This window comes from Eurosta solidaginis, chromosome X (genome assembly GCF_040869045.1).
Source record: "Eurosta solidaginis isolate ZX-2024a chromosome X, ASM4086904v1, whole genome shotgun sequence".
Lineage (NCBI taxonomy): Eukaryota > Metazoa > Arthropoda > Insecta > Diptera > Tephritidae > Eurosta > Eurosta solidaginis.
This window is the reverse complement of record NC_090324.1, coordinates 123,633,267-123,705,355: the sequence shown is the minus strand read 5'-3', so window position 1 is coordinate 123,705,355 and position 72,089 is coordinate 123,633,267. Positions and strand designations below refer to the sequence as shown.

Genomic DNA, 72,089 nt, shown 5'->3' with positions numbered 1-72,089 from the left:
TAAATACATATCGTACAAAATAATAAATAAAAACAAAAATAAAAATTCAAGTTTAGCGTAGTAGTAGATATAGGAAAAAAATGAAATGTATGATTGAACAAACTTTAATTAAAATTTAAGGATTTGTGAAAGAAAATAATGTAGGTTTAACTTCTATTGGATATTTGTGGTAGGGGCAATGGTGAGTATGTGTGGGCTAAGAGAACAACTCTTACCATTCTTTTAGCAGGTTGGGTGGGTGTAGACGGAAGGGCAACGACAGCTTAGCCTTCCACATCTGCCGGAAGAACCCCAAGCGATGCAACGCATGGCAGGTAGTTTTGTATTAGTTAACGCTTTACTTCTTTATTTCCGTAGTAAATTTGATACGTTCTTGTGGTTATTTTTTGATTTGGATGAGCCTAACCCTTCGACGGCCTTAAAATTAAATATTTTTTTGTAAAACTCTGTTTGATTTTTTTTATGAGAAACCGAGATAAAAGTCAGTGTAGGAGTTTGGTAGTTTATTAAACTTTTTTTATCACTTAAAAGATTTTGCATTGGATTGTCATTATCTGAATTATTTCGGATGTGAACCGGTAAACTTTATAAGACTTTTTTTAATTTGAGAATGTTTTGCAGCTCATAAAATTTTTTATAGTTTGCTATAACACAGTTTAACCTTTCGTTTGTTTTCCTTAAGATTTTGCCTTGGATTGTCACATCTGGATTATTTCGGATGTGAACCGGTAAAACTCTAGATCTGTGTAAGTTTTTGGCATTCTTTGCTCGGCGAAGTAGATGACGTTGGCTAATGTCGAAGTCATACCCGATCAAAGCTTTGATAAAACCTTATATTTGTTTCCGTAAATTTATATCGGATATCGTTAGAGATTTTTTCCACTGGGTTATCTTGGTAGATTACTCACGAATTGTACCGCTTGATAATTTTTTTTGGACTAAGTGGAAAGAGGTTGCTTTAGTTGATGACTAGACTCTCGTCACTTTTCCGAACTTGAAAACGCATCCATTAAATAATTAAATTTTTGCACTGTCGTTTTGTTGCAAGGTTGGGTTCAACCAGTAGTAAGTACATACATGTACTGAAGTCCATATAAGACTCCGATGCCACAAATATGTTATGACGATAATAAATTTTGTTTGCAAAAGGAAAAGAAAAATACTTAGTATAAAAAGAACTAAATCAAAATAAGTATACGTATAATAAATCTAAGATACGTAAACCTAGAACGATCAACACTAAACAATTAAATCCACGTTTGCCAATAATAATAAACGGTGTGCATATCGACCATTTTGCTCAAGGTTTCAAATAACTAAATCGACGCGTTTTTAAGCAAGTTGATAAATGGATTGAATTTTTTTGAGAATTAACATATTTCAACCAAAATTTCGTAGTGCACGGATTTATCTAGAAAACAAAATAACTACAAATACGAATAACTAAAAACATATATAAATATAAACACAAACAAATACAAATACTAGAAAAATTTTTTTTTTCATAATGGCGGTGAGACATAGCAATGAGGAATTGAATTTGACTAACGCAGCCGAAGGAATGATCTGCACCATTTGTAGCGAAGGTTTGACGCAGGATCGTGTTGAGACTCCTTGCAAGCATATATTTCACAGATCATGTTTAGGTAGTGGATAGATATGAATGCCTCATGTCCTTCTTGCAGGGAACCAGTCACCATGTCCGATCCACAAAGCCCTACTGGCGTAGCGGGGGTGACAGCCTCACAGCAACTACTTCATTCCGAGCCAGAGGAGGAGCTATATCCGGAAATAGAGTAGCGACTCGATCAATAACACAGGTACTTTGAACCACTGGCACTGATTTAAATAGACCGAACGCATATCGTTCACCTAGACACGACCACAGATTGACTGCTACTGCTCCTATGTCATCCAGTAATGTAGATTATTCTAGAGTTCGAAACATGATTCAGGAATCTTTGACTGGCTTTTGCGAGCAAATAACCGCCCAAATCGGTAGTGATTTGAGCACCCTCTTGGGACAATTAAATGTAGGAGAGAATCGATATCGCCAATCCACTCAAGAAAACCCAAGGCGGCCACAGGAGATGCCCTTTAATCACGAGGAGCAGCCCAACCAACGGTACGGTGATAGTGAACATCTGCCCCTGAGGAGCAATTTTCAGGCCATTTGACCAATTTCTAGACGAGTTGCTAAACATGAATGATAGGCTTCCAATTCCCATGACAGATCGGGAGCTTATAGAAACAATGATTAGGAATTTAAAACCCGACTTTAGATATGAGCTTTTGCATTTGGACATAACCGACTTATCAATGCTTCGAAGAGAATGTCACAGGCATGAGCACTTCATGGCTAGTTTATTAATAGTGCTCCTATCCGAAACTTCCCCAATAGAAGAAACATATCTAAAATTGCTGAGGAAATTCAGGAGCGCGTTGATCCGAATGCAACCGACTCATCGGATGTTGCCGAAATATCAGTGGAAAATTTGAAGTGTTAGAATTGCGAAGTGTTAGGCCATAGGTATCAAGATTGCACCAACCCAGTGTTATGGTTTTGGGAAACCGGACACGTACAAACCTACATGCCCAAAATGTAATCGGTGTATATTGGAACGATTTTCCGTCATCCCTTGTCAAATTTGGTTTTGAGACAAACCGGTTTCGGCGTTGTGCCATCGTCAGTGTCGATTTTCGTTCTCCAATCGTTCCAATATACATCATTTATCCACCCTGTCGGAAAATCAACGAAACAAGATAAGTCGATCTTTGACTGGCTTTCGCGAGCAAATATTCGCCCAAATCGGTAGTGATTTGAGCACCCTCTTGGTACAATTAAATGTAGGAGAGAATCGCTATCGCCAATCCACTCAACAAACCCCAAGGCGGCCACAGGGGATGCCCCTTAATCATTAGGAGCAGCCCAACCGACCGTACCGTGATAGTGAACCTCTGCCCCTGAGGAGCAATTTTCAGGCTAATAAGATCTCTAGAATGATTTCCAATTGGCGAATACGTTTCACTGGTAAGCCAAATGATATATCGGTGGAGGATTTTATATATCGAGTTAATGCATTAACACGTCAATCCTTGAACGGAGATTTCAATGTATTGTGTCGATATGTCCCCATACTTTTTGCAGATAATGCGAAAGCTTGGTTTTGGAGGCATCACCGGCAAACAGATCGACTAGATTGGGAGGAAATTTGTGAAAGATTAAGACAAAACTATAAGGACCAGTTGAGCGACTACGACCGGGAAGAAAATATAAGTAGACGAAAACAGAGAACCAACGAACCATTTGACCTATTTCTCGACGAGTTGCTAATCATGAATGATAGGCTTCCAATTCCCATGACAGATCGGGAGCTTATAGAAACAATAATTAGGAATTTAAAACCGGACAAACGTACATGCCCAAAATGTAATCGGGGTGCGGAAAACGCGAATCACGATGTCCGCTGATAGGCATTTTCAAATTTTATATATGGATCTGATAGGACCATTTCCGCGTTCTAAAAAGGGTAACATTGGCTTGCTAATTGTACTCGATCATCTCACGAAGTTCGTATTTTTGAAACCAGTAAAGAAATTTACATCGAATTTAATAATAGAATATTTGAAAGAGAATATTTTTGATTGTTTTGGTATTCCCGAAAGTGTCGTAACCGACAATGGTAGCCAGCTTAAAAGTAAACAGTTTGAGCATTTTTTGCAAAAATATTGTGTTTCCCACATCACAACAGCTGTTTATTCCCCTCAATTTAATGCCTCTGAGCGAGTTAACAGATCCATCATCGAAGCCCTAAGAAGCTATATACGAAAAGATCAGCGAGATTCAGTTAATAAGGGAAGTAATAAAGAAAAATCTGGAGAAAGCTAATCTCCGAAACGCCAACTCGAATAATCTACGCAGTCGGGTTAGGAGTTTTCAAGTGGGTCAAATATTAACGCGTCGAAACTTTGCACAGAGCAATATAATCAAAAACTTTAATGCTAAGCTAGCACCTACTGGAGTAAAAGCGAGGGTTAAGGCCGTGAAGGGAAATTGCTATTACCATTTAGAAGACCTAGATGGCAAAGTCGCAGTTATAAAATCATATTTGAACTCTCCCTGGTATGGTAATTTTATACTCAAAGATTATGAATCTAGTGCCTTCAGACCGTTTTCTTCCTGTGTATTCAAATCAGCAGGAACAAACGATCTGTGTTGTGAGGTTCGGCTGATATCCGCCAGTCATAAGCATTCTATTTCCGGTAGCCATAGGAAATGCTCGTTTATTATAGCATTTTCAGGTCAAATGAAACTTTTTTCAAGTCAAATGAAACTTTTTTCATTTTCATTTTAAATGAAACTTTTTTCATTTCAAATGAAACCATACTACTAAGGTAATTGTCAATATATTTATATCGTACTTTATAACGCTAAGTATTTATCAAATTTTTCTTTAAGACAACTATTTCTAATTAGCCATATTGAAGGCAAAATTTTTGCTTAAATTTTCTTTGTGAATTTAAACTGCATTTAAGGTCGGCTTAGTTTAGCCTTGCCTTTTGATCGTTTAAATTTTTAATAGATAAAATAGCAGGGTTATACGCTAGGCAACTTATATACTACAGTTTAACCACCCACTTAAAATAAGCACCTATATTTTTTACTTGTAGTATGGTTTCATTTGAAATGAAAAAAGTTTCAAATGAAACCATACTACTAAGGTAATTGTCAATATATTTATATCGTACTTTATAACGCTAAGTATTTATCAAATTTTTCTTTAAGACAACTATTTCTAATTAGCCATATTGAAGGCAAAATTTTTGCTTAAATTTTCTTTGTGAATTTAAACTGCATTTAAGATCGGCTTAGATTAGCCTTGCCTTTTGATCGTTTAGATTTTAAATAGATAAAATAGCAGGGTTATACGCTAGGCAACTTATATACTACAGTTTAACCACCCACTTAAAATAAGCACCTATATTTTTTACTTGTATTTACTCCTCTTATATATAAAGCACATTCTTCTTCTACATATACTTCGTTAATAACGTAGGAATAAAGCAACGTAGAGAACAAATAGAAGGAATCAAAAAGCATATGTGAGCGAATTTCCTATTCACTGTCTGACACCAACTAAAACATCGGTTGAATCCTCTTTATTATGCTTTTCTCTTTGACCAACGTCTTACCAAACAACATGGAACGATAGCAAGGTATTGAGAGAAACATTAATTTTACCAACTATATAGTAGAGCATGTGGACTGTGGAGAGATCTTTTTTAACTATGCTGAAAAACATAACGGTAAAATGTGATCTTTTCTACTCTATTGCGTAGTTACATTGCACTTCACTCGTTTGAGCCTTTGAAAACATATATATTTGTTTTTATTCCATTATTTTTCATTGTATATTGTATTTAAATGTAATACTTAGAAGATATTGTAACGAATTTGCTTGCAAATCCTCTTATTTGCCTTTTTGCTAAGTTCGTATCACTAAACTGTTGAATAAATAACTCCAATATTGAATAATGGAAAAATGGCCTTTATTAAAGCACTTCACAATAACACTTATACTTTGCAATTAGCTGGATTAATAACCAAACTGATAGCTGACTTTCAAAATAATACTGCTATTGCTCGCTAGATATCATCTTAATCGAAACTGCTTGACAACTCAAATCAAACTGAATTCCAGCGCCTCTAAATCTGTCGCCTTTTATACTCTTTGACTTTAACTTTCGCATCTTCTAGGCGCTTCCAGAATCTACTAGTCCATTAGCTCTCAAACATCTCAGCTGTAACTACAATTGCACAATTTTATAGTTTTTCTCATTGCATACTTATAGGAGTATCTCAGATATATGCATGTGTTTGTGCATTGACTCTCCGCTGCTCGTATACATACAAGGTACATATGTGTAGACGCAATTATTTATTCGTTTATATTTTTATATAGATACATACTGATTGAATTATTGATGTGAATGTTTGTAGTTTACAGTCTCTCGCGCACACATAGGCGTATAAGTAAATGCATCTGTGTGTGACATCTCTCGGCTGCCTTATATATGTGTATACATGATTCGATTATTGACGTTAATATCGCTTAGCATGGCCTTAGCATCGCCTTAGTGATGGTATAGCTTAGTGATGCTAATATCCGTGACACTGCCCTCCACCTAAGTCTGATCGTCCCGATCAGACAAATCTCTCGATCTAAACGCTGCTAATCTCTCCAAATGAACCACTTTCATTTTGGTTCGTGGTTTGGTAGTGGTTTGTATGCGGTACACTACATCGTTGATCCGTTTTACAACTTTGTATGGGCCTTTCCAATTACACTGCAATTTCGGGGACAAACCTTTTTTACGTTATGGGTTGTATAACAGCACCAAATCTCCTTCCTGAAAAACTTCCGAATTAATTGCTGTATCGTTTCTGGCTTTCATCTTGTCACTCATAATCTTTGCTCGTTGCCTTACCAGATCGTGTATCCCTCTCAGCTCTTCTTCCAAGACACCAGTGGATTTCTTTACAATCCTCTCCGCATCGGCATCTATTCCATACTTCAAGTCAGCTGGCAGTCGAAGGTCATTGCCAAAAATTACCTTTGCGGGAGTTTGGCCCGTTGTATCATGTACTGCCGATCGGTAGGCCATCAAGAATAATGATATGTGTGTATCCCAGTCCTTATGGTACTTGTCTACTACTTTCCTTAAATGCTCCTCCAATGTTCTATTGAAACGTTCCACCATACTATCGGACTGAGGATTCAATGAAGTTGTCCGTGTTTTTCGAAAGCCCAACTTCTTGCACATTTCTTGGAACACAGCTGATTCAAAATTCCTGCCTTGGTCAGAATGTAACTCCATTGGTACACCATACCTTGCAACCCATTCGTTTTTAACCACTTCTGCTACTGTTTCTGCTTCTTGGTTTGGGATTGGGTATACCTCTGGCCATTTACTGAAATAATCCATAACCACCAATACGTATTTGTTTCCGCGGTTGCTAGTAGGAAATGGACCTGCGATATCCATGGCGATCCTTTCAAATGGTGAACCTGAAATATACTGCTTCATCTGACCGTGACTTCGGGTTTTGGGCCCTTTCGCTCTGTTGCATACCTCGCAATTGGCAATCCACTCGGTGACCGACTGACGGTAACCAACCCAATAGAATCTCTGCTTAATTTTCTCGAGTGTCTTCGTGATTCCAAGATGACCTCCACTTGGACCATTGTGCAGCTCGCTGAGCACGTCAGGAATCCTCTTTCTGGGAACAACTATCAGTTTCTTCTTACATTGATCATCCTCACTCTCCCATACTCGATGCAAGCAACCGGATATCAATTCTAAACTGTTCCACTGTGCCCAATATGACTTCGCAATGGGACTCTCCGCTGACATCTCCTTTCTGCTCGGTCTTTCGTTTCGTTCGAGCCCTTGCATAACATGTGACAGATCTGTATCTTCTAGCTGACACTTTCTTAGTTGTTCCTTTTCCCATTCATCCCTACACGTTATATTTATTAGCCGGACATCTATAATGTCTTCTTTAGCCTCGGCCTTTGAACAGTGCTTGCATTCCAAACTACATGGCCTTCGTGACATTGCATCGGCATTTCCATGGGTACTACCTTTTCGATGCTCAATGGAAAAGTCATAGCTTTGTAGTCGCTCGATCCACCGTGCCAATTGTTCTTCCGGATTACGGAACTGCAGGAGCCATTTCAACGCTACGTGATCTGTCCTGACACGGAATCGCTGGCCGTAGAAGTATTTGTGAAAATGTTTAATGCACTCTACCAATGCCAACAGCTCTCTCCGCGTAACACAGTAGTTCCTCTCTGGTTTTCCAATCGAACGGCTGTAATATGCTACTACCTTCTCCTGTCCATCGACCAGTTGTGATAAAACGCCTCCTATAGCATATCCACTCGCATCTGTATCTAGAATAAATGTTGCTCCTGGAATCGGATATGCTAACATTTGGGCAGTGCACAAACGCTCCTTCAATGTTTAGAAAGCCACTTCTTGCTCCTTCTTCCATTCAAAAGATTTGTTTTTTCTTGTAAGATCATGGAGGCTATGGGCTACGCTGGAAAAATTTGGTACAAATCGGCGGTAATATGTGCACAGCCCAAGAAAAATTCTCAATTCATGTAGGTTCTGTGGTCTTGGCCAATCCTTTACAGCCTCTATTTTTTCGTCCGCAGTGCAGATGCCCTCTGTCGTTACCTTGTAACCCAAATAATTAACTTCCTTTTTAAATAGCGCACACTTTTTGGGACTTAACTTCAGACCAGCGCCAGCTATTCTCTGGAAAACTTCCTCCAAGTTCCTAAGATGTTCATTAAAATCCTTGCCCAATACGATGATGTCGTCCAGGTACCCCAAGCATGTTTTCCAATGTAGTCCTTTCAGTACCTGGTCCATGAGTCTCTCAAAAGCAGCTGGTGCATTACAAAGTCCAAAGGGCATTACTGTAAATTGCCAAAGACCATCTCCGACGCTGAAGGCTGTTTTCTCTTTGTCTTCCCCCTTCACCTCCACTTGCCAGTAGCCGCTTTTCAAGTCCAGTGTAGAAAACCATTTCGTACCAGAGAGCGAGTCCAGAGTGTCGTCGATTCTTGGCAATGGGTAGCTATCCTTTTTCGTAACGTCATTCAACTTCCGGTAGTCCACGCAAAACCTCATTTTTCCATCCTTCTTCTTTACAAGTACTACCGGTGAGCTCCAGGGACTAGCTGATGGTTCGATGACGCCGCTGTCGCTCATTTCTTGTATAATTTGACTCACCACTTCCCGCTTCGCCAGTGGAACACTACGTGGAGCTTGAGGTATCGGCCTCGCGTCTCCAGTGTCAATTTGATGTTTCACAACATTGATGCGGCCTGGTTTGGAACCATCCTGGTCAAATATGTTTGCGTACTTTAGGAGCAGTTGCTTTGCCTTACTCTGATAATCTTCCTCTAGCCCTTCCGGCCATTCCGTGATGTCATTTGAAAGATCAATGTTACTAGATGAAACGTGTTCCTGGAGCTGTTCACAGTTAATAATTACTTCAGCCTCTTGGCATCTTCCCAAAATAGCTCCTTTGGTCAGTTTGAGTGGTGACTTGAACTCATTGAGTACTCTTACCGGAATACGTCCATCTTGTTTTGTCATAGCCAGGGTTTTTTCTACAAGTATGTTCGGTGCTGATTTGTTTGCTGCTTCGACAACCCACAATTTGTTTGTCCCACAATCTCCATCAACCTTTGCCCAGATAACTGCTTCGGATTTTGGTGGTATTTGCTGACTCTCTTCCACCAGTACTCTTTTACTGCTGTAGCCTCTCTCGTAGCCGAAATTAAGTGGAACATCCATGTTCTTATATCGCATTGTCTTGCTTTGCATGTCGATCTTGATGCCCTGGTTGATTAAGAAGTCCACTCCAATTAGGATTTCATCAACAATATCTGCCACTATAAAATTGTGTAGTACCGTGACGTTCCCAATTGCTACTTCACATTCTACTTCTCCAATTACCTGGGTGTCCTCTCCCGTGGCTGTACGTAATCTTGCTCCAAGGTCTTATCTTTTTGTTGACTAAATCCGCTCGAATGATGATATGAGATGCACCCGTATCTACAGTCAGTAAACGTTCCTTTCCGTCCACATGTCCTCCAACAGTAAGATTGCTCGATCTTCTTCCAATCTGCGAGATAGAGATTATGGGGCATTCAATTGCGGGAGCCAGCTGTCGCCCCTTGCGGCTGACTCGATTTAGTTTAACGATTGAGTGGTCTTGGATATTTGCTCAACACCTTCTGCTCTACGTTTACGACCACCCACATTTTTGGAAATGTTAGGGTTGGTGTTGCAATAACGCGCAATATGCCCTGGCTTCCCACACTTAAAGCATTTGACTGCATCATTATTCTTCTGCTGCGTACCCTTCAATGCTTCCAAAATTGCGTCTACCCAGTCTGGCCTTTCCACATCCACGCGATGAGATTTGTACGCTGGCTTACTCAAAAGTGAGGCTGTTTCCTGAGTCAGTGCATGCGATACCGTTTCAGCAAATGTTAGTTTTGGATTCGCATATGTAGCCCGCTTCGTTTCCACATCTCGTATGCCATTTATGAAACTCTGGATTTTTACCCTTTCAGTGTATTCCACGGGTGCGTCCGCATTTGCAAGATGAGCCAATCTTTCAATATCTGAAGCAAAATCCTGCAATGTCTCATTTGCTTTTTGGTAGCGGTTTTGCAACTCTATTTAGAATATCTCTTTTCTATGCTCACTTCTATAACGTCGTTCTACAGCAGCCATCAATGCTTCATAATTGTTCCGCTCTCCTTCGGGAATCGTCTGTAGGATTTCCGCTGCTGGCCCCTTCAATGCCACGAACAGTGCAGCAACTTTATCTTCCGCATTCCAGTTGTTCACTGCTGCGGTCTTCTCAAACTGTAGCTTGAAGACCTGGAAAGGAACAGAATCGTCAAAAGATGGAGTTTTTACCTTCGTATTACTCGCTGAAGCAGCCGGCCGATTAAGTTGCAATTCCTGTATACGACCTCTCAACGCATCCACCTCTGCCTCGAATTTTTCTTCAAACTGCGTTATTTTCTAGTCCATACGCGCTTTGAGCTTCGATGATATACGCGCCTCTTGCTCTTTCAGTTGTGTTTCCATCTTTGATGTAATCTGTGTCGACATTTCTGAAATACGTGTCTCATGTGATTTCAGCTGGGATGCCACATATGCCTTCTGCTCTTCCAGTTGAGTTTCCATCTTGGATGTTATGCGTATCTCTTGCGATTCCAGTTGGGATGCCATATTTGTGGATATTTGTGATGACATTTCTGTTATACGTGCCTCTTGCGCTTCCATCTTGGATGTTACTGTCGATGTTTGAGCAGTTATTGCAGCCGATATCATGTTCAAGTCTGTGCTGGTAATTGTCTGCGATGTTTCGTTTTTCTCTTCAATTTTTGTTGTCTCCTCGCCATCAAGATGAAAGACGTACTCTTCCACATCAATTCTTTCTAATTCCATTGCCTCTCGTAGTCGTGCCTGAAGTTCGAGTTAAATGCCGGTTGTATTCAATCCACGGTTCTCCAACTCCTTCTTCAGTGAAATTTTTTTCAAGTCAAATGAAATTTTTTTTCATTTCAAATGAAACTTTTTTCATTTTAAATGAAACTTTTTTCAAGTCAAATGAAACCATACTACTAAGGTAATTGTCAATATATTTATAGCGCTGTTTATCAAATTTTTCTTTAAGACGACAACTATTTCTAATTAACCACATTCAAGGCAAAATTTTTGTCCAAATTTTCTTTGTGAATTTAAGCTGCAGTTAAGATCAGCTTAGTTCAACCTTGACTTTTGATCGTTTCAATTTTTTAATAGATAAAGTAGCAAGGTTAAACGCTAGGCAACTTATATACTACAGTTTAACCACCCACTGAAAATAAGCGCCTATATTTTGTACTTGCATCTTCTCCTCTTATATATAAAGCACATTCTTCTTCTACATATACTTCGTTAATAACGTAGGAATAAAGCAACATAGGCTATAGTAGGTGGTAGAGCATTTTCAGGTGAAATGAAACTTTTTTCAAGTCAAATGAAATTTTTTTTCATTTCAAATTAAACTTTTTTCATTTTAAATGAAACTTTTTTCAAGTCAAATGAAACCATACTACTAAGGTAATTGTCAATATATTTATATCCTACTTTATAGCGCTGTTTATCAAATTTTTCTTTAAGACGACAACTATTTCTAATTAACCACATTCAAGGCAAAATTTTTGCCCAAATTTTCTTTGTGAATTTAAGCTGCAGTTAAGATCAGCTTAGTTCAACCTTGCCTTTTGATCGTTTCAATTTTTTTACAGATAAAGTAGCAAGGTTAAACGCTAGGCAACTTACATACTACAGTTTAACCACCCACTGAAAATAAGCGCCTATATTTTTTACTTTCATCTTCTCCTCTTATATATAAAGCACATTGTTCTTCTACATATACTTCGTTAATAACGTAGGAATAAAGCAACATAGAGAACAAAGAGAATAAACCAAAGAGCATGGTGTGAGCGTATTTCCTATTCACTGACACCAACTAACACATCGGTTGAATCCTCTGTATTATGCTTTGCTCTTTGGCCAACGAATTACCAAACAACATAGAAGGATAGCAAGGTATTGAGAGAAACATTCACCCATATCGCGAGTTTTATTTTCATCCGAAAATATTCACAGTTTTTGTTCACCCTATCGCAGAGGGTGGCGAAACAAATTTTCAGGTTCGAAAAAGATTTCACCTTATCAATTGTTTTTGTTTTTATCGGCCTATTGATAAATGATTCAAGGTTCGATTCGAGCTCAAGGCCAGAACAATAATTTTTTTCTAATGATAATTATTGTTAATTTTTCTAAATTTGAAAAATTGTATTTTGTTTTTTTGGAATAATAAGTAGACAATTTTTCAGACAACCTGCCATAGCTGCGCAGATAGATCCATTTCGAAGGGTGCTAAGCCTTCATCAGCAGTACGCTTTAGGCATGCTGCGCTAACCATTTAGCTATACAGCGGTGGTTTGTTTGACTGGCAAATTTGCTACTTCTATTCCTTTTTATAGCATTTTCAGGTCAAATGAAACTTTTTCATTTTAAATGAAACTTTTTTCAAGTCAAATGAAACTTTTTTCATTTCAAATGAGACTTTATTCATTTCAAATGAACCTTTTTTCATTTTAAATGAAACTTTTTTCATTTTAAATGAAACTTTTTTCATTTCAAATGAAACTTTTTTCAAGTCAAATGAAACCATACTACTAAGGTAATTGTCAAGATATATTTATATCGTACTTTATAAAGCGGGAGTCATTGGTGCCTGCTGTCGTATTGCTGTAGTCGTATCCCTAAGGTAATCAGTTGTTTATCGTTACGACGGTAAACCAAAAACCAATTGGTTGGCTACGATACGGTTACGACCTCAGCGGCACCAATAATCGATTGCATTGATTCCCATAAGGTTGGACCAATGAGCTATTGTAAGGTTACCAATACCGTTACCGATAAAGCACCTATGTCTGCAGCTTAACGCTATTTATCAAATTTTACTTTAAGACAACTATTTCTAATTAGCCACATTGAAGGCAAAATTTTTGCTTAAATTTTCTTTTTGAATTTAAGCTGCAGTTAAGGTCGGCTTAGTTTAAACTTGCCTTTTGATCGTTTCAATTTTTAATAGATAAAGTAGCAGGGTTATACGCTAGGTAAAATATATATACTACAGTTTAACCACCCACTGAAAATGAGCACCTATATCTACTCTTATATGTATACCCTGTCCGACCCAAAAACGTCCGCTAAAAACGTTGGTATACATGAAAATTGTACAATCAAATGAAAATTTTATAGTGTTCATAGTGTTTAATGTGACAAAGTGTACCACAAATCGATGGTACCGATTTTCTATGTAATTAATGGTGTAATTTTTGTAAATTTTATCTATGTTTCATTTGTAATTTTTTGAACCGCCACATCTAAAAATATTACGCCCCTGATGATGGCAAGGAAATTTGGCGAAACCTTGGGCCATAAAGTGGAATACACTTTGTTTTATTCGCACTACAACGAAATAGATCAGAATAGTTTAAAGGAAACTTAATCTCCGAAAATTTTTATAGTAAGTCATGAAAAAACCCTTAAAAATCAAAGTCAAAAAAGTAAAAAAAAAAATGAAATTTCGCAGGCTCGAAAATTATTTTTTTGGGTATGCGTAGTGAAACTTTTTTTCCTGACCCCAAATCCTATCGAAAAATCGATGGCGCGATATCGGTTAATAAATGGACCCATTCTAATATATATATTCTACGTATTACATTTAAATACAATATACAATGAAAAATAATGGAATAAAAACAAATATATATGTTTTCAAAGGCCAAAACGAGAGAAGTGCAATGTAACTACGCCATAGAGTAGAAAAGATCACTTTTTACGGTTATGTTTTTCAGCATAGTTAAAAAAGATCTCTCCACAGTCCACATGCTCTACTATATACTTGGTAAAAGTAATGTTTCTCTCAATACCTTGCTATCGGTTTATGTTGTTTGGTAAGACGTTGGTCAAAGAGAAAAGCATAATACACAGGATTCAACGGATGTGTTAGTTGGTGTCAGACAGTGAATAGGAAATACGCTCACAACATGCTCTTTGGTTCCTTCTTTTGTTCTCTACGTTGCTTTATTCCTACGTTATTAACGAAGTATATGTAGAAGAAGATAGTGCTTTATATATAAGAGGAGTATATACTAGAAGTTTACGCCGATAACTATATCGGCGGCGGCGGCGTAGGCACTATTATATACCGGCGGCGGCGGCGTGGACGATGCACCGGCTTACGCCGGTGTTCTTACTTTATAAAGCTTGATTTTTCTACTTATAAAATAATATTTAGGAAAAGTTTTGTTTGTATGTATTTAAAGAAATCAAAGTTTTGGCCATTTCGGAAAGGTCCCGGGGTTTGCCTCAAAGTCTCGCGGATCATTCAGCTCCTTGCGGAGGGACAGTCCTGCCTTCACTTACATCAGGGAGGCTTCGAACCTAATCTGATCTAAGGGACTGGTACTGCTGCGTAGGTCGAAAAATTTTGAGTACTTAAAATGATCACACTTTTGTCTGTATGTATGGAGATGTTCTGGTCTAACTCCTAATACTCGATGTAGACACGGTTTCTTTAAATTATTTGTGGCCTCTTGCTGGTCACGCACAAAGGTGGCTTACGGTTGCTAATAACGGCCTTTTAATACTCATGGCTCTCGTGGCACAGTTTTAACGATTAACAGCAACGCTGGCATATTGTTGATCGCGGCAAAGTGCGCCTCTAGTTTTTTCGGCTGTTTTGAGAGCTATAACTCCCGATGTGCGAACAGTAGTAATCCTGCCTACCACCAGTCACTACCGCGCCTTCTGGCCCTCAAACCACATGCCAGCACAGAAGTTATAGGACTACGACTTCGAACACATACCTTCGTCGACGTCACTTTCCTAGAAGCCCTAGGTGTAACACCGAATACTTTCTAACTGATTTTTTTGTCCCGCTATACTGCCGAGGTGGTCTGATGGTAGCGTGCTCCTCCCACCACACCGAAGATCGTGGGTTCACGAGCCGGGGAAATCAGATGCCATTCGGAGTCGGCATAAAACAATTTGTAAGAAAAATTAAAAGGAGCACGACGCAAATTGGCCTAAAATCTCTCGGAGGTTATCGCGCCTGACATTTATTTATTTATGCTGCCGAGCACTACCAGAGAAACACCTTAAAGCATTCGGCCAAGGATGCCGCCCTCGAAATCATAAGCAGTCCAAGTGGATATTATTGCGAAACTTATAGGTGAAAATAATATAATCCTACATAATAAATTTTACAAAGACCCTGGATAATTTTTTTTAAATGTGGACCAAAATTTGTTAAATCAAAACGATATTTAAGAATGAAAGTCGACCGATTTTAAGTTGAAAGATATTAATATTAGCCTCAGCCCAAACTGTTGTTTTCGTGCCTTTTTGTACAAGAATTCATTGTAAATAACCAAGTAGCTTCAGTTTTCAGCCTAGTTCAACTGTCCACTACGTTAGGATAGTAGAACTCCCGGTCATTTGTTCGACTGTCTTGGGAAAGCTTTTGCTTCACCATATTGAGTGTTCCTGAGAAGGACAAAGCCTCACCTGGTTAATATGTATATGTGCAAAGTGATTTTTCAAACCCTTCTCATACGTGCATATATCATCAACTTGAGTCTGGGCTGAGAATCATTTCAAAGGAGTATTTAAACCCCTGGAACCATCCAAAAGATTTTGCATCTTTTATTTCGCTTATTCTTTCATCCAATCAGGGTATAGCTTTTTTTTGAAATCTGCACCTTTTTCGGCCAACTTGTTTTTTTTAAAAACTTGAGGACAATTTGAAAACATGTTCGACTTGGGACATTTTATTTGAGCTCGTTGTTCTTTACTAATTTTTTGAAAAATTTATGCAAAGTGAGCATTTAAATTTTTTATATAACGTTTCTTTTAGTGCTATGTTTTAATAACTTGGTGAATTTGGTGATGCAAAGTCCGTGTTAAGCTGACATAGAAAACGACTGTTTTTTAAATAACTTTTGAATGAGTGGAAAGAGTTAAATTTCGCAATTGGATTCTTATAACTACCAGTGATGCGCATCCGTTGATACCGCTTTCGACCATATCGGACCAATTTTCGACACGCACAATAAATGGTGACAGTCTTAAGCGAGTATAAAACATAGTAACGCGCCGAACCCCGCCGCCGCGACGATATTTTCGACAATCGGCGGGAGCGGCGGCGTTATCGGCGGCGTATATATCTAGTAGATACAAGTAAAAAATATAGGTGTTTACTTTCAGTGGGTGGTTAAACTGTAGTATATAACTTATATTTCTAATTAGCCACATTGAAGACAAAATTTTTGCTTAAATTTTCTTTGTGAATTTAAGCTGCAGTTAAGGTCGGCTTAGTTTAACATTGCAATGTTAAACTAAGCCGACCTTAACTGCAGCTTAAATTCACAAAGAAAATTTGAGCAAAAATTTTGCCTTCAATATGGCTAATTAGAAATAGCTGTCTTAAAGAAAAATTTGATAAATAGCGTTATAAAGTACAATATAAATATATATACGTTGCCTAGCGTATAACCCTGCTACTTTATCTATTAAAAAATTTAAACGATCCAAAGGCAATGTTAAACTAAGCCGACCTTAACTGCAGCTTAAATTCACAAAGAAAATTTAAGCAAAAATTTTGCCTTCAATGTGGCTAATTAGAAATGGTTTTCTTAAAGAAAAATTTGATAAATAGCGTTATAAAGTGCAATATAAATATATATTGACAATTACCTTAGTAGTATGGTTTCATTTGAATTGAAAAAAGTTTCATTTGAAATGAAAAAAGTTTCATTTAAAATGAAAAAAGTTTCATTTAAAATGAAAAAAGTGTCTGTAATTGATATTAGAGAAAAATTGTAAGTTTACAAACGGCGATGGTTACTAGGACATGTTTCTGAATTTCACTTCTTCATCAGCTAGCTTTTCGGGAGCTGAGTGTTGAACTCGAATCTCCAACATTCATATCAGTGGAAGCCTTTTTAGCTTTAGAGTAAAGCTCGCTAATTAAATGCATATGATCATATTGATATAATAGTAACAGCGGAAGTATTAAAAACACGTATTGTAAAAATCCGAACAAATGTTACTAAGCTTTCAAAATCGTGCCTAAAAATCATATCCACACCATTAGGAATAAACTACATACAGAGTGTATGTGCCTACATGGTGATCAAAAGGAATATATACAAAAAGGCAACCCTTAGAGACCAATTGTAAAGCGAACAACGGGACATTCATATGGCTTAGCAGCTAAAAAGACTTGCACTGATATGAATGTTGGAGATTCGATTTCAACGCTCAGCTCCCGAAAACTTAGCTGATGAAGAAGTGAAATTCAGAAACATGTCCTAGTAACCATCGCCGTTTGTAAACTTACAATTTTTCTCTAATATCAATTACAAAAACCATTGTATAAAGCAATATGAGTAAAGCTCGCTAATTAAATACATATGATCATATTGATATAATAGTAACAACGGAAGTATTAAAAACACATACTGTAAAAATCCGAACAAATGTTACTAAGCTTTCAAAAGCGCGCCTAAAAATCATATCCACACCATTAGGAATAAACTACATACAGAGTGTATGTGCCTACATGGTGATCAAAAGGAATATAAACAAAAAGGCAACCCTTAGAGACCAATTGTAAAGCGAACAACGGGACATTCATATGGCTTAGCAGCTAAAAAGGCTTGCACTGATATGAATGTTGGAGATACGAGTTCAACGCTCAGCTCCCGAAAACCTAGCTGATGAAGAAGTGAAATTCAGAAACATGTCCTAGTAACCATCGCCGTTTGTAAACTTACAATTTTTCTCTAATATCAATTACAAAAACCATTGTATAAAGCAATATGAGTAAAGCTCGCTAATTAAATACATATGATCATATTGATATAATAGTAACAACGGAAGTATTAAAAACACATACTGTAAAAATCCGAACAAATGTTACTAAGCTTTCAAAAGCGCGCCTAAAAATCATATCCACACCATTAGGAATAAACTACATACAGAGTGTATGTGCCTACATGGTGATCAAAAGGAATATAAACAAGAAGGCAACTCTTAGAGACCAATTGTACAGCGAACAACGGGACATTCATATGGCTTAGCAGCTAAAAAGGCTTGCACTGATATGAATGTTGGAGATTCGAGTTCAACGCTCAGCTCCCGAAAAGCTAGCTGATGAAGAAGTGAAATTCAGAAACATGTCCTAGTAACCATCGCCGTTTGTAAACTTACAATTTTTCTCTAATATCAATTACAAAAACCATTGTATAAAGCAATATGAGTAAAGCTCGCTAATTAAATACATATGATCATATTGATATAATAGTAACAGCGGAAGTATTAAAAACACATACTGTAAAAATCCGAAGAAATGTTACTAAGCTTTCAAAAGCGCGCCTAAAAATCATATCCACACCATTAGGAATAAACTACATACAGAGTGTATGTGTCTACATGGTGATCAAACGGAATATAAACAAAAAGGCAACTCTTAGAGACCAATTGTACAGCGAACAACGGGACATTCATATGGCTTAGCAGCTAAAAAGGCTTGCACTGATATGAATGTTGGAGATTCGAGTTCAACGCTCAGCTCTCGAAAAGCTAGCTGATGAAGAAATGAAATTCAGAAACATGTCCTAGTAACCATCGCCGTTTATAAACTTACAATTTTTCTCTAATATCAATTACAAAAACCGTTGTATAAAGCAATATGAGTAAAGCTCGCTAATTAAATACATATGATCATATTGATATAATAGTAACAGCGGAAGTATTAAAAACACATACTGTAAAAATTCGAACAATTGTTACTAAGCTTTCAAAGGCGCGCCTAAAAATCATATCCACACCATTGGGAATAAACTACATACAGAGTGTATGTGCCTACATGGTGCTCAAAAGGAATATAAACAAAAAGGCAACTCTTAGAGACCAATTGTACAGCGAACAACGGGACATTCATATGGCTTAGCAGCTAAAAATGCTTGCACTGATATGAATGTTGGAGATTCGAGTTCAACGCTCAGCTCCCGAAAAGCTAGCTGATGAAGAAGTGAAATTCAGAAACTGTCCTAGTAACCATCGCCGTTTGTAAACTTACAATTTTTCTCTAATATCAATTACAAAAACCATTGTATAAAGCAATATGAGTAAAGCTCGCTAAAAAAGTTTCATTTAAAATGAAAAAAGGTTTATTTGAAATGAAAAAAGTTTCATTTGACTTGAAAAATGTTTCATTTGAAATGAAAAAAGTTTCATTTAAAATGAAAAAAGTTTCATTTGACCTGAAAATGCTATACCAACTATATTTATTCAGTGTTGCGCCATCTGGTGCAAATCACTGATAATGCTGGATTTTTGTTTATTGTCAATTACTGTGTTTGACATTCCCAAGTGCTCATGGTTTATTAACAATTCCTGATGATGACTTCAGACTGAAGTCGAAATATCGACAAATTAAATAATATAATTTTACATTAAAAATTCACATATTTTTTATTAAGAATAGAGAAATATTTGGCCTAGAGCTCGTTTATATTTAAAAAGTTATAATCCAGAGGCCGTAAACAATAAAAATAATTTTTCAAATTTAGAAAAATTAAAAGATAACAATAATTATCATTAGAAAAAAATTATTGTTCTGGCGTTGAGCTCGAATCGAACCTTAAATCATTTATCAATAGGCCGATAAAAACAAAAACAATTGTTAATAAACCATGAGTACTTGGGAATGTCAAACAAAGTAATTGACAATAAACAAAAATTCAGCATTATCAGTGATTTGCACCAAATGGCGCAACACTGAATAAATATAGTTGGTAAAAATGAATAGAAGTAGCAAATTTGCCAGTCAAACAAACCACCGCTGTATAGCTAAATGGTTAGCGCAGCATGCCTAAAGCGTACTGATGATAAAGGCTTAGCACCCTTCGAAATGGATATATCTGCGCAGCTATGGCAGGTTGTCTGAAAAATTTTCTACTTACTATTCCAAAAAAACAAAATACAATTTTTCAAATTTAGAAAAATTAAAAAATAACAATAATTATCATTAGCAAAAAGTTATTGTTCTGGCCTTGAGCTCGAATCGAGCCTTGAATCATTTCACCTTATCGGCAACTCTTTGTTCGGGCGAAATGAACAGCGGGGAAACCAAAATTTGGTCACTTATATTTTACAGGCGAACGAGAGGAAAACAAAATGTAATTAATTTTTTGTTTTGAAATTTGATACTCTTATAATTATATGTACTTCTATTATTAGAAATAAATCAATTAATAATGCACAATCGTAAGCTGAGTGGAAAAAAGTGAAATTCCTGTATTGGTATGTAAATTCTATTTTTTCATAATGTATCAGTCGGCCAAGTTATCCATTGTGGGCAAAGCAACGGTTCCAAAATGTTGATCACCTCACTGAAACAAGATTACCTAAGACCCACTTCATGGTCCTTTCCAACGCTTTCTCCCTATGCGAAAAAATCGAAGACATTTACTCAACTTTACAATTGGTGTAACTCCAAATCTTTACTTCAATGGTGGCAAGGAGTTGGTAAGAATAACTAGCAAATATTAGAATGCCAGCTTGTTTAGCCTGTAATATTGGCGAAAGCTAATTGAAAAAAATTAATTTGTTATTCAAAAGTGCTGAAAATAGTATTTTTTAGCTTACAGTGAATCATTTAGTTCTAAAGGGTTAGAACTGTCCCTTAATTGCCTCCGAATCGCTTTCACATATATATTCGCCTCGCGCTCAATCAATACCAACCTAAGTGCAATACTAAACATTATTTTATTAATTTTTTATTTATGTTTTTGTTGTAGTTTAATGAGATATATGCTTGGTTACAAAATTTACACAATTGCAAGTAAATTATTTTTTCACTGCCAATTCGCAACAGAGCATCAGCTGTTTCGAAGTGAACTTTTGTTCGCCCGAAATTGCCGATAGGCGGAAAAAGTTCACCCGCACAAAAGAAGTGAAGGCGAACACTTTTCTGCGTGAACTTCGCGACTATATACTAGAGCATGTGGACTGTGGAGAGATCTTTATTAAGTATGCTGAAAAACATAACCGTAAAGTGGAGATATCTTTTTTAACTATGCTGAAAAACATAACCGTAAAAAGTGATATTTTCTACTCTATGGCGCAGTTACATTGCACTTCACCAATTTGGGCCTTTGAAAACATACATATTTGTTTTTATTCCATTATTTTTCATTGTATATTGTATTTAAATGCTATACTTAGAATATATATATATTAGAATGGGTCGATTTATTAACCGATATCGCGGCATCGATTTTTCGATAGGATTTGGGGTCAGGAAAAAAGTTTCACTACGCATACCCAAACAAATAATTTTCGAGCCTGCGGAATTTCATTTTTTTTTTTTACTTTTTTTGACTGATTTTTAAGGGTTTTTTTATGACCTACTAAAAAAATTTTAAAGTTTTTTAAGTTTCCTTTAAACTGATCTGATCTATTTCGTTGTAGTGCGAATAAAAACAGAGTTTATTCCACCTTACGGCCCAACGTTTCGCCAAATTTCCTTGACATCATCAGGGGCGTAATATTTTTAGATGTGGCGGTTGACAAAATTACAAATGAAAAACAAATAAAATTTACAAAAATTACACCATTAATTAAATAGAAAATTGGACCCATCGATTTGTGGTACACTTTGTCACATTAAACACTATGAACACTATAAAATTTTCATTTGATTGTATAATTTTCATGTATACCAACGTTTTTAGCGGTCGCTTTTGGGTCGAACAGGGTATACGTATACACATTTTTTTAATAGGTCATGAAAACCCCTTAAAAATCAAAGTCAAAAAAAGTAAAAAAAAAAAATTAAATTTCGCAGGCTCGAAAATTATTTTTTTGGGTATGCGTAGTGAAACTTTTTTTCCTGACCCCAAATCCTATCGAAAAATCGATGGCGCGATATCGGTTAATAAATCGACCAATTCTAATATATATATTCTAAGTATTACATTTAAATACAATATACAATGAACAATAATGGAATAAAAACAAATATATATGTTTTCAAAGGCTTAAACGAGCGAAGTGCAATGTAACTGCGCCATTGAGTAGAAAAGATCACTTTTTACGGTTATGTTTTTCAGCATAGTTAAAAAAGATCTCTGTAATGCTTCTCTCAATACCTTGCTATCGTTCTATGTTGTTTGGTAAGATCTAGGTCCAAGAGAAAAGCATAAAACAGAGGATTCAATCGATGTGTTAGTTGATGTCAGACAGTGAATAGGAAATACGCTCACATCATGCCCTTTGGTTCATTCTATTTGTTCCTTACGTTGCTTTTTCCTACGTTATTAACGAAGTATATGTAGAAGAAGAATGTGCTTTATATATAAGAGGATTAGATACAAGTAAAAAATATAGGTGCTTATTTTCAGTGGGTGGTTAAACTGTAGTATATAAGTTGCCTAGCGTATAACCCTGCTACTTTATCTATTAAAAAATTGAAACGATCAAAAGGCAAGGTTAAACTAAGCCGACCTTAACTGTAGCTTAAAATCACAAAGAAAATTTAAGCAAAAATTTTGCCTTCAGTGTGGCTAATTAGAAATAGTTGTCTTAAAGAAAAATTTGATAAATAGCGTTATAAAGTACGATATAAATATATTGAAAATTACCTTAGTAGTATCCTTTCATTTTAATTTAAAAAAAGTTTCATTTAAACTGAAAAATGTTTCATTTAAAACGAAAAAAGTTTCTTTAGTAATTTGGGAATAATTTAAACAACGTAACATCAGGACGGACAAGGCGACAGCTGTTTCGATTATACCTTGTAAATCTCTTCAAAGCCTTTTCTCCCGGGAGTGGGAGTCGAACCCGCACTCCTACGATAGTTGAAGGGGTTACAAACGCATTCAGCTACGTCATGCCTTAGTTGTTGTAAAGTTTTTCCCAATCGCCTTCTTTCGCATATATTATCTTCCACACATCCCATACTTTGTATGTAGTTATGTATTGAAGTTATGCATGTTTGTAACGCGGTTTCATAGAAACTTGGTATTTTGCTGTTTTTGTTCTATTTATAGAACTACAACGAATTAACTAAATGTTAACTCTTTATATGAATTAATCGGGGATTGCCCGTATTGCTTTAAATGTATGAACATTTATTTCAAGCAATTTTTAATTTTATAATTTATTTAATAATTTGAGAAAAATTTAAACAACGTGACATCTGGACGGACAAGGCGACAGCTGTTTCGATTATACCTTGTAAATCTCTTCAAAGCCTTTTCTCCCGGGAGTGGGAATCGATCCCGCACTCCTACGATAGTTGAAATGGTTACAAAGGCATTCAGCTACGTCATGCCTTAGTTGTTGAACATTTTTTCCCAATTGCCTTCTTTCGCATATATTATCTTCCATACATCACATACTTCGTATGTAGTTATGTGTTGAAGTTATGCATTTTTGTAACGCGGTTGCATAGGAACTTGGTATTTTGCTGTTTTTGTTCTATTTATAGAACTACAACGAATTAACCAAATGTAGTCTCTTTATATGAATTAATCGGGGATTGCCCGTATTGCTTTATATATATGAACATTTATTTCGAGCAATTTTTAATTTTATAATTTATTTAATAATTTGGGAAAAATTTAAACAACTTGACATCAGGACGGGCAAGGCGACAGCTGTTTCGATTATACCTTGTAAATCTCTTCAAGGCCTTTTCTCCCGGGAGTGAGAGTCGAACCCGCACTCCTACGATAGTTGAAATGCTTACAAACGCATTCAGCTACGTCATGCCTTAGTTGTTGTAAAGTTTTTCCCAATTGCCTTCTTTCGCATATATTATCTTCCACACATCCCATACTTCGTATGTAGTTATGTGTTGAAGTTATGCATGTTTGTAAGGCGGTTTCATAGAAACTTGGTATTTTGCTGTTTTTGTTCTATTTATAGAACTACAACGAATTAACCAAATGTTGTCTCTTTATATGAATTTGAAATAAAAAAAAGTTTCATTTGACTTGAAAAAAGTTTCATTTGAAATGAAAAAAGTTTCATTTGAAATGAAAAAAATTTCATTTAAAATGAAAAAGTTTCATTTGACCTGAAAATGCTATGTAAGTTTCCTAGCGTTTAACCCTGCTACTTTATTTATTAAAAAATTGAAACGATCAAAAGGCAAGGTTAAACTAAGCTGACATTAACTGCAGCTTAAATTCACAAAGAAAATTTGGACAAAAATTTTGCCTTGAATGTGGTTAATTAGAAATAGTTGTCGTCTTAAAGAAAAATATGATAAACAGCATTATAAAGTACGATATATATATATTGACAATTACCTTAGTAGTATGGTTTCATTTGACTTGAAAAAAGTTTCATTTAAAATGAAAAAGTTTCATTTGACTTGAAAAAAGTTTCATTTGAAATGAAAAAAGTTTCATTTGAAATGAAAAAAGTTTCATTTGACCTGAAAATGCTATATAGCAAACCTGTGGTATGTTAACAGGGCATATCCAAATAGAGAACGTGGTTTAACAGCATATGAGTAGTTTCGAAGTTCAAGTTAATGTTACAATAATGATTTCGAACATAAATTCTAATAACAGAAGTAGGAACAGATGTTAACAGGCATCATAACAGCAGGACTTACACTATGTGAGTTTTGTAGGAAAATGTTGCAGAAATTACGTGAGAGATTGCTTATTAAAATAACAGCGTGAGGTATGGGAGTAAAATATAAATTCTATAGGTTTGAAGAGACTAAAAATATAAAAACTATACGTAGGCAAATAGTTCGAGAACACCCGAATAACGGGGAAAATAGCTTTTTTTTTTTGGAGATCATATGGCTTAATTGTGGCGGTTACCGAGCTTAGAAAAGGATTACGAAAATTTGGACAAGTCAGTTGCTGAAGGAGTTGAATCATGATCGGTTGTCCGGGAAAAAAGTAAAGAAAAAATAAAATCGTTTAAAATCCCGTCCATGCACCTCGTGTATTTTTAATTTTTTAAAGTTGATGAAAATAAAAATTTACGAAGCGAAACTTTATGAAAAAAGGAACTGATTTTAATTTATAAAATCGGAAAAAATCAAAAAAAAAAAGGAATTTTATATGAACACGTGAACAAGTGGGAAAAGTTATACAAAAAAAGTAAATGTATGGGAAAAAAAATTTATTAAAATAATTGTTTGAAAGTTTCAATCAAAAGAAAAAAAAATATTATATATTAATCAAAAGCTTATCCCGGCCGTGCACCGCGACAAACTAAGAAAAATTTTGAAATTTTTAAGGTTATTAATAATTAATTAAAAACTTACAAGTGAAAAAAAAAACATTACAAAATTGGATAGAAAAATAATAATAATACGTGAAGTGAACCGAAAAGCTATACAAAGAAAAAAGTTCATTTGTTAAAAAAGAAAATAAAAACTAACTATTTCGATGTGTGGACACAAAAAGTAAGAAATAACAAAAAATATCTAATTTAGAGAAAATAAAGGTTATTACTTGAGAAAAAAAATAATTGGTTGGAAGCTTGAATTTTTGAATACAATAATAAGAACGAAACCAAAAATATAAAAGATCTAGTTTCGAATCAAAGAAACAACTACAGAAGTGAAGCGAAAATTTGTACAAAAAGAAGAAAAAAAATAAAAAAAAAAAATAATTATTTGTAAGTTTGAATGCGAGAACAAAAAATAAGAACAAAACGAAACTAACCTAGGTTATTTCGAGAAACATCTACGGAAGTGAATCAACAAGTTATAAAAATAAAAAAACGGAACTTCAAAGAAAAAGAAAAAAATTATACCAGAAATTTATAAAATCTAAGAAAAAGAAAACTCAACAAAAGTTATCAAAAATTTGCCAAAATCAAAAAAAAAATATATATATACATATTTTTGGCGAACTTAGTAGAAAAAAAAATAATAATAACCAAAGCATTTTCACTTGCGTTTATAAGACGTAAAGATTCTAAAATTCTACGAGAGGAAGGAATCTTCAATAAAATGAAGCAAGATGTGAAGTTGGAGTCCCTAACATCGGCAGGAGTTTCGTCAAGGTGCAGGAGGTTCAGCGACTATGGGTAGGTTTCGATATTCAGAAAAGTAAAATTAAAAATTGGATTGTGAAAAGATAAATGTAAGGTCGCAGTGGGCGAGTGAGCGAGTCCAGAAGCCCCAGAAAATTATGTCACTTGTGAAGACGGGGTGTTAGAAAAAGGTGTTAAATAAAAAGTGATTATGTTTTTCTAAATTCCTAAAATCTAGCTTCAACCGACAACACTCCACCAACTGGCCAGGGGAAGGAGGATGAATCGGTAAGTGCCTCATCTTTTTTACTCATTTATACACTTTATACATACAGACCTGTTACATATTGATTCACATGATTTGAATTGGATTATTTATTGGGTAAGAGCGATGAAATTAGCTAATCCAATTAGCTGGTTTCTCTGCTAAATCGTTCTAAAATGGTTTAATTTTTGCATTTTTTTTGTGCGATGAATGTTGAACTCATAGTTTTCTTTTCATTAAAATGATTACCTTAATGAAAAGAAAAAGTAAGTTATCATAGTAAAAATTAACCGGTCTGTATATCTGTTTTAATATCTATACAGCAATTCATGTTTTTATTTGCGCCACTTTGGGGGGTTACCTTGTCGTAAAATTCTACTAAAAATTTTACGTTAAAAAAATAGTACAAAAAAAAAATGTATTAATAACAAAGTAGCTAAGCGTGGGGCAGTTGAGGGCGAGCAGTTTAGTGTGAGTTATAAGAGAGTAATTTGATGTGCTTGTAGGCGTATGAGTGGATGACGTACCCGACTCACACGTTTGGGGTTGCGGGTTCAAAGCCCACTGCAAGCAAGCATTTTTTAAATTTACTATCTTTTTTATTTTATAAATTACTATTTTAATGGACTGTATGTTATTTTACTTTGTTAATGGTGTATTTAAAATACGGGACGAAGCAAAGCATCGGTACACCTTATTTATGATATCTTTATTTTAATGTATTTGTTTGTTTTTTTTTAAATTTATTTAAAGAGAGGTCACTATGTACCTGTTACACCTTGTATTTATTCATTGGGGCGAGCACTGGGGGCTCCAAGGTATTGGCTGCGGGATGAGCCACCTTGTTTTGCTTTGAAAAATCCCTTGTATTTATTCATTGGGGGCGAGCACTGGGGGCTCTGAGGTTTCGTTTTAATGAGCCACCTCATCTTCTATTTGAAGAACCCTTAAAAAATGTGATATGGAGGCGAGCACTGGGCTCTGAGGTATTGGCACCCCATCTTCTGCTCGAAGAACCTCAATTTTAAATTAAAAACTAAAACTATATCTTTAGAATATTTCACTAACAAGTTGAGAATTACAAGCACACTCAATGGCTAATGAAACAAACGAAAGAAAAAAAGTCATAGTTTAAGTCGCTTAAACACAAAGCGTTTTTCTTTTTTTGGAACATTAATAAACTTTTGCGAAAGAAGGTTTTGAATTTCTTTTGTTTGTTTTTTTTTTTTTTTTGTGCTGCTCTGTTAATTGGGCCATGTAACATCGTTAAATCAGATTATGATGCAAGAAGGCTATGTTACAGCGTTCACATAATTTCGATTTTCTGCTAAAGATTTTTTTGGTTTCTCCCTCTTAAATTGAAAGAAAATTTCAACCACTTATATATGTTTCCTAACTTCTCATACTCAGCTGCTCATTAACTTCAGTTTTCTTTCGTTGTTGGTTCATACTCCATGTACCAACTCAATTAATTCTAACTGTTGTGAACATACGAGAGCGCAACATCGAGTGTGAACAAACTGCATATTAAGCGTGTGTGAGTGTGAACATACTGCATTCTCGCTCACTCGCAAACTGAGTGCGATGTATGAATATGTTTCAAACTAAGTTAAACATAAACTTACATGGATCTCAGGTTATATGAATTATGTTAAATGTGAGAGAAATAGTATTGAGAAATAACATTGTTTTTTTTTTTTTGAATAGTACTAGGGTAATAAGAGAATTTGTATAATGAGCGACTTTTTTTTAAATTGTATTTAGTGAGGAAATCTCAAATTAACATTTTTGACTAATGATAAGTGATAAGCAGAATTTTGGAGAATGTAAAGAAATCATAGAAACCAGAGAAATGTTTTTTTTGCTGTTCAAGAGAATTACCTTAAACATGCTTTCGTAGATTTGATAACTTAATTTTGAATTGAGAGACTTCGAAATAAAATGAAAGAATTCGGTTTCGATATATATATATAAATGTAAGCTAACATATATGATGAAAGGAACAGTTTAGGTAGGTTAACATATATGTACATATACATAAAGACATATCGCACAAAATAATAAATAAAAACAAAAATAAAAATTCAACTTTAGCGTAGTGGTAGATATAGGAAAAAAATGAAATGTATTATTGAACAAACTTTAATTAAAATTGAAGGATTTGTGAAAGAAAAAAATGAAGGTTTAACTTCTATTGGATATTTGTGGTAGAGGCAATGGTGAGTATGTGTGGGCTAAGAGAACAACTTTTACCATTCTTTTAGCAGGTTGGGTGGGTGTAGACGGAAGGGCAAACACCAGCTTAGCCTTCCCCCTCTGCCGGAAGAACCCCAAACGATGCAACGCGTGGCAGGTAGTTTTGTATTAGTTAACGCTTAACTTATTTATTTCCGTAGTAAATTTGATACGTTCTTGTGGTTATTGTTGGATTTTGATGAGCCTAACCCTTCGGCGGCATCAAAATATAAATATTGTTTTGTAAATCTCTGTTTGATTTTTTTTTATGAGAAACCGAGATAAAAGTCAGCGTAAGAGCAAGATGCCCCCATATACGCCGCAGACTAGCCGTTGTAACAAACAAACAAACTGATGTTCCCTAATTCAGTGCAAAATAATCTAAACGATTTTCTATGTGAAGAAGTTTGTGGCTGGAATGACAGACGTTAATTAGGCCAGCTTCATTGCATAGATGGTGCACTACAGAGGTATGATGCTATTGGTTCATTACAAGACGCTGTTCAATCTGCCCACAATATTCGCGGAAAACGGAGAACAAATACAGAAGATGCAGACCACGATCAACAACTGCATGTCTACCCTTAATAACCAAGGAATCCCGACAACGGACTGAGATCCGATCCTCGTTTATCTGTGCTCACCAAAGCTGCCATGTGAATGCCTTTCACTATGAGAACGGAAGGAGCTCCCCCTTTGGGAGGATATGAATAAATTCCTCACCAGCAGGTACGACGTAGTAGAGAGATTAAGTACCTATAGAACAGGAAAGGCGAACCCCAATTTTCGAGTTTTACACCACGAACGGTGAATCAAAACTCGACCCAATCTAACAGTAATAGAACCCATGCATATCACACGGAGTTCAATAAAACGGCTTCGTGTACATTATGCAATCAATACCACGCAGTCAAAACTTGCGTTAGGTTTAGAAATTTATCGGTATCAGACCGAATCAAATTTGTGAGAGAAAATAGTTACTGTGAAAACTGCTTATCAACGTCACACCCCAAGAACGAATGTAAAAGTAGTTTCACGTGCTTATACTTCCAAAAGCGCCATCATTCGCTACTGCATTTGCAGCCCAAACCCCAAAAACCACAACCAAACCCCAGAGCTCAAAATGACCAAGCCGGCACCCCTAGGAGAACGGACTACGAGCGGCCCTCAACATCGAAAGCCGCCGCAAGAGCCACCTCCTCCCAACAATCTCAGGACAAAAACCCGGTTTCTACACTCTTTTCGAGTAATCATGGAAACACCCTACTAGCAACAGTAGTAGTATCAGTATACTTTGCTGGCGAATTTTATAAAATTCGTGCCCTAATAGACAAAGGTTCACAAAAAACTTTTGTATCATCCCGTATACAAAAGCTTCTTGCTCTACCCACAAAAGAGTCTCTCCACCAGATATCTGGAATGTGTGGAAAGGTTGTGAAAAATGCCAATAAAGTCTGCCAGATAACATTCTGTTCGACAGTGTTAACCCAAATGATAGACACACAAGCAATAATTTTGCCGAAACAAAGTTCTTGCCCACAGTCAGAGTTTCAAGCATCGATCTCGAAGAACTGTCCCATTTACCGTTAGCCGATGCACAGTATTCGATTTCATCGAAAATCGATGTGGTAATCGGCAGCGATATCACCCCGCAAATCCTCACCGAAGGGCTCCAACGGAATGTGAGTGGAACATTACTTACCCAAATTACAGTATTCGGATGGATATTAAGCGGCCCTGTAGCTGAAAAGATATCAACCTTCAGCACTCATGTCATGGAATGCACCGATGACCCCATCAATCAAATTTTTGAGACAATTTTGGGAACAGGAAGAAGTTCACCAAACCCAACAACGATCAGCAAATGATGAATACTGCGAAGCACTCTACCGCTGAACGCTACAGAGTCACACTACCATTCAAATCGGAATTTCCAGCCAATCTGGCACTCGGTAATTCACAACCCGCAGCACAACAGCAGTACATCAGCATCGAACGAACCCTCGAAAGAAAACCCGAATTAAGAGGCAAATATTTTGAAGTCATTAATGAATATTTAACCATGGATCACATGGAACCCGTCTCCCAACAAGAGATAATTAGAGATGGTAAATATCTATCATTTTATCTACCCCATCATGCTGTCATAAAACCCGACAGCAAAACCACAAAAGTGCGAATCGTCTTCAACGCATCAAAAATGTCGCATTCTGGCAACTCGTTGAACGACGTGCTTCATACAGGCCTTATACTACAAAATGACTTAATGCTCGTCATACTTAAATGGCGACTTTATAAGTATGTTTTCAACGGCGATATTGAGAAAATGTATGGCCAAATACTCATACATGAAGAAGATACAGATTTTCATCGAATTGTTTTTCGAAAACACCCAACTCTGCCGATAGAAGATTTTCGACTAAAAACAGTTACCTTTGGTGTAAATTGCGCGCCATATTTGCCAATTCGAACCCTACACCAACTCGCCCACGACTGTGAAGATGAATATCCGCTGGCTAAAAACATTTTATTGAATGAAACATATGTTGACGATATTTTGTCAGGCGGTTGTTGTTGTAGCGATTAGGTTACTCCCCGAAGGCTTTGGGGAGTGTTATCGATGTGATGGTCCTTTGTCGGATACAGATCCGATACGCTCCGGTAACACAGCACCATTAAGGTGCTGGCCCGACCATCTCGGGAACGATTTATATGGCCACATTAATCCTTCAGGCCATCCCTCCCCACCCCCAAGTTCCATGAGGAGCTTGGGGTCGCCAGAGCCTCGTCTGTTAGTGAAACGGGATTCGCCGCTCGAAGGTGAGGTTGACAATTGGGTTGGAGAAGCTATATATTGCGCTACACAACCCCTTGAATCCTTGTCAGGCGGTCATAATATACAGTCCACTTTGAACTTCATGACTCAAGTTATCGAAGCCTTAAAATCGGAAGGGTTCCTTTGCAAAGAAGTCGAAAAATCACCCTGAAATTTTAAAACCCGCTTCCGATCCTGATTTGCTAGACGGCGATTTTCTTAAATTCTACGATTCGAGTTCCAAAAAAACCCTTGGAATTCAGTGGAACGCGCTAACCGACACCTTCACATATACGTATGATCCACCATCAGCAAACAACACGACTATGAAAAGGCAGATTTTATCAGCAGTTGCGAAACTGTTTGATCCCGCAGGATAGCTATCGCCAATAATGATTCTTGCAAAAATGTTCTGCAACAACTCTGGATGGAAGGAACGGATTGGGACGAAGACGTGAAGCCCGGGGCTCTTCAAAAATGAAAATTTACCCCACATCTGTGAAATTAAAATCCCTAGGTGGGTGCAGTATTCCCCCGATAAACTCATATAGCTGCATGGATTTTCAGATGCTTCGGAAAAATAATTTTGTGCCTGTTTATATTCACCAGTACAAACCCATGAAAATATTTTTTCATCCCATTTGCTAGCTGCTAAAAGCAAAGTAGCACCCCTTCAAACTGTGACGCTTCCACGGTTGGAACTCTGTGGAGCAGTCTTACTCTCCAAATTAGTGAAACAGCTGCGAAGTGAGCTGAATCTACCCCAACACGAACTCATTCTCTGGTGCGATTCTGCCATCGTACTGGCATGGTTAGAAAAACCACCCCATACCTGGAAAACATATGTCGCCAACAGGACATCCGAAGTTCTTAAGAACGTCGACAACGCCACTTGGAGGCACGTTTCCGGCAATGACAACCCAGCGGATTTGGGGACTCAAGGCTGCAAGCCGCAGGACTTAGTAGAATGTCCATTATGGTGGGTGTTTGCGGGGGGAATATGGCACCCGGTTCGTGGGGCACGATCGCACGCAAATAAAAAGAAAATAAAAGAGAATTAGTACCGTAATAACAATTTATTCACTATAGATAAACAAAGGCAAATAATCGCTGTATGTAATAAGTAGAAGACTTACTTACCATACACTTTGCTTTACAATGGCAATTCCAGGTTTAAAAACAATTCAAAATTAGTGATTTCACGTGTTAATAATTAAAATGAAACTTAGAAAAAAATGGTTGGTTTTGAATTACTCACCTGTGGGATGGTTGTTGGCGCTCGAACGTTCTAAACAGAAGTGAATGAGTTTAAAACGAAAAAGGTCCGCACCACCTGCCGATAGCTAACTTTCGTCGAATTTTTCCCCTTTGAAGTTAGCGCTCGGCAGGGGTGAGCCGTTACCGGTGAATAATAATATTCTTAAAAATGTGCATTAGGGTGGTCGTGAATATTTAGGCTGGTGGCCTAAAAATCCCGCCCCCTTGCGGCGAGCAACTCGAAAAAACCCGATGAGTACGCCAGCAACCATCGCAAGGCGGGATAACTTAAATAAATTAAAATTCTAAAATGATCTCCTGTGAACCTCCCGGTCTCCATTAATGCGACCTCTATGGACGGAGCTGTGAATAAAAAAGAGAAGTTAGTATTCATGTACGTGGAGTTGCCTGGTTCTAATGCACCTTGTTAATTAGATGTATATTTTTGTGATTGGCATAAAAATTCTATAGTATTTAAATCTAGATGTAGTTGTGAGACCGATGCCAGAACGTTATTGCTGGAACGCTCCTGAAATGACCAATCCAAAGACTGTCGACTGCATGAGGAGCCCATTGACCGTTGCCGGGATTGTGCCACTGACCATAATGTTGGCGTAGACGTCGGCGCCGAGGGTCAGTAGGACCGGCGCGTATCGATAAAACGTCGGGTCGGCAAGTTTCATGAATTGGAACGGTGTGGCGACCGAGGAATAAATCGTCGCGGTTGGGTTCAGGCGCGCATATCGTGCTACCACGGTAGACTGGGTCGCGATTCTGACCATAACTGCGTACTTCCCGCGCAACACCAAAGTACACTTGGTGTGTCTTGCCTTGTTAAGTCGTTCGAGTTGGAGGTCATGGGATAAATGCACGTCAAGCGCAGGGATCAAGCAGTGCGCGCACCAAGTGAAGACGCCCCCCTGCCTCTATTCGTACGATCGGTGTAGGAGCGATTGCTATGAAGGATCGGGTGATCGCCATCACTACGTGGGTTTCCCGCAATCGTCCTGTTCTGAAGCCGGTAGAGGTTGCCTGACGTGGAACTATAGTGGTGGTGGTACCTTCTTTACGTGGCAGATACCGGGACGCTCTGTCAGTGGAGCGTCGGGTCGAGCGTCCCCGTGTTTCTTCGTACCTGGTCCGGGATTGCGTTTCGCTTCTCATGTTGAAGCATTGGCCGGAAGGGTCGTGCTTCTCCGCTGGTCGTTGGAGCGATGGTTAAGGTTGCTGTACTTCAAGCGAACTCTTCCATTTCCTTTCCTTCATCTCCTACCTGTTGGGCCCATGATCGTGTCCTCGGTGATGTGTATGGGGAGCACCTCGTCGGCGCTCGCTACATCGTCGCGCTCTTCGCTTTGTATAGTCCGTGGCCGCGCTTGCTCCTCTTCCATATGCAGCGAAGTATGATGTGGTTCCCGGCAGCAGCGACAGCGGTCGCTGCTTGGACATATTTCCAATCGATGGAAGGGCGAGAGACAGTTAGGGCAATGGCGGTATATTAGAACGATCAGGAGGCGTTCTTCTGCCGACATTCCCCTGTAGATCGGGCATAATCGTATGCCGTGATTTTTCTTGCATAAGCGGCAGGAGACAGTGAATTTATCTACGCGATGTTCGGTTTTGTTGCTTTTAACCGAGAAACCCGTCATTCTGGAACGGGTATTTGTTATTTATTTGTATTTTGTTGGCGTTCCCAATTTTTGTTGTTGGGTGGCGTATGAGCGGAGACTAGGACCTAAATTGGCTGAGATTGTGGTTGGCGTACTCGGAATATGGGGCTTCTGTTGAATGAATAGTCTTATTTGTTTATCCTGCAGAGATAATGATATATTTTTGGTGGTTGAAACCGCCATTATACCTTTATAAACTTTTATTTAGGTAGTACGCCTAAAGATATATTCGATTTTGTTGAATCTTTTCATCGGCACGAAAATTTTGGTATTAAAAGCAATCAAAAACAGTGAAAGTGAAATTACCGAACATAAACTAAGACAATTGTATTTTTTCCATTTGTGTCCTTTCCTAATTCAGGCAATCAGCGTTTATATGCGCTATCATTTGTGTAAAATATGGTATCACGGGTTACCCGTGCATTTTCAATGCTCTTTGTGATTCAGAACTGGTTAATAAGATGGTCGTTTAAGCGACGTCGTTAAAAAAATGTGCTACAGGCGTAAAAGTGTTCCTCATTCGCCTACCTGGAACACTATTTGTGTTGATTTTGGAAATTTTGGGGTGAGAAGCACAAATTGTGGTGGCGGGGATAGAACACACTATCGAGTGTGGTAATTTGTGAAACTGTCAGCTGTTATCTCTTCCACGTATTGGAACGAGACAGCTGTGCGGTGCTGCCCATTTGGGCAGCGTAACGATACCAATGGTCATGTCGCGAAAGTGTTTGAGGAAATTCACGTTTGAGTTCTGACGCAACCTGAACTCTGATAATTACTTCTGGAAATTTTCATGTTTTTTTTTGTGGGTTTTTTTTTTTTGCATAAAGTTTATTTTGTTGAATTACTATTTCATAAAAATTTCTGAACTTTCCTTTAATTATTTTGTTAATCTTGAAAATTGTATCGTAATCTCCAATTAGCTCTTCCACAGTTAAGTTTAAGCTAATAAAAAACTTGAAAAGCATGGAAATTTCACGGTCTTATATAATTCGAAAGTTGTTTCTTTATAGTTTAAGAAAAAGTCTAAAGCTAAGTTTGAGTTTAGAAGAAAGCTTAACTTTTCCTAATGAATATAATAATGGAAAGTGATTTAAGGAAAATAACTATTTTGTTTATTTTTTCATGTTTTTTTTTTTTTTTGATAAAAGGAAACCCATGATAAACCGAGCGCGCCTTTTTATTTCGGTCTATATTTTTCCGCGCAATGAGTTTATTGCGTAACATGCCAACCTAATATAAACGCACGCAAGTCATTTTCTGTCAAAAAAGAGCAACCCAAATTGAATTTGCTGCGTGAAAACCTAACTCGATATCCAATTTTTGTTCTGCGTGACATTTAGATTTGACGTTTGCACACATGCTTTACATTGTCGCAACGCATGCTTATTTGGGTTAGGGCAAAAACGCCGGTTGTTTGCGTGCGCTAAAAAAACGCAGTGCGGTTTTATTAGGTTGGCATGTAAGAACCGAAAAGAGAAGACGTCATCTAGTGGCAACCTTGTTTTGTTCATTTAAAATATCATTCATTCATGGAAATGAGTGTACAGACATTTTCGAATGAATTTTCATTACGAAGAAAAACTTGTGCTGGGTAAGTATGCCAGTATCGTTCCCTTTTTATAATTTTATAAATTTTCTAATTTCTTATTCTTTTATTTCATTTCAGCTGATTACTAATCCTTCTTAAGACCACGCTTTTTTTATTTCATACATACGATGATAAAAGCCATGAAACCAAAGAAAATATGTATGAATTGACTTCTTTCGAGGGGCACGTAGCATTGCGCGGAGAGTTGGATTTAGCGCGGCAATATCATGTTGGTGATAAAAACCCATTGTAGTGCTCTCAATACCGTGTCATTATCCAAAAAGTGCATGGCCGGAATTGGCGCGTGCGCAGAAAAAACGGACTTTCATGTAGCGCAAATTGTTACAGAGCCAACTGCTGCTATACTTGCTTATGGTATAGGCGAACAACAATATTCAACCGAAGTGATAAATTCAAATGGCGAAAGTAAAGACCCAATATATACTAACAATAAAATGTGGCGGCCTAAATAGTCATTGTGCATTGTATGCTGTTAGAGATGGACTCTATACAGAGTTGAGCGCATATGGACCATTTGCTATGGGTGGTAAACATTTCACCGATGAATTGGTACAATTTATATGTGACGAATTTAAACGAAAATATAAATTGGATTCACATGAAAGTCACCGCTCTTTACCCAAAATACGCAATGGGGCCACTTGTTGTAAACACATCTTGACAGCGCTTCCCTCGACGCAAATATTGGTATTGTACGTCGCCGTCAAGATTGCGGACGTGTTTATTTTTCGCTCCGCGTTTTTTGTACTATCTCTGCTATTATGGCAAGTTTTAATAAGTATAATTATAACAAGTGCACTGTTGACCTGAGATAGTGACTCTTGTTTCAATATAATTACTATTAACATTTTATTCAAATGAAGAAACAATTTTATTATCAATAAAATAAATTATTCAAAATGCCCTGCGAATGTGGACAAAGGGTTGATCGCAATAAACCGAAAGTGTTGTGTGCAAAGTGCAATGACCTTTTTCATTTGCAATGTGTTAACATGTCATCTGATGATCTTGATTATCTCATCCCTTCAAAGAAACCATTCTTTTGTAAATTGTGTTCGGTTGCGCGTCGCGCATCGATACGTACTCCTCCACCAAGTGCTCCACCCATTGTCTCTAATAATGCTGAGAGCATAGGCGAGCTGCGTGAAAATATCCAACAACTATCTCTGTTCGATATTGCTAATGACATTGCTGCTTTACGTTCGGAAAATGCCAGTATACTTACTACAGTGAATTCTCTATTAGCCGAAGTTTGCTCTTTGCGCTCATTAATTGTCGATAAAAATAATATTATCTCCTCGTTAACTACCGAACTAAAAGACATGCATACTGTTGTTGCTTCCTATGCTAGTGAACGCGAATCAACTCGCAAAGAAAAACAAAAAGTTAAACAGTCAACTTCTCATAAGAAAAACAATATGAGTGGCTTGGCTTCAAAAGCAAAAAACAGCAACAACGACTCTGCTGCAAAAGGTAAACAAATCGCGAGTATAGAAAAGCCTGAATCTGATACAGAAACAAGGCAGTCAGAACCTATGATAGAATCTGAATCTCTAACTCCAATCAACGATGTCGCTGCTAAGGAGAAACCTGTTCTCATTGACAACAACAATGTTACACTATCTGTTGAACCAGCTAATACGTGTGTTGATGATAGCATTGTTATTATTGATACAACTGACATACAAAGTGATGAGCCTACTGATGCAAAGTGGGTGGAAGTTATAACGAAAAAGAAAGCAGGTAAAAATCGAAGTACTGAGAAGGATAAATCTGACTTAAATACCGCCGCATCTCCGTCTTTCTCTGCATCAGCTGTTAATGGCACTAATGCCGAAGTTACCATTGCGAACGTCAACAACAATCATCAACATCAGAAGGTAGATGATGCAATGAAGAATAATGATGATAAACAAATGCGCATTATTGGTTCGAATGTAAGCACTGAGCTTAGGGTTGCTAAGACTAAGTGGCTTCATATTGCGTCGTTTTTGCCATCCGTTACAGAGGAAAATATTATTGAATACGTCTCTAAGTATTCTGGGATACGAAGAGAGTTGCTTTCTTGTCACGGGCTTATCAGGAAAGGTACTGCCGTTGTATCATTGAAGCGAATTACATTCAAACTTGGTGTTCCCGATTCTTGGTTTGATAAGATGCTCAACCCTGAGCTTTGGCCTGCCGGTGTAACGGTTTGCCCTTTTCGGTTTGGCCGAAAAAGGTTCGAACCGAAGACATAGTCGCTAGTTCTTACTTAGAAATTAGTAGATCCATTAATAAATCAAAATCGAGTTATGCGCTTTATTATCAAAATGTTAGTGGTATGCGTACCAAATCGTCACAATTCTATTGTAACGTTAGTTCACACGAATATGATATATTAGCTCTGTCAGAGACCTGGTTGAATGAAAATTTTTCATCTAACGAATTTTTTGACGGCTATTATAACGTATTTCGCAATGATCGGTGCCCGAACGCCACCGGTCTTGAGAGGGGTGGTGGTGTTTTAATTGCTAGATCTATGTAGTAAACTGATTACTAATGATTTGATAGATGGTGGCGTTGAACAAATCTGTGTAAGCGTTAAGTTTAATGACAATAAAACAATAATAATCGTTTTGTCTTATATTCCGCCAAGTAGTGAAATTGCTGTCTATCGAAAACATTTAGATAATATAAATAGTGTCATAAGTACTGCTAATCCGTCTGATGAGATTATATATCTAGGCGACTTTAACTTAAGTAATATCTCCTGGTCAAGTGGCTGTAATAATTTACCCACAAATATCAGTTCCGATATCGATGTGCTTGTTGTTAGCTCTTTGTTCTCGTATGGCTTAAAACAATATAATACTCAACCAAACAGTAATGGAAGGTTCCTTGATCTCGTTTTTGGATCTCATGATTTAAGAATATCTTGCCTGGAGTGTCTATCTCCAATCTTGGAAAACAGTTTACATCACAATGCTTTCGTTGCAAATTTCGAGTTTTATAGCTTTGATAAAAACCCAGTTGTAAATATTTCAGAATATAACTATTTCAAAGCTGATGCTCCAGCGATAAACGAGTTTATCCTCGACACTGATTGGTCCTTCTTGGACTCCGCTAATGGGCCTGAGGCTTCTTATGAACTCTTAAAGCAAAGGCTTTCATTAGCAGTCTCGAATTTTGTTCCGCGAAAACGGAAAATTCTGAACAACAGGCCACCCTGGTTCAATACTAAACTTAATAATATTAAAAATAAAAAACGTAAGGCCTTTAAGAAATATAAAAGGAGCAGGAGTGAATCTGATCGTCTTACCTTTGTCAGGCTTAAATCGACTTTTAACTGTCTCAATAAGTTCTTGTTTAGACAATATATGAATAATCTGGAATCAAAACTGAAGACGAATCCATCTAGTTTCTGGTCGGTGATTAATTCCAAGAGGCAGACTAACGGATTTCCGACGTGCATGGAGTATGACGGTGTATCGTCCAGTAATACGGTAGATATTTGTAACTTATTTGCCAAATTATTTCAGAAGGTATACTCAGATCCTACCTCTTCACCTAGTCCGACATTCTACTCTGGTTCTCTGCGTCAAATTTCTTCTTTTGATATTACAGCCGAAGATGTATTTCTGTCAATTTCAAAATTGAATAATAGTCCGAAATCAGATAGCGAGGGATTTTCTCCGTTATTCTTCAAACTATGTTCAAATACAATTTCTTTTCCAAGGATGCTTGAACCATGGGATATTTTTAGACTCTTGGAAGTTATGCTCCATAAATCCGGTATTTAAGTCTGGTGACCGCAATGATATTCGCAACTACAGACCTATTGTTAAGCAGAGTACTCTGGCAAAACTATTCGATAGTATCCTTCATAGCAAATTGTTTGACTACATAGTCAAGGCTATTGTTGAGTGTCAGCATGGGCTTTTTCCTGGCAGGTCTACTTCTACCAATCTGGCTTTAGTCACTAACCAAATTGTAGATGCCTTTGAGAACCATGCGCAACTAGACGTCATCTATACTGACTTCTCGAAAGCATTTGACAAGGTCGACCACTCTATACTACTGCAAAAACTGGGGATGTACGGAGTGACCGGAAGTTTGCTGAAGTTCTTCTCAAGTTTCTTATCGAATAGAAAGCTTTTTGTGTCAATCGGAGCCAACCAGTCTACTGCGCTTATTAACGCTTGGTCTGGAATCCCACAGGGAACACACTGTGGCCCTCTGTTGTTCCTAATTTTTATTAATGATCTACCTCAAAAATTCAAATTTGCTAAATGTTTAATGTTTGCAGACGACGTCAAACTCTTTCTAACCGTACGGGATACTTCTGACTGCATTAACTTGCAATATGATCTCGATTCTTTTAATGAATGGTGTTCAAGTAATAACCTACTTTTAAATACTAACAAATGCTGCGTGGTTTCCTATTCTAAAAGGGTCACTACCACCTTTTTCAACTACAAATTAAATGCTGCATCTTTAAACCGTTGTCGAGAGATAAAAGATCTGGGTGTAATTTTTGACAACCAACTCTCTTTTTCTGGTCACATCGACTTTATTATTTCCAAATCTTTTGCAATGGTTGGGTTTATTAGACGTAATTCCAGGGACTTCAAGGATCCGATGACTTTGAAGGCACTTTTTACGGCATTGGTAAGAAGTCGTCTGGAATATTGCTCGATTATATGGAGCCCATTCTATGAAGGTAGCTCACATAAAATTGAGAGAGTTCAAAGAATTTTCACCAAAATTGCTTTGCGTATGCTTCACTGGCCCGATGACCTCCCATCATATATCAGCAGACGTAAATTGCTCGGACTCCAGGCTTTGTATGACCGTAGAACTTGTATCTCACTCATGCTTGCCTATAACGTTATCAACGGTAATATAAACTGCCCTGATTTATCTAATTTATTCGTTTCATATATTCCACCACGTGATCTAAGGCACACCAGACTATTTGTTGAAGTAAATCATCGAACGAATTACGCGTTGAATGAACCCATATCCAAGGCTTTACACCTACCAAATCGATATAGTGGTCTTCTTAACTTTAATAATAGCATTTATAAATTTAAGCTTGAACTTTTCTCTATTTTTAACTAGTCTGTAAGGAAGTTTGTACTTTTTAGACCGAAATATAAATATATAAATATATATTGATTCACTTATGGATGGTGTTGATTTCAATGCACAAATGTCACGGGCACGTTTCGAAAGCCTCATATAACCAGTTATAAATAATTTTATGCAAACATTAAATGATTGCGTTGAACGTGATCTAATAGAGCACACGGAAATACGGGTTATTAATTCAAATGTATTGCTGGGTGCAACGATGCGCATACCAAAACTGCAAGCAGCCATTGCAGTCCATTTTCCTGATGCTCAATTGCATTCAAATATTTCTGCTGCTGAAGTGGTTATTGTACAGATACCAGCGGCGTACTCGTTATCAATGACAGCGATGATGAAGGCTCATCTACTATATCGGCGGCGTCGGAACCACAATTTGAGTTTATTGGTGAAATTGATGTTGATAAAAATGTGGCGTTGCCACGACCCATAGAACTTAAGGTTGAATTATAAAATTAACCTCTAGACGATCCGATTGGGGTACAAAAAATTGACAAAGAATTAGCCCAAAAACAACAAGAATCTATTCACACTGCAGCGGCAGCAGATTATAGCGATTGTGAGGATGAACTATTGGCACTTTGCAAAATAGAACCAGTTTGTGTTCTTAGCGAATGGATACCACGTAACTCTTCAGAACAAGAAAATAATCATTATATATATATTTTACATGCCCACAATGTGGCGAACGTTACGATTCACATCCATTATGGCGCCGGCACATTGTTTCCATACATCAATTAGGCGATCAAACAAATTGGAATTTTAAACGACGTATTAATAATGAATTTGAATGCTTTACTTGCCATAAATGTTTACTCGTTGTACATTGAAAACATTACAACAGCATCTTTTACACATTTGCCACATAAAGTCTGCCACTGTAAATTGTGTCCATACGAAGAACATAGCATGTTTTTAATGATATCGCACATAATGTTACATAAGGAAAGAGATGCTAGTATTCATGGGAATCAAGAGAAGGATGAAAATGCAATAGCAGCACGTGAAATTGCATTGTGGGAGCATGAGAGTCGTGCATTAATGACATATATTTGCCCAGCATGCGGTCTAACGTTCGATTCGGAAGATGCTTTTGGAGAAGACAGCAGAAAATCGTTATGGTGATCATTTCAAATGTCCGGAATGGGCTGAAGAAATATTCTCTCAACATATTACCGATCTACAACAACATCTTTTTACACATTTGCCATATAAATCCTACTTGAAATGCCAAATATGTAGTTTCAACATTACACGACGAAATTTTATGTTATCGTACGTATATATGAAATTTACATAGAAATCAATTATGTGCTAGATAAATGCAAACATGCAACAACGGGGAGCATCACCTGCGCCTGTAACAACAATAACACGATCACCAAGAGATAAGAGATTAAATACTAATAATATGCGGTTATCGTCGTCAATTGATATGATGGAAAAAGGAGGAGGAGAGAATATATGTGGAAGAGGACTTGCTCATTTGGCATGGTAATGATGAAGCAAGTGCAAAGGGTATTGATTGGTATGCAAATTGGAGATGCGATATCCATTACATGCCCGTTTCCACCGGATTAGTCACAAATGGATGAGGTACGCGGATGTGAATATTTTGAGCACCATGTGACGGACTCTTGTTCAATTGGTGATAAAGACCTTCACCGTATAAGCAGGTATGTTTCGTCATTACAATTATAAACTTCTCTCATTTCTCTACCCTTGTTCCGCTTTAGGTTTCCTTAACGTAGCGGAATCCTGTTTTAGACTAACCAAGTACAAAATATTGATGCCGAAATCCCTGATCGCGGCGCACAGGAAACGAAATGCATTTTCATGCACCCAAGAGAGATGCAGAGGTACATTTGAATATTTTGATGAAATTTGTTATTTTTTTTTCATATGCTCATTCATCCCGCTATATATAGCGAGGAACGCCGGGTTCGGTCAGTTGCCTGTCCATGTTCCTCCAAGTGTCGCAAACAAGCCTTTCATCATTCACCACTAACTCTCTTTAATTCTCCGGCAATTTGGCTCCAGAACTTGGTGACAATTCATGACCGAAACGTTGATTGGCGAACAATTGCTCCTGCTGGCCAGCAGCCAATGTCACACAACAATTCGCTTCCACAACCAGCTAGTGTGAGTCACAATGGCACAAGTGATGCGAATGTATGTGACAATAAGTTTAATAAAGTTAGAACCAACTATAAACATGTTACACCCCTTTTCAAATGATGGCATAGGCATTTTCGGCTGTGAGCCTAGTGTAACGACTAATTTCATTGAAGGACGTAAATCTGTATCAATGTGCTGAATTCGCCAAGATGGTTGTGTCGGAGCAGGGGTATTCATAAGAAAGGGACTACAGCAAACATCTCGTGAACCCAGAGGTAGGGTGTTGTGTTCACATACAGACTATAGCCTGCAACCCAAATTAACTCTTACGCGGACGTGTCCTGGTATAGGTTGCGAGATGAACTTTGATCGTGGCATACCATCCCCTGGTCTAAGATTTTGTATGGGGGTACCAATAACGATACTGTCCGCAAATACTGAAGCTTATCTATGTTTCTAGCTTGCACGACTCAGCGCGCGAATGGTAGGCACTTATGTACCTATTGATGGTCACAGAATATGCCTTTAGGAGACATACCACACATTTGTAGTCGCCCTCACATTTATAATTTCAATGAGAGGCTTTCGTTTTAACAGCGTCCCTTCAGAGGATGTTAAACCTTACGTTCTGCGATACGAAACATGTTGCGTACGGGCACGTTAAATGATGAGAAAATGTTTAAAGAGTTATGTGTAAATTGTATTGGATTGTTACTCCAAGATACCTGAGAAGGGGTAGCGACACCCTATTGCATTTTGCAACCATGGAGCATTAGAGCTCGCTGAGTTTCTCCCTTCTGTACTTCCTTCATTCTTCCTTTTCTTTGTGTGTCCAATGACTTCGCCATCGGGTCTTACTATTCGTTTGACCCTTGACGTATGGGTGTAGGGTGCACGATACCTTTCTTCGGGGTATTATGATTTTTTATAACAATGAAGAAAATATCTATGCACATTGGAGAAAAAAAATCACTCGTTTTTTAGAGCTGATATCTGTGTCACTTTGACAGAGCTCCTATGGATTTGGGGGGTGTATTTGTATTCTGTGGCAGATGGTGGATCTGCGTAGGGGTTGGTTGTTGGCCTCGTTCGGGGTAAACGAGAGCTGGGTTAAGCGGTTTGTTGGCCTCGTTCGTGGTGAACGAGAGCTGAGTTAAGCGGGTTGTTGGCCTCGTTCGTGGTGAACGAGAGCTGGGTTAAGCGGTTTTTTGGCCTCGTTCGTGGTGAACGAGAGCTGGGTTAAGCGGGTTGTTATAACGGGTGGGAGTTACAAGTCTTCCTCATCCTCATTGGATGGTGGTAGTAGGACCTGTTTCGTGATTGGTCTAGTGGTTTGGCCCCTTGCCGTATCCAGTTCGACGACTCGAACTCGGTTATGGGGGCCATAGTGAAGGTTGGCTATCCGACCTAATCTCCATTCGTTGGGAGGCAGATTGTCCCCCTTGATGACGACTAAGTCCCCCTGTTTGAGGTTCGATTGTGGATGCTTCCACTTAACGCGTTTCTGCAACTCGGTGAGATACTCAGTTTTCCACCGTTTGCAGAAGGTTTGATGCAGCGCCTTAAGTTCCATTTCATTTATTTCATTTTTCTTTTTTTTGAGTTTTTGTACAAGTAAGACATAGTCTTTTAGATAGTACATCAATCGTATCACATTATCAAAAATAAAAGTAGAGTAATATAATATAATATAATCTATTATAATATAACGCAAATACAAGAGTTAAAAATATAATAAAATATTCTTATTCTTTAACAATTAAACATCCTCAGTTCAAAATTTTTGTGACAAGGATAAAGATATATAATTAAAAGGTAGGTTAAGAGTTGAGAAAAGATAATACTGCCTGCTTAAAACATCCTGCTTTCCTAATAGCTTTAGTTGCGTATGGGAGTGAGTTCCATAGACGGATTGTACTGACAAAGAACATTCTGGATGACGTTGTGTACTTAAAATTCGGGAAAACTAGATTCAAAGTCCGTGTAGATTGGCAGAAACTTAGTTTGTTAAATAAGTACTGCGGCTTTTGTGAGTGTATTAGCTTATGCAAAAAACAGAGATTTCGCATTTTTAGGAAATTATAGATATCGCATCCAAGAATCTGCATTGCATAAGAAGATATGTGATCATATTTCTTTTTAGAAAAAACAAACCGGGCAACATTTTTAAAGGCCAGCTGCGATTTGTTGAGTGACATTGAGTCCAGGTTACCGTATATTAGTTCACCATAAGAGACTTGACGTATTATTAGAGCTTTGACCAGTTTCATCTTAGCGTCTCGTGGTAACAAATAGGCAGTTCTGTATAAATTACGCAAGGTATTATATATCTTCCTCACCACAAGGTTGATATGGTCAACACAAGTCAGTTTAGAGTTGATTTTATAACCTAAATTAGTTACCACATTATGAAAAATGATTTTATCTCCATTGAGAATAATATCAGGAAAGTTGTTTACGTCATTTGATGTATTTCTCCCTGACATCAATTTCGGGTGGCGCTAGTATATGGCCGCCGACAAGGAAGTGCCCGGGGGTAAGTGACTCCAAGTTGTACGGGTCATTCGAAGATGGGCTTAGGGGTCGGGAGTTTAGACGTGCTTCAACCCTACACAGGAGGGTGCTAAACTCTTCGAAAGTACATTTATGATCCGACGCGATCTTCTTGAAATGAGTTTTGAAACTCTTGACTCCCGCTTCCCACAGCCCGCCCATATGAGGAGCAGCGGATGGTATGAAATGCCATGTGAGGGTTTGATAGGCATATTTAGAGGGGTTTGGTAGCGCGCAGCAACGAGGAATGCCTTGAACTCTGAGCGGAGAGCCCTCGACGCACCGACGAAGTTCGTCCCGCTGCTAGAAACGCGGCGGTACTGAGATCGCTAGTCGCCTCTAAGTGGATCGCCTTAGTTGCAAAGCAGACGAATAGGCAGACGTAACCCTTGGACATGCGGCATCCTCGTCCGCTGTAGGACTTGATGTCAAACGGTCCGGCAAAATCCACCCCGGTGTTGGTAAATGCCCGAGAAAAGGTAGTGCGTTCCGCAGGGAGAATTCCAATGAGTTGTGTCGGGGAACATTTGCGGAATAGAGTACATGCCTTGCAGTTGTGAGAGATGGATCGGATCATGTTTTTGACCCGAGGTATCCAATACTGCGTGCGTAGGAGCCGCAGCATTAATTGGTTTCTGCTATGTATGGAAATGGTGTGGACAAACTGGACTAGGAGACGGGTGAGTCGGCAGGCGTAAGGGAGGATTATCGGGTGACGCTCGTTGACGGGAACGTCCCTGGATGCGCTTAGACGACTCCAAAGCGTAGGACATTATTTTCGTCGATAAAGGGGTCTAGAGAGAGGATCTCGCTTTTGGCCGCAATGGGTTTCCTAGTTCTCAGAGCGTTCATTTCCTCGGCATAGTGGTTTGTTTGGGATATCCTTATGAGACGGCTAGTCGTATCTTTGATTTTGTCGGGCGAGATCTGGTGCGACTCTGCTTTAAAGGACGCTTTAGTTTTTGGATGAGTTCTATACGAGAATCTTACAATGTAGGAGATTACCCGCAACGCCCTTGATAGATCGGAAAACCGTTCAAGAATATCCTCGTTATTGTTGGTGTTTATTGCTGCATGCACTTGTACTCATTTTTCTTCGATGTATGTGTGGTACTCCTGTTCGCCTTGAGATGGCCATTTCGCTTTGCCTTCTTGCAGCCAAGAAGGTCCCTGCCGCCACAAAGAGTTGTCGGCTAAGTCGGTGGCCGGAAGTCCTCTGCTTGCTAGGTCCGCTGGATTTGATGCGGACTCGACATGATGCCAAGCTTTAGTTCCTACCTTCTCCACGATTTTTGTCACCCTGTGAGCTACAAATGTTGACCAGGAACAAGCGGGTTTTCGAGTCCATGCTAGGGCGATGTTCGAATCTGTCCACAGGTGAGTGTTGACTGTGCCTAAGTTCAGGTTCGCCATCACTGTTTCCAAGATTTCGGCCAGTAAGACGGCACCGCATAATTCTAAAATTGGTAGTGAATTTGTCTTTACTGGCGCTACCCTAGTTTTTGCCATGAGTAGACTAACGTAGATCCTATCGTTGATCTTAGCTTTTTAGGCTTTTTCGGACGCGTCACAGAAGCCGTAAATTTCTATAGCGTTGGTTGGGGTGAAGTGCACCCACCGAGGTATACGAAAGCGGTTAATGGCGGGGTACTCCTACATAAACCGATCTAGAGTGATTGTTGATACCGTTTCATCCCTATCCGCCCCCCCCCCCCCCCTGCCAGGACGTTATCGACGTACATGCTATTTCGCAAGATGTGCGATGCGATTGGCAGCGACGGTTCGAAGTCATCTGCAAGTTGATGTAAGGTTCTGATCTCTAGATAGGGGGCACAGTTGACCCCAAAGTTACTGTGTTGAGCTCATATACGCTGACGGGGTCATCTGGATGGAGGCCAAAAACTATCCGTTGGTATTGGGTTTGGTTTTCTTTGTTCCAGATTTGCCTGTACATTTTCTCAATGTCGCTGTTAAAAACGTACTTGAAAAATCTCCATCGGAGGAGTAGTATGGTTAAGTCAGCTTGAAATACTGGGCCTGTGTGTAGGACATCGTTCAGGCTCGTGACGTTGGAGGTCGGGCATGACGCGTTAACTACGACCCTTACTTTAGTCGTTGTGCTTTCCTCTTTGATTACCGTACGATGCGGTAAGAAATAGCAATCAGTTGACTGTGGTGGTACTACGGTGTGCACCTTGGACATGTGCCCTAATGTGACGTATTCTGTCAGTACCCTATTGTATTCCGTCTGTAGGGCTGGTGCTTTGGCTAGGCGTGTCTCGTTCCAATAGAACTGAGAGCAGATGCTCTTAGGAGATGGGCCCAAACAGAGGGTTTTTGGGAAGTTTTGTTTGAATGCAAGGGCGGCGGTGTATCATCCATCCGAACTCCTTTCCGTTGTCTTTTTATATAGTTCCTCACAATAGGCATTATCATCAGTCAGTGCCTTTTTTGTAGGTATGTTTTTAAGTTCCCAGAAAGCGGTTAGTTGCTTGTCTAGGCTGATTTCATTAAAAAAGGATACCCTTGTATTAGTTGGGTGAGGTGCTTCTGCACGACCGGTTAAAATCCAATCGAAGACTGTTTCTTGGGCAAGAAGCGTATTTAGAACGTTCTACCGTATACCGTTTAATATTATCTGGGTATAAATGTCGCCTCCAAGTATGAGGTCGACTGGTTCATTAATAAAGAACCTCTTATCCGCCAGAATCAGATCAGGGAGTCGTTGCGCTAACATGGCAAGTCGGAAGGTCCCCTGTTAATTGAGGTAGGACTAGGACCAATGTATGATGCTTACTAAGTGGTCTGTAAGCGAACCTAAGTTATCCTGCGCGGATAGCGTATTGTTTATTCCCGACACTTGTACATGCAAAAGTTTGGATGGCAGGTTTATTCTCTTCTGGAGTCTTTCTGTTATAAAGAGCACTCGGACTCAGAGTCAATCAGCGCTCTGGCGGAAAATTTCACTCCGTTGTAGTGTATATTAACCCGTGCTGTTCCTAATAACGCCCCTTTAGTTGTGTTAGCATGACACGAAATGACGTTGTTATTATTATCTTGCCTTTTTTCCGACTCCAGCCTTGCCCTAGCCTGTTGTGAGGTTGGCAGTGTGTTGTCGGTGGCGTTTTGAGTCCACCTTTGAGGAGTTGTCTTTGGACGTGCTGTCGGAAGATGGAGCAAGGTGTTGTGCCTTGCATGGCATTCCCGACACTTGTACATGCAAAAGTTTGGATGGCAGGTTTATTCTCTTCTGGAGTCTTTCTGTTATGAAGAGCACTCGGACTCAGAGTCAATCAGCGCTCTGGCGGAAAATTTCACTCCGTTGTAGTGTATATTAACCCGTGCTGTTCCTAATAACACCCCTTTAGTTGTGTTAGCATGACACGAAATGACGTTGTTATTATTATCTTGCCTTTTTTCAGACTCCATCCTTGCCCTAGCCTGTTGTGAGGTTGGAGGTGTGTTGTCGGTGGCGTTTTGAGTCCACCTTTGAGGAGGTGTCTTTGGACGTGCTGTCGGAAGATGGAGCAAGGTGTTGTGCCTTGCATGGCATGTGCTGCAATTGAATTGGCTAGTGCATCGTGTCACGGTGTGTCCACCCGACAGACAATTCAGACAGTAACTATTGTTTTTTACAAATTCGATTTTTCCTGACTTGGAAAACCTACCGAATTGTTGACAATTTCGTAATTTGTGCTCCGTACTGTTGCACATCTTACATGCCGCTGGCTTGGTAAACCGCAAGTCTTGTGGAATTTTACCTTGAATTTTGATTTTTGGGCGCTTTTGCGGTTTTGTTACCACTGAGGTCAGAAAATGTTTCTAATGTTTGGAAGCGATTGGAAAGGAATTTGTCCATATCCTCCCATTTCGGTATATCGGGTTTTCTTTCCACGGTCTGCTCCCAAAGCGCTAAGGCAGATTCGGGGAATTTTTTTGAACACAAGTACGTTATAATTGCATCCCAATTTGTGATGTCAATGTTATGACATTGCAGCGCAGAAATGCAATTGTTGATTTCACGTTGCAATTTTTTAATTGATGTTCCACATTCCTGTTCTACTGTCGTCAGATTAAATAAAAGTTTTAATTGCGTGTTGACTAGGATACGTTTATTTTCGTACCTGTCGCTTAGATTTTTCCAGGCGGTTGCAAAACCCTCGTTTGTTAACGAGCATCCGCCCACTATTTCTTTTGCCTCCCCTTGCGTTTTTTGTTTTAGATAATATAGTTTCTCGACATCTTTCAGATCGGTATTGAGAATGTAAATTGCCGTGAACATGTCTCTAAAGGCCGGCCAGAAAAGGTAGTCGCCTTTAAATATATCTGTATCGTAGGGCGGAAGCCGCATTTTATGTCCACGGTGCGAAGAATCTTCATCCTTTGCCGGCTGTGGGGTGATAGTTTCGACTTCAGCCACCACAGCAGACATGCATTGCTGGTAGCATGCGAAGCAACTTTTATTCATTCTTCTTAGCGAGCTGAGTTTTTCTTTGGACAACTCAGGATTGCTGAGAAGGCTTTCATACGCAGACATGGTTTTCTTCCATAGTGCCCTTAGCTTCTCTTGCAGTAGTGCAAGGGTGTGCTTGGTCCGGGATTCGGCCGGGTTGGACTTGAAGTCCTGTTCTAACTACACTATGAATTCCGCCAATATAATATACGTCTCCATTGCTTTTATTAATTTGAATATTTTGTTTATTTAAAGGTGTCGAGATTGGAGACAAAAGACTTAGCGGCGCTGGTGTGTATTCAACCGCAGCAAAAATAATGAGTGTATTTTTTGTTTTTTGAACGTAGTCCAGCTATAAATCCTGCCGATATTGTGCTGTATAGAAATCCTGATGTGATTAATGTGTTAACAGTGATATAAAATACTGAAAGAGATCCTCACGAGGATTTAATTATGTAAACAACAGATAGAAATCCTGACTAGGATTTTGTTTGTATAAAGTGATATAAAATACAGATTGAAATCCTGAGGAGGAGTTATTGCAGTGATATGCAGCACAGATAGAAATCCTGACAGGATTTAATGTGTATAAAGTTATATTAAACACAGATAGAAATCCTGAAGAGGATTTAATGTGTCTACAGTGATGTGCAATGCAGAGAAGAGAATCGCCTGCAAATACTTAATGTGTCTAACAAGTGTGTTGGACACAGATAGAAATATTTTTTCCAAAAATAAAAGGTTTTAAAAACGCAAATAGTAATCCCGATATGGATATAACGTGTCAACCTCGAGATTTGAAACACAAATAGAAATCCTTATGTGGATTTAATGTGTATAAAAACAAGTGAAAGTGAACGCTGATGAGTATCCTCGAGTAGCCAACCCGGGCATGGCCGTGGAAAGGGGGGGGGGGGGGCAGGTGTTTGAGGGCCCGGCAAGTCAAAGCAGTATTGACAGTACTCTAACTAGGATTTCATAGATACATACATATTTTGTTGCTACAAAAAATTGAATTAAACTTGAATATCACTAAACTAAAATCATAAGCATCCAATCAAATACTATGGGGCTTAGTCAAAGTCGAAATAAAATGTGATTTTAAGTTAGATAAACGTTCTTGACACAATTTTACATACGCTATCTGTCAAAAATGCTTCAACTATGTTAAAATCACATTTTATTTCGACTCTTACTAAGCCCTTATCGGCTTGGTCGTATTGCTTTTTCATTTTTGTAAAAGCCAGCGACGTCTGTAAATACAGGCTGATTATAAACTAAAGCGTTAATTTGAAAAAATTAGTACACTTGACTTGTTTTGCGAAGCGCAAATTTGTACAAACATATGAGTATGCCGTGGATAAGCTTACATAGGTCAGTTTCGCGTTAATTGTTGCAAGCTTCGTATGTATTTTGTCAGTGGTACAATTATTGGTACATTTTTATACTCAGTTGAGCAGAGCTCACAGAGTATAATAACTTTGATTGGATAACGGTTGGTTGTACAGGTATAAAGAAATCGAGATAGATATAGACTTCCATATCAAAATCATCAGTATCGAAAAAAAAATTGATTGAGCCATGTTCGTCCGTCCGTCCGTCCGTTAACACGATAACTTGAGTAAATTTTGAGGTATCTTGATGAAATTTGGTATATAGGTTCCTGGGCGCTCATATCAGATCGCTATTTAAAATTAACGATATCGGACTATAACCACGCCCACTCTTTCGATATCGAAAATTTCGAAAAACAGAAAGAGTACGACAATTCATTACCAAAGACGGATAAAGCGGTGAAACTTGGTAAACGAGTTGAACTTATGACGGAAAACAGAAAATTAGTAAAAGTTTGGACAATGGGCGTGGCACCGCCCACTTTTAAAAGAAGGTATTTTAAAAGTTTTGCAAGCTGCAATTTGGCAGTCTTTGAAGATATCATGATGAAATTTGGCAGGAACGTTACTCCTATTACTGTATGTATGCTTATTAAAAATTATCAAAACCGGACAACGACCACGCCCACTTTAAAAAAAATTTTTTTAAGTCAAATTTTAACAAAAAATTTAATATCTTTACAGTATATAAGTAAATTATGTCAACATTCAACTCCAATAATTATATGGAGCAACAAAATACAAGAATGAAAGAAAATTTCAAAATGGGCGTGGCTCCGCCCTTTTTCATTTAATTTGTCTAGGATACTTTTAATGTCATAAGTAGAACAAAAATTTACCAATCCTTGTAAAATTTGGTAGGGGCTTAGATTCTAGGAGGATAACTGTTTTCTGTGAAAAAGGGCGAAATCGGTTGAAGCCACCCCAGTTTTTATACACAGTGGACCGTCTGTCCTTCCGCTCGGCCGTTAACCCGATAACTTGAGCAAAAATCGATATATCTTTACTAAACTCAGTTCACGTACTTATCTGAACTCACTTTGTATTGGTATACAAATTGACCGAAATCCGACTATGACTACGCCCACTTTTTCGATATCGAAATTTACGAAAAATGAAAAAATGCCATAATTCTATACCAAATATGGAAAAAGAGATGAATCATGGTAATTGGATTGGTTTATTGACGCAAAATATAACTTTAGAAAAAAACTTTGCAAAATGGGTGTGACACCTACCATATTAAGTAGAAGAAAATGAAAAAGTTCTGTGGGGCGAAAAAGCCGTTGGAATCTTGGCGGGAATACTATTAGTGGCATTACATATATAAATAAATTAGCGGTATCCGACAGATGATGTTATGGGTCACCCTGGTCCACATTTTGGTCGATATCTCGAAAACGCCTTCATATATACAACTAAGGGCCACTCCCTTTCAAAACCCTCATTAATACCTTTAATTTGATACTCATATCGTACAAACACATTCTAGAGTCACCCCTAGTCCACCTTTATGGCGGCATTTCGAAAAGCGTTCACCTATAGAACTAAGGCCACTCCTTTTTAAAATACTTATTAACACCTTTCATTTGATACCCATATCGTACAAAGAAATTCTAGAGTTAACCCTGGTCCACCTTTATGGAGATATCTCGAAAGGCGACCACCTATAGAACTAAGGCCCACTCCCTTTTAAAATACTCATTAACACCTTTCTTTTGATACCCATATCGTACAAACAAATTCTAGAGTCACCCTTAGTCCACCTATATGGCGATATCTGGAAAAGGCGTCCACCTAAAGAACTAAGCCCGCGCCCTTTTAAAATACTCATTAACACCTTTCATTTGATACCCATATCGTACAAACAAATTCTGGAGTCACCCCTGGTCCACCTTTATGGAAATATCTCGAAAAGGCGTCCACCTATAGAAATGAGGCCCACTCCCTTTTAAAGCACTCATTAACGCCTTTCATTTGATACCCATATCGTACAAACAAATTCTAGAGTCACCCTTGGCCCACCTTTATGGCGATATCTGGAAAAGGTGTCCACCTATAGAACTAAGCCCACGCCCTTTTAAAATACTCACTAACACCTTTCATTTGATACCCATATCGTACAAACAAATTCTAGAGTCACCCCTTTATGGCGATATCTGGAAAAGGCGTCCACCTATAGAACTAAGCCCACGCCCTTTTAAAATACTCACTAACACCTTTCATTTGATACCCATATCGTACAAACAAATTCTAGAGTCACCCCTGGTCCACCTTTATGGCGATATCTGGAAAAGGCGTCCACCTATAGAACTAAGCCCACGCCCTTTTAAAATACTCATTAACACCTTTCATTTAATACCCATATCGTACAAACAAATTCTAGAGTCACCCTTGGTCCACCTTTATGGCGATATCTGGAAAAAGTGTCCACCTATAGAACTGAGCCCACGCCCTTTTAAAATACTCATTAACACCTTTCATTTGATACCCATATCGTACAAACAGATTCTAGAGTCAGCCCTGGTCCACCTTTATGGCGATATCCCTAAATGGCGTCCACCTATAGAACTATGGCCCACTCCCTCTTAAAATATTCTTTAATACATGCCATACAAACACATTCCAGAGTTACCCTAGATTCATTTTACTACATGGTTGTTTTCCCTTATTTTGTCACCATAGCTCTCAACTGAGTATGTAATGTTCGGTTACACCCGAACTTAACCTTCCTTACTTGTTTAATTTGTGAATGTAATTTCGATTGTAATTCTTCACGGGCCTTCTAAAGACATGCACTAAGCACAGATTTATAAAATTTAAAGGTAAGAATTTATTAAATAAATGAAATGAAAAAATGAATGCATCACTCATTTACTTCGAGAGTGTCACAGCTCAAAAATCACGATTTCACTGTTAAATACAAAAAAAAAAAAATCATCATGATCTATATTGTGTAAAAAATTCTTGATGATTCGTGGAAAATTGGGGGCTTGAGATAGAAATTAATTTCTAGCTTTACGCGCCGAATATATGAAGGGTTTAGAAGCAACAGGCTCAAAGTGAAATTTTTTGGACGTTGAAACAGAAAATATACGTAGCCTGATTGATGGATTGAAGAAGTTCAGGGATAAATGGTCGATCATACTTCAAGAATGTAAGGCCAGTTCGCTGAATTACCTGGCGAATCACCTGAGTGTGATTCCGAAACTTAATTCAAACAGCAATTTGTTTACGTTCTTTTGGACTGCTTGATTGGTAACATGACAAGACGTTTCGAAGCCGTAAATGACATTGCGATTAAATTTAGTTTTTTTTTATTAGATGAAATCATTCATCTCAAAGCCATCCACTTAGCAAATTTGGGATGGGATTCGCTGCCACCATTTCAACTTCTGAACAAATTTCATGACTTGAAGATAGAAGTATTATTTCCTAACATCTGCATAGCATTAAGAATATTTTGCACTTTGGAACATTAGGGTTGGAGTCCAGCCTTGCAAGCAGCATTAGTTTTGAATCGGTAATTTCCATATTCGCAGACCAAAAAGCATGGAAGGTTTTCCTTGACTGATTCAAGCTCTCAAAATTTACATATTTAGAAAAAGTTAATGTAAGCAAATCAAACAATGCAATCTATCATTTCATTTGTGTAAGTGCTCCAGTAAATTTTATTTTATATGAGATAAAACTGACAATGTGAATTGAAAAATTTATGTATCTTATGTTATTTTTTTTTACTGGATTGAGTTTATATATTCAGTGGTCCGTAAACGCGAACTGTGCCAGGGGCCCGGTTCGGCTATCTGCGGCCCTGACCAGGGTATATGTCCAAAAAAAAAAGAAATCAATTTTGTATATCCAACTTGACGTGGAAAACGTACAAATTAAAATATTTATTAAGAAAAAAGTGAGAAAAATACAAGCTATATAATATCAAAAAAAAAAAAAATAATAAATGTAAGGCGCGATAACCTCGAAGAAATCTAAGGCCGAGCTTCTCTTCCAATTTGCGTCGTGCTCCTCTTGATTTTCCCTACAAATTGGCCGGACGGGACCTACATGTTTTATGCCGACTCCGAACGGCATCTGCAAGGCAGATGAGTTTTCACTGAGAGCTTTTCATGGCAGAAATACACTCGGAGCGCTTGCCAAACACTGCCGAGGGGCGACCCCGCTTAGAAAAAATTTCTTCTAATTGAAAAACCTTATTTCTAAAATTTTGATGTTGCTGATCGGGGGGGAATTACCCGATAGTCAATAGGCGATTGGTGTGTTAAAAATACGAAATTTGTCACTCCCACAAGCTTTGCCTTATTGTATCTATCTCGGTATGCATGTTCCGTACGTAAAACACGTAAATAGAAAAAAAAGTTTGTGACACCAAGCAACCACGTACGTACCTTAAGTTTTTACGTTGTTCGTTGGGCAGCGATGTGTTGATGTGATGGACTGTTTGATGTTGATAGACTGTATGTGATGTTATGACTTGTGATAATTAATGGACTGTATGTGATGGCAATGTTGTGATGATGTGATAAATGGACTGTATGTGATGTGTTCTCGATATTAATGGACTGTAGGTGATGTTGATGTGATGTACGGATTGTATGTGATGATTTTGATGATGGGATGATTTTGCATGTATGTGTGAGTTAACGAGTTGCTTTCTTGTCTTGTTTTTTATTCCCTCGCTGGTTTGTGATGTATGTCGATAATACCTTTCTTCACAATAATTTATAAATTCCAAATTCTCCAAGAGTTCTGATTTTTTGCAAAAATGTGCTCGAAATCTTACTTTCTTCGGCGCGTAAGCACCAATGTTTGCGGGGAGAATATGGCACCCGGTTCGTGGGGCGCGATCGCACGCAAATAAAAAGAAAATAAAAGAGAATTAGTACCGAGTAATAACAATTTATTCACTATAGATAAACAAAGGCAATTAATCGCTGTATGTAATAAGTAGACTTACTTTACCATACACTTTACTTTACAATGGCAATTCCAGGTTTAAAAACAATTCAAAACAAGTAAGGAAGGTTGAGTTCGGGTGTAACCGAACATTACATACTCAGTTGAGAGCTATGGTGGCAACATAAGGGAAAATAACCATGTAGGAAAATGAACCGAGGGTAACCCTGGAATATGTTTGTATGACATGTGTATCAAATGAAAGGTATTAAAGAGTATTTTAGGAGGGAATGGGCCATGGTTATATAGCTGGCCGCCATAAAGGTGGATCAGGGTTGACTCTAGAATTTGTGCCAAGATAGCCGGAATAAAGAGACTCACACGATTTATAGTTCACTGCGTTTAATTATTTAATTTTTAATATTAGGTGAAATAGATTATTACAAACACGACTGTCCTCGTACACGGTTCAATTCAACTCTTTTCACAAACTACTCGGCCTCTCTCTCTTGTCCGTTGCTGTCAGTGTTGTCGTTGTCCGTCAGGGTCGAATTTAATAGTATTCAAATTAGATGAAATTCAATACAGAGGGTATTCATTTAAAATGTAACTTGGCAGCTCGGCCCATCCTACTCTGACATCGCCTCGATGTCATCTGGATTATCGTCGTTTTCTATGTTATCACATGTTGTGTCGTCATCTATAGTAGGTGGTAGTACGCACCACGGTTTCATTCGATCAGATGAATAAATGGAACTGAATCGTTTCTGTTTATGCTGCATACCGTCGATATCTTCAACCAAATATCTATCTTTACCAATCACCTTACTGACAACATATGGACCGCGATATCGTGCGTCCAATTTACGTGATTCACCAGTAGATTGTAGATCATTCAAAATTACTATCAAATCATCCACCTTATATTCAGTGGGAGATTTGTGCTTTTCGTCGAATCTTTTCTTCCATTTCTCTCGCTGTTGCTGTAGTTTTCTAAGAGCGTCTGCCCTTCTCTCTGCCATAGGAATTTCAACAGGGTCTTCAATGACTTCAGCTAAAAGTCGGTTTCGAATTACGTCTCGGATTTTAAAATCAAATATTAAATCGTTTGGGCTAAACCCAGTACTGGAGTTTATTTGTGCATTGACGCTGCATTGTAACTTTTGTAAATAATCGTCCCACTCTTTAGCAGGGGTACCGGAAGATCGAAGAAAATTCAGAATTACTTGATTGGCCCTCTCCACTTGGCCATTGGAACGAGGAGTTCTCACAGCAGTTTTTATATGCTGAATATCATGGTCGTCACAAAATTTCTCGAATTGCTTAGATGTGTACCCTGTCCCGCGATCGCTTACAATTCTCGCCGGTAATCCAAAATATGAGCTAAGCTCACTCAAAACCTGGATTACTGGTTCCGTCTACGTATTTCTTACTGGCTTCACTATTAAGTACTTAGTGAAGGTGTCGCTTATTGCAATAACATACGTATAACCCTTCTTGATTTTTACAAAGGGACCCAGATGGTCAACATGTATCGTATGAAAAGGAATAGGCGTAATAGAATCAATATATAACGTACCTTCACGCTTGCCTTCAACCACTTTGTTATAACAACACTCTACGCAAGCGGATATGTACTCCTTTACATACTTTCTAATACGGGAAGCCAGAAATGTTGTTTCAGCCGTTGAATCGTTTTTTCGAGCCCAAAATGACCCATGTCGTCGTGGCAATACATAACAATACGCCAACGAACAGCTTTTGGTATAACGAAGAGTAGCTTACCATCATCACGTCGATAAAGTCTATTCTTATCTATTTGGTAATCATTCTTCAGTTGTTTAACTTGATCAGATTTACGCTTTCCACATAACACGTCGATGATTTCTCGTATTTTCCCATCCTGAAGCTGCATAGTTAATAACCAGTCTTCTGTTTGCGAAGATACCTGCATAATGTTTGCATTTTCAACCTCTACTTCGCCAGCTATAGGCGCACGGCTTAATGCATCCACATGACTCATACGTACGCCAGGCCGGTGGACACATTCAAAATCGAATTCGGATAAGCGCATCCACCAACGAGCAATGCGCGGAATTAGTTCATTCTTTGTTCTAACGTTACCTATTGCTGCACAGTCGGTTACGACCCTAAAAGGTTTTCCTAACAGGTATACCCTAAATCGTTGTAAGGCTTCAACTACCGCCATAACTTCTAGCTCGTAGCTGTGGTAACGAGATTCTGCTTCATTATATTTTCTACTGAAATACGTCACGGCATTCCAAGTTTTATCACCGTCACTAGATTGTAGCATCACAGCTGCTACAACAATTGAGCTGGCATCTGTATGAACTTCATGTTTTGCGTTAAAGTCATACAATACCAAAACTGGCTCACTTGTCAGAGCTTGTACCAAAGATTTAAAAGCAATAGTTTCTATGTCACCCCATATAAAATTATTTGCGACCTCTTTTGCAGTTAACTTGTTCAATGGTCTAGCAACGATTGCATAGTTCTTAACGAATTTCCTGAAGAATCCTGTAAGACCCAGGAATCGACGTACTTCTGTTGCATTAGTCGGAATTGGAAAATCACGAATTGCCTTTACTTTACATTCGCCCGGTGTAATACCATTCGCATTTACTTTATGCCCGAGAAAGTCTATTTCCGTGGCCAAGAATTTACATTTATCCCGCCGCAAAGTCAAATCTGTTTCTTCAAGCAACGCTAAAAATTCGCAAAGTGTTTCTAAGCCATCACACACGGTTACGCTCGGTATGATTACATCATCGAGATACGCGATCACTTTTCGCGGTTTCATTTTCTCGCTGTTCGGCCTGGGTGCGTCTGAAACCGGCAATGGGTAGGCGCACACGGGTCGATCTCGGGTTGATAGTGCACTCGAAAGAAATACGAGAAAGAAAACACCAAGAGGAATTCCTCGTTATAATAATGTATTTAATTGAATTGACCGGAAATGTACAATGTAAAGATGACAAGGGTTATTTTACCTGTATAACAAAGTACAGCGTTGATCCTTGGACGATGCGTATCGGTAGGCGGTTGATCGAAAAAGAGGCCGGTTGTGCCGTTGATGGCAACCGCTAAGCCGCGAAAAGGTCCTCTGGTATTAAGGAGGGGAAAAAACCACACACACAACCACCCTTACGTATACGTGCATGGGTGCTGACAACCTGCACACACACATGCACGTGTACGCAACGCATGCATGTGCATGCATGCACACAAATGCGGCGTGAGTGTGGGTGGCTGGAAATATTAAAACATTAGGGAGGAGCGCCGTCAATCAAGTGAAAGTTAGGCATTGGGCCTAAACATGCCGCCCCCCTTGCGGTACGCAACCTCACAGTCCTCCAAGGATCACCGACCGTAAAGAAGAGGAACAAAAAATAAAAAACTTATAACTAACTTAACCTAACGACGGCCAGTCCGCCGGCTTGGCAGCACGCACGATGAGTTGCGTAGTGTGCGGGCTTGGTTGCGGATGCCTCGGTCATTCGCCACTTTCCCGTCTTGGTTAGAAGCCTGAGCCATGTTTGCCTAGAGCTAGGGATTGCAAAAAAGTAAAAAGATATATATGTTCATATTTCTTGCCGTTTATTACAAATTCATGGGAAGTGAACAAGCATAGAATTTTGTATGAAGAAAATTCAATAAAAAATAACTTATTGTAATGATACAGGATTTTAAACGCACAATTCCATTGTGAATTCATACAAGTGGCGAATTTTTGATAAAACGTTCACATTAGTGAACAGCGAGTGAGTATTAATCTGTAGTTTGATTTTCTGTATACAAATTTAAAGGAAAAGCTGATTTGAAACAAAATGCGCAATTCATGGCACTTCAATTTAATAACGTCGAACACAAGAAAAAGAAACCTTTCTTCCATTCTCTGGCCCTTCGCGACAGCCGTCCTCCCTGTCAGCTATGATTTGCCACGTAGGTATGGCAATGGGGGGATAGAAAGATTTTTCACTTGTACGAAGTCACAATGCACACCTCTTGCGAATGTGTACAACAGAAATTCAATAAAAAATAAATAAAAAAAGAAGAAAAAGTGTAAAAATTCCTGTATTTCGGTCGTTACCGAACATTTTCATGTTAGGCCTTGGTTGTGCCCGAGAGTACCCAACCGAAGATGGTACTCTGAGCCAGCAAAGGGCCAAACGTGGTGGGCAGAATCCCTGGTAATATTATCTCCGCATATACATCTGTTCCTAGGATGAGGCGGATCGGCGCGGATGCATGGAACTGCGGATCCGCAAGACGGAGATGTGCATACGGGGATGCGATGGCGCTGTCGACGCTGGTCGTGGGGGCCATTCGAAAATTGGACACGACCGCCGCATGGGTTGCAATTCGTTTATTTTGACCGTGTCTTCCTCGCATGCGTAGTAGGCATCCTGCTTGCCCGCCAATGGTGCTGGTAGGGAGTTGGAGCTCCCGGGCGAGCTCATCTGCGATCACGGTGGTGGGGGAGCATCCGTCGATTAAGGCACGGACGAGGTGTAGCCGCCCCCCAGCTTCTATCTTCACGACCGCGGTGGGTGTGATCGCTACCGTTGGTATCATGGTGGCGGTGGCCGCTGAATGCAGGGCTACGAGCCCTGATCGAAAGGCGGACACTGTGGTGAGCTGCAGCGGGTTGCATCCGTGGGTTCGATCTTGTGGCTGATGTCGTTGGTGCAGGCGAAGAGGCCTTGTCTCCGCTCTGCGGTTGCGCGAATATCGTTTGCGTTGGGGGTTCCTGGTTTGCCGGCGAAGAGACCGGGTCTCCGCTCGGCCGTTATATGCATGGCGCTGTGCTGTCGCTGTCCCGTGTTGGAGCCGTTTCCTCTCGTGCTGCAGAAGTGGTCGAAATGATTTGGCTGTAAGCGGTATGGTCGGGCGAAGAGACCGCGTCTCCGCTCCGGTTCGGCTGGAATCTCGGTTTCGGGGTGGACGAAGAGGTCCAGTCTCCGTTCCAGCGTCCGACGCATATAAAGAGATTGAGTCGTCTATCCGCTCTCGGGGTGAATCTAGCTCCTCTTCCACTTGGACGCTCCATGGCTTGGAGCGGGCTTCTCGTAATAGCTGCTCCTCTTCGTCGATCGAGGCGATGTGCAGCATCGTGTGGTGCTTCTCGCCGCACCGTTTGCATCGCCCTTGGCTTGGGCACGCGTTAGAGCGGTGATCAGGCGCCAGACAATTTCCGCAGTAGCTTTCGCGAATGGTTACGTAGAGGCGCTCTTCTGGCCTTTTCGCCCGAAAGGTTGGGCACAAGCGGATAGGGTGTCGCTCAAGACACACTAGGCATTCCGATGAATAACGCGCTGCGTTCGTGGCAGCATTACGTTTCAAAGCGGCAAAACGACCCATTTTCCTGAAAGAAGTGCAATATGTTTGACTGGGTCGAGTCATTCTCGAGATGCAGGGGCGAGTGGTCCCTAATTGTACTATTGAGATTTGGGAACTTTTATTAGGGCGTGCATAAACATCTGTCGCTGCATAAAAAAAAATATTCATATGTGACGCGCATTATGTGCATGGCCTCTTTCCCCGCACGTTATGTGCCTGGGTCTTTAGTGCCTTATTTTGTTTATTTTGTGTCACCCGGTAGCGTTTTAGTTAGCCACGGGCACACTAATGCTGCAGAAAAAATTAGCATTTAGGATTTTCGGTTCGCACATTCTGGTACCGAACCGGGTAGAAAGTGTGCAGCGTGGGTTCTTTTGAGTCGCTGTTATTTGTGTTGTTGATGCTAAAAACCAACAACTTCCCTGCCCGCCACAAAAAAATGTTTGGACAGCAAATTGTATGCTATGTAAAGAAAAAATAAAAAGATCTTCGTTTTGGACGAAGAGAAAAATTTGTAGAATGAATCATTTTTTTTTTTTTTTTATTACCCTTCGCTTATTTCTTCAACTTTTCCCCAAGTACGCTTATAGTCCTGTTTCATTGATGGCCTTTAGCAAACGCCACGGTTCCCGAAGGGTATTTGGCTCCGGTACCGATTTTTCCGGAAACGGGTTTTTGGGTACCCGTTTGCATCGTTTTATGCATTCCTAATATAATTTGCATTTAAACTCGGCATATATGTGTACATACGTTGGTGTAAGTATATGGACAGTCAATGCACGGACCTTACCGCATTGGTAGATTTACTAACTTTTCTGACCCATTTTTCATTTTCTACTACTTCTGCCACCAAGACTTAGATTCTGCCAATATTTCAGTATTTTCGCGCTGAAAGCGTATACTGCGATCATTTTAAAGTGTCTAAGTGCCAAGCCCACCCAACTCACATTAGGAGGGGTACTGATTAAAATCAGTCAATTTTTGAAAAATTTGTGAACAACTTTAAACAAGAAATGAATTTTTGTTATTAAATGAATGTAGTGAATGCGCACGCATATATTGTGTCCTGCTCTATTTTCATCAGTTTGTGTGCACAATTCTGAACGAAAATAAAGTTTAAAGTAAGAGAACATGTCGGTAGTTTTATGGCAGTATTTTTGGCACATTGGAAAAATCTACCACTACCAACATTTTCATTATTTAAAGTCCGCGCCCTGGTATAAGCATACCAGCGGCAAAGGCAAAAACGAAAAAATACTCGCGGACATTGATACATACATATGTATATAACGTAAATTCCACAGAATTGAAGCAAACGGTAGATTGCTTCATTCTTTTCATTTTTACGCGTGGTTGGACAATGATGGTGATCAATGGCTAAACATGGTAAGTAAATTTTAATATTGATGATTTGATTATAATTAACCACTTATGGTATTAGTTTATATTATTAATTTTTCTTTTATTTTTCAGGAAATTGTTACTGGTACAAGACTTGTTATGTCTTTGTCAATCCCAACGGGAGGAAAATCGACAATTGTCCCTCATGTAGGACCTGCGTTTAAAACGTTCATTAGTGCACGCTTATGTAGCGCATCTCGGACATACATTTCCGACTGTGATAAAAACTACAATTATTGGGAGCCACTCCATTATATCTTCAAGGGACATGGCAGGTACATATGCGAATATAGTCCCAAGTATGCGTTGCGCTCCTGCACATATCTGCTAATGCACGGAGTACCCGGATGGGTATATCAGAAATTATTTAGTCCAAGCCCGATACGTATATTTTATATGATCCGATGTATTTTATGCTTTGGTTGTGCAGTTATGGTACGTTTTATGTATAAATCAATTTGCCAGGAATTTGGTGTACATATAGGTAGCTTTTGGTATCAAATTCGCTGTGGGGTTTGTTGTTATTTTTAGTTACTTCATGATCAAAGTTTATTAACATGAGCAAAGTGAAGATATTTTTTGGACAAAACTCCGTGTATTAAAGCAACTAAAATTATAAAAAGGAGTCGCAGCGAATAATCTCTTTCGAGCAATAATCGATTTATATACGTAAATACAGTACTATTCACAGGCAGCAAGTTAATGCCCAATAAATATCACTGCCTCTTTAAATTGAAATGAATCTGCTATTCGTAGTTCTGTTAATTTTTTTCGGTGAGGATTTTATCAGTTTTCATTGTACAAACATACTATGTACCCGACTAATACTGGCCGAGTTTGGAAGTTGCACATAAGCTAACGTTTGGCTACGGCTACTTGACATCGGAATGGAGACAAGGAATTCGAAGTTATATCTATCCATTAATTATTGCAGTGTTTTATAAAGCACTCGCTTTTCTGAATTGGGACACTGTGCAGTTATTGATAATATTACCGCGCATGTTGCAAGCCACATTAACAACATATTCCGACCATAGATTTTTTTTTTTTTGTGTGATCTGGCAAAAGGAAATGGGAACTCTTTCTTATACATGTACCGTGGTTTTGGTTATATACAGGCTCGCGTACTTTATCGAACACCCTTGGGTCTTTAAATACAATTGCCTTGAGTTACTTTCCTTGGGTTGGAGACGGCTCAACTTATTTGTGGTTTGCAGCTGTTTGTCGTTTTTTGAGACCAACAGCGGCAGTTATTTGGATACCATTATGTATTTGTCATTTACGTAAAGGTCGTTTGCCTGCAAGTGAACTTATTTTTCAAACAGATTTTATTAATTGGATTCCTAGTTGGCGGAATTGGTGTATGTATTGATTCATACTTATATGGTAGATTAATCGTTACAACATACGAGTTCTTCAAATGCAACATTATACATAATATTGGTAGTTCTTATGGCTCCCATCCGTGGCATTGGTACTTCACAGTTGGGTTAACAACCGTTTTAGGAATCAATACGTTACCGGTGGGGAGATTTCTGGTGTCCTCGCTCGGGGTGAGCGAGTGAATTTGTGGGATATTTTTTGAAAGGCGGGATGTGGAGGAACGGGGGTATTGTTAAGAGAGGCTCTTGGTCCTCTCACAATCTATCTCCGTGGGAAGAAGGATCACTTTGACCAAAGGTCGTCTGACTTGACCCTTCTCGGTTATGAGGTCGACTACACGTACTCGGTTATCTTCGCCGGGGTGTACGTTGATGACTCTGCCTAACCTCCATTCGTTGGGAGATAAGTTGTCCTCTTTGATGACAACTAGATCATCCACTTTAAGATTTTGCTTTGACTGTTTCCACTTCACTCGTTTTTGAAGTTCGGAAAGGTATTCAGTTTTCCAACGAAGGCAGAAGGTTTGATGGAGGGCCTTGAGCTTCTGCCATCTGTTTATTATGGAGGCCGGGCTTTCGTTCACATCCGGTTCTGGCGGCGCCAGAAGATGGCTGCCCGTTAGGAAATGTCCTGGGGTTAGTGGTTCCAGGTCCGTTGGATCATTCGACCCTGGACTGAGAGGGCGCGAGTTGAGGCACGCCTCAATCCTGCACAAAAGGGTTTGGAACTCCTCTATGGTGTACTTATGGGGAGACGCGACCTTTTGAAGTGGCTTTTGAAGCTCTTCACTCCCGCCTCCCACAAGCCGCCCATATGTGGAGCGCCAGCGGGAATAAAATGCCAGCTCAATGCTTGATGGCTATACTTTGAGACTATTTTGTCTCGGCTTTCGGCCAGAAAGGCTTTAAATTCGGATCGTAAAGATCTTGATGCTCCGACAAAGTTTGTACCATTGTCGGAGTAGATGTTCTTCGGACATCCTCTTCTCGCGATAAAACGCGAGAAGGCTGCGAGAAAGCATGGGGTGCTGAGGTCACTAGTGGCCTCTAAGTGAATGGCCTTAGTGGAGAAACAGACAAAAAGGCATACGTAGCCTTTTGACAGTCGACATCCTCTACCGCGGTAGCTTTTGATGTCGAAAGGCCCTGCAAAGTCTACCCCGGTATTGGTGAACGCGCGGGTAAAAGTAGTCCGTTCGCAGGGAAGGGTACCCATAAGTTGGGACTGTGCCTGCTTTCGATGAATAATGCAGGTTTTGCAATTGTGGATGACGGCTCTGATCATGGTCTTGACATTCGGTATCCAGTATTGGGTTCGAATAAGACGGAGCATGAGCTGGTTCTCGCCATGAAGGGAGTCATGATGAGCCATCACAACTGTAAGGCGAGACAGCCTACAATTGTAAGGCAAGATGATCGGATGCCGCTCGTTGTATGACATGTCTTTTGAAGCCCCTAGACGCCCTCCTGTTCTGATAATACCATCTTTGTCGATGTACGGGTTGAGTGACAGGATTTCACTCTTCCGATCAATAGGTTCCCTATTTTTTAATTTTAAATATTCTGTACCGTAAAATTTTTTCTGGCAGACTCGTATTAATGCTTGAGTCGTTGTCTTAATCTCATCGGCTGAGATTATACACGACCTTTCATGGAACATTGCTTTAGTTTTTGGGTGAGTTCGTTTATAAAATCTCCTAACAAAGGATAGAACCTTTAAAGCCCTGGGTAAATTTGAAAAACGGTCGAGAATATCTACCTGATCTACCCTTGTCGTGGCATATGTTTGTGCCCTCTTCTCCTCAACGGACGTTTTGTATTCGGTCTCTTGTGCTGGCCAGTGGGAATTGTCTTCTTGCAGCCAAGAAGGTCCCTGCCACCACAACGAATTGTTGACCAACTCTGAGGCAAGTAGTCCTCTGCTTCTTAGATCCGCTGGATTAGATTCCGAGTCCACGTGAAGCCAGTCCTTTCTACCGACCATATCGATGATTTTAGTGATTCGGTGTGCGACGAAGGTTGACCAGGAACAGGGCGGCCTTCTTATCCATGCGAGTACGATAGTTGAATCCGTCCAGAGGTGAACTTTTGCTGGCCCCAAATGAATGTTTCGGAATATTGATTCCATGATTTCTGCGAGCAGCACGGCGCCGCAAAGTTCTAAACGTGGTAGTGAGATGGTTTTCACTGGGGCTACTCGGGTTTTGGCTAGCAAGAGATTTGTGAAAATTGTATCATCCATTTTTACGCGCATGTAGATTGCTGCTGCATATGCCTTTTCCGATGCATCGCAAAAACCATGTATTTCGATGTCGTCCTCGGGCGTAAAATTTACCCATCGCGGTATCCTAATGTTATCTATTTCGTTATAGTGTTGGGTGAAACTTTCCCACCGTTCTAAGGTCGTTGGGGAGACAGGTTCGTCCCACCCGGTGCCCTCTAACCAGATATGCTGCATTAGTATTTTTGCCACTATGACCATTGGTGCAAGCCAGCCTAAAGGGTCGCAAACTTGGCTATAGCGGATAGGATTACGCGTTTGGTGATGTTCTCGCCACTCTCCAAAGCTCCTGCGGTGAAGTAAAACATGTCTGAATGCGCGTTCCATCGTATTCCGAGTGCCTTCACCGAGCTAGCCTCTTCAAACGCTAGGAAGTCCTCGCTGAGCAGATCCGTTTTGGGGATGTCCTGAAGGATTTCCTCACAATTTGATGTCCACTTGCGCAGTGGAAAGCCAGCTGAGTGTAGTGCTTCGCGAATCTCGTTTCTTGCTCTGATGGTTGACGCTATTGTATGTCCTCCAGATAAAACATCGTCGACATACATACTTTCTCGTAATATACCCGATGCTATTGGGTGCGTATTTTCTACATCATCAGCCAATTGTAGAAGTGACCGTATCGCGAGGTAGGGGGCGCAGTTTACACCAAAGGTGACAGTCTTCAGTTCGTAAAGACTGATGGGTTCGTTGGGGGATGTTCGATGGACAATTCTTTGAAATTTGGCGTGATTATCGGTCACCCAAATTTGCCTATACATCTTTTCTATGTCACTATTAAAGACAAAGCGGTACAGTCTCCAACGTAGAATTAAAATAGGCAAGTCTGCTTGGAGTACTGGACCTGGGTGGAGTATGTCGTTTAGACTAATGCCATTTGCTGTCGGACTTGACGCGTTGAAGACGACGCGCACCTTGGTAGTGGTACTTTCCGCCTTTACAACGGCGTGGTGGGGCAGGAAATAAATATCCGAATCGTCGGATGGTATATTATTCTTAATTTTTCTCATATGTCCCAGTGTTTCGTATTCGGATAACACCCGAACATATTCTTTCCCTAACTCTTGGTTTTTTAGTAATCGCCCCTCATTTCTGAAGAATTGTGAACATGCACGCTTTAGGGACGGTCCTAATTTAATATTCTCAGGGTAATCCTGCCTGAATGGTAGCGAGACTGTATATCTTCCACTTTCATCACGTTTTGTTGTGTCCTTGAATAGTTGTTCACAATACCTTTCTTCTCCATTAAGCATTTTAATTTTGGGAAGATTTTCTATCTCCCAGAAAGCTTTTAATTGGTTGTCCAATGCAACCTCGTTATAAAATGACATGATGCTCTTCGTTGGACTCGGTGCTTCGATGCGACCGGTTAGTATCCAACCGAACACTGTCTCTTGGGCCAAAAGTGTATTTAGTACATTCTTTTTCAGACCGCTCAGTATAATTTGGGGATATATGTCTCCTCCAAGTATGAGGTCTACGTCTTCGTTGATGTAGAACCTCTTGTCTGCCAACACCAAGTCTGGGAATGCCTGCATAGTCATGGCGTTGATATGGCAGGATGGAAGATTCCCAGTGAGTTTGGCTAGGACTAGAACGGGTGTAGTCAGGCTGAAGCAGGCATCCACTGGTGAACGTAATTCAATTTTGGATGCCTCTTTCACCTGAGCTGACACCGCATTTGTGATGCCTGAAACTTGGGCATGCATTTTTCTCGCTGGCAAATTGATTCTGCGTTTCAGTCTTTCAGTTATAAAGGAACATTCAGACCCTGAATCAATTAATGCCCGCGCGGAGAAGTCAGTACCATTATGGTGAATGTGTACGCGAGCAGTTCCTAATAGCACACCTGTGCTGGAATTCGTATGACAGGATGTCACATTTTTGTTCCCGTTTGAACCTGGTTTTTCTGTTTCCTGTCTCGCTAATACCTGTCTAGAAGTAGAGGGCCTATTATCGTAGGAGTTTTGGGGCGGGTTGTAGGTGGTGTTTTTCTGCAGGGTATCCGCATGCAGGAGCGTATGGTGACGAGAGTGGCACGTATTGCAGTTGTAGGAACTGGTGCATCTGGTCACTGTGTGTCCTGGGGATAGACAATTCAGACAACCACTTGTAGATTTTATGAATTTAATCCTTTCTGGAGGGGTTAACTCGCAAAAGCGTGAACAGTTTCGTAATCTGTGCTCTGCGGACTTGCACATTTTACACATTGCCTTTGACGTCGGTCTGGATACCTTTGTTTGAAAGGCACCAAGTCTTCTCGTAGGGGGTTCTGTTGATTGTCGCGACGCGTTTGGTTTTTGCACTTTCGAAGTGGCATGCCCTGTAAAACCAGACACTGTTTCAAGTGTCTGAAACCGATTAGACAGGAATTTATTCATATCCTCCCACTTGGATATGTCCATTTTATGGTCTATACTTTGCTCCCATAGAGCCAACGTGCTCTCTGGTAGCTTGGTTGAGCAGAGATAAGTCAGGATTGCATCCCAATTGGAAGTGTCAATTTTGTGGCATTTGAGGGACGAAATACTATTATTTATATCATTTTGCAGCTTTTTTATTGAACTGCCACACTCACTTTCTACCTTTTTTAAGTTAAATAAAATTTGTAGTTGTGTGTTAACTAAGATACGTTTGTTTTCGTATCTTTCACACAAGTTTTTCCAGGCCATCTCGAAACCTTCATTTGTGAGAGGGCATTTTTTAGCGATATCTTTTGCTTCGCCCTGCGTTTTGTTGTTGAGATGGAATAACTTTTCCACCCCTTTCAAGCTGGAATTGTTTATATAAATTGCCGTGAAAAGGTCGCGAAAATTTGGCCAAGACAGATAATCCCCTTTAAAAACTTCCGTGTCGCAAGCAGGGAGGCGAATTTTATGCGCATGAGGTTCTTGCTCAGGGTTGACGTTCTTTTCATCCTTCTTGTATTTTTCTGCCTCAGCAGATATAGACGCTGAACATCGCACGTAGATTGCGTATGCTGCCTTTTGCTTCTTTCTGATCGCCATAACGTCATCCGCTGACACCTCATCAGATCCCAATAGCGAATCAAACGCAGACTTTACCTTCTTCCACAAGAGCCGCAACTCTTCCTGCTGTATTGCAAGGGTGTGTTTGCTATGGTCGCTCTCCGGAATAAGGCTGTAATCTTTATCAAACTCTGCGATTGATTCTGCTAAACGGATGTAGGTTTCCATTGTTTTATTTACGTTTATTAACGAGAAAATTTCCGATTAGAAAAATAGAACTCTTCTGAGTTAATATGCCTGCCCAGCCCTAAATAAAAACTATTGAACTTCGAGTTTATTATTTATTTTGTTTATTGCAGACTTTTTGTCTTGGTAGCGACAACGAAAAGGGTTTATTTTATGGACTTTTTTGTCACAACAGGGACAACAAAAAGGATTTATTTTTGGACTTTTTGTCACAGCAGCGAAAACAGCAAAAGATTTAATGTACAAATTTTTGTCTCAGCGGCAACAACAAAAGGGGACCACTCGCCACCTCCACAAATAATGGGTGTATTTTTGAAGAAGTGAAAAAATGCGTGCGATATTGTAAAAAAGCGCCAAAAAAAGTGTAAAAAGTGTTTAAAAAGTGAAGTGAGCACCGGATTAATTAATTTAATTGAACTTAATTTCGTGTTTGTTATGTTCAAAAAAAACAACAATAAAAACCTATTTCGTATGGTGCGGAAAGTGAGGTTAGGTTACCCTCTTCCTTGTGTTGTGTCTGGAAAACCTTACCACTGGTGGGGGGATGGACCAGATAATCACAAGGACTGAAAATAAAGGCTAACAAACCGAGTGATTTAACCTTTGAAATTAGAAAAATAAATTGGTGCTCACTAAATCACTTCACTGTTTTCACTTTTATTTTTAATTTTTCGCGCACTACACTGGGTTTTTTTCTTTACTTTGCAAAAAACAACACTCAAAAAAAAAGTGGCAAGAAATATGAACTTACTTTGTTTTTGTGGAAAAATTGATGTGATGGTTGTGGCTCCGGCGGCTGATAATGTCGTGTATAGTATCAAACTTCCAACTTTTTGGTGGTTCTGCTGGACTATGCTGTGACAAATAAAACTTTTGATGATTTTTTGTGGCAATTCGTGCAAATTTAGTTGTAGGCAAATGTGCTGTGTTGTGGACTGTATATATAAAGAGGCGCTTTTAGTTCCTGGTGAGGAGGACCAATGTTCGGCCTGGGTGCGTCTGAAACCGGCAATGGGTAGGCGCACACGGGTCGATCTCGGGTTGATAGTGCACTCGAAAGAAATATGAGAAAGAAAACACCAAGAGGAATTCCTCGTTATAATAATGTATTTAATTGAATTGAACGGAAATGTACAATGTAAAGATGACAAGGGTTATTTTACCTGTATAACAAAGTACAGCGTTGATCCTTGGACGATGCGTATCGGTAGGCGGTTGATCGAAAAAGGGGCCGGTTGTGCCGTTGATGGCAACCGCTAAGCCGCGAAAAGGTCCTCTGGTATTAAGGAGGGGAAAAAACCACACACACAACCACCCTTACGTATACGTGCATGGGTGCTGACAACCTGCACACACACATGCACGTGTACGCAACGCATGCATGTGCATGCATGCACACAAATGCGGCGTGAGTGTGGGTGGCTGGAAATATTAAAACATTAGGGAGGGGCGCCGTCAATCAAGTGAAAGTTAGGCATTGGGCCTAAACACTCGCAAAGTTTATTCATCATGGTCTGGAATACCGCCGGCGCGTTGACCAGACCAAAAGGCATACGATTATATTCATAATGTCCATCATTAGTTACGAACGCGGTAAATTGCTTACTATCTTCATCAACCTCGATTTGATGATAACCCATATTAAAATCTAACACCGTAAAGTACCGATTACCTGCGAGTATAGCAAAAAGTTCGTCCATAATTGGCATAGGGAATGGCTGTTTGACAGTAACCCGATTTAACTGTCGATAGTCAACACAAATTCTGTACTCATTATTTT

General features: G+C 39.1%; 2 pseudogenes; both read left to right on the top strand.

Moving 5' to 3' along the window:
- Nucleotides 1-20,685: 20,685 nt before the first annotated feature.
- Nucleotides 20,686-41,526, top strand: LOC137235125 (heat shock 70 kDa protein 14-like; annotated as a pseudogene).
- A 5-nt stretch (nucleotides 41,527-41,531) lies between these two features.
- On the top strand, nucleotides 41,532-42,543 carry LOC137235124 (zinc finger protein 335-like; annotated as a pseudogene).
- Nucleotides 42,544-72,089: the final 29,546 nt, after the last annotated feature.